The following is a 72,089-nucleotide window of genomic DNA, read 5'->3' as shown; positions in this document are numbered from 1 at the left end:
TTTTTGTTTTTACCATGACACAGGCTGTGACAAACCAGTTGTACTTGATTTGTTTTGAAGTTATTATAGATAATACAGTCAGTGTTTACCTTGAAGAAATGTTTTATTTAGGATCTGTCTGTCTCATGTTAATATTTAGTTATTCAATTCAATTCAATTTTATTTATATAGCGTCTAATACAACAGAGTTGTCTCTAGACGCTTTACAGAGACCCATACCCAGAACATGACCCCCGAGCAGTTATTACATAAACAATGGCAGGTAAAAACTCCCCTAGTGGGAGAAAAACCTTAAGCCAAACAGTGGCAAGGAAAAACTCCCCTTTAGGAGGGAAGAAACCTTGAGCAGGACCAGGCTCATCAGGGGGGACCCTCCTGCCGAGGGCCAGACTGGTGGGTCAGGGACGGCAACAGTACAGCAGGCAGGTGGAAGCAGCAACGGGATGACCGGGGGTGGGGACCGCAGGCCAGCACACAGCTCCCGAAGCTCCGGCCCAATCAGCAAGTCCCAGGTTGGGGTGCAGGGTCAGGAAAAGACTTGTGCTCCGTAATGCAAGCTACAAGCCACCCATGGCCACCTGCAGGACAAAAGAGAGAAAAGGGAGGAGAAGGGGGGGGCAGCAACGGGATGACCAGGGGTGGGGACCGCAGGCCAGCACGCAGCTCCCGAAGCTCCGGCCCAATCAGCAAGTCCCAGGTTGGGGTGCAGGGTCGGGGAAAGACTTGTGCTCCGTAATGCAAGCTACAAGCCACCCACGACCACCTGCAGGTTCCGGTGTCCGGCAAAGGATGCTGCAACATGGACAAAAGAGAGAAAAGGGAGGAGAAGGGGGGGGCCAGCACAAGAAACCACAGGAGCGACTCTGACACACTAAAGTTTACACTACCTAGAGATTTACCAACACCAGCTAGAGGTTTACTAAACACTAACTATAGGCTTTACTAAACAGAAATGTTTTAAGTTTAGTTTTAAAGGTGGAGGTGGTGTCAGCCCCCTTAACCCAGATTGGAAGTTGGTTCCATAGTAGTGGCGCCTGATAGCAGAACGCCCGCCCTCCAAATCTACATTTAGATACTCTAGGAACTACAAGTAAACCTGCACTCTGAGAACGGAGAGCTCTGACAGGAACATAAGGCACTATCAGGTCTTGCAAATAATGCGGAGCTAAGCTGTTTTGGGCTTTATACGCAAGTAATACAATTTTAAATTGGATTCTGAATTTTACGGGTAACCAATGGAGCGACGCTAACACTGGAGAGACGTGGTCTCTCCTGCTAATTCCTGTCAGTACTCGTGCTGCTGCATTTGGAGTTATTATTGAGGTGTGTGCGTGTGCGCGCACACGGCACGATATGTGTGCGTGCGCATGTACATATGTTATTATTACTATTATTTTGTTTATATTTTTGAGCAATGCTGGAGGTGCGGATGTGGGGGATTGTTTTAGGGGGCGGGGGGGTTAGATTTTCTCAGCAGGGGGGGTTTGATCACTCTGATGGGCTCTGGCTCTCAGTATCACAGGAACCTGTTGGTTGTTGCATCCATTATGGATGCAGTTTTTGCGTTACTGTTCTGCGAGATTAGACTCGCAGCCTTTTGCGTTTTTGTGATTGCTTTTTTTTATTTTTTCTTAAATCTGATTAAGGGCAGTTTTGAAACAATTTTGCAGAGTTACACATCTTGTTATTTTTCTTTTTTGTGTGGTTGGTATTGCGCACACTGGGCACGTGTTAGTGTTATCTTATTACTTTTTCTGCATGAGCATGACTAAGTATATTTCACTTAACGTAAAGGGGGCGAACCATGTCATAAAGCGTAAAAAACTCCTATCTTGGTTGAAGACAGAGAGAGTTAATATAGCTCTTTTACAGGAAACACATCTGGACGATAAGGAGCATGAAAAACTTAGGAGAGAATGGGTCGGCCAAGTTTACTATTCCTCTTTTTCGACAAGCAAAAGAGGTGTCGCCATTCTTATAAATAAGAATACACCATTTACTTTAGATAGTTGTATTAAAGACAAAAATGGACGCTATGTTGTTATATCTGGTGTTTTATATGGGGAACGCATTATGATTGGCTGCGTATATGCTCCGAATACATATGACAGTCAATTTTACTCTTCTTTGCTGGCTGACGTTTCCTCTCTTTCTTCTTCATACACAATACTGGCTGGTGATTGGAATTCTACGGCTAATCCTGAGGTTGACCATTCTCCACCGTCCAGGTCCAAACCTTCTAAAATGTCAAGAGCCATGAGGGAAGTATGCTCTGATTTAGATCTATTTGACACTTGGAGAGTCCTACATCCCTCGGAGAGGGACTACACATTTTTTTCCAATCCACATCAGATTTTCACTAGAATAGACTATATCTTTACCTCTAGGCAGGTTCTTGATAGAGTAGAAAAATGCAATATAGGCAGTAGGTTATTATCAGATCACGCCGATGTCTCCCTGGTGGTCGCACCACCATTTTGTCAACCCACCACCCGCCGCTGGCGTTTGAACCCTTCTATTTTGAACAGCACCGCATTTGTGGATTATATGGAGGACCAAATTGAACAATTCTTAGTGATTAATGATAATGATGAAACCAATCCATCAATACTATGGGAGACCCTTAAGGCCTATGTTAGGGGTGCGGCCATATCGTATTGCTCAGCAAGGAAAAAAGAGGCTTTAAAAAAACAGATTGACTTAGAAAAACAATTAGCGGATTTAGAAAAACAATTGAAGGACAATCCGACCAAGACCTTGCTTAATAGAACGGATGCCTCACGTTCAGCTCTTAACCAACTGCTAACACAGAAAGCGGAGGCCAGCATTTTCTATGCGAGACACAGGCTGTTTGAAATGGGGGACAAACCGGGTCGGCTGCTTGCACGTTTGGCAGCGGGTAGGCAGAATTATACCTCAATAGCCTCACTTAAGGATGATTCTGGAAAGAGCCATCATGAGACGCAAGCTCTTACTGAAATAATGGGGAACTTTTATAAAAAGCTATATGCTCCTGACTCATCGGCTGATGAGGAGACTATGCACTCTTTCTTGGGAAAACTTAACCTCCCATCCCTATCTGAAACAAACCAGGAGTCTCTTGGGAGGCCTATTACATCAGAGGAAGTTACAGAGGCGATAACATCACTACAGAGTGGTAAAGCGCCTGGGCCTGACGGCTACGGGCCAGAGTTTTATAAAAAGTTCCATAAATTACTAATAGGCCCCTTAACTAAAATGTATCTACACTCTATAGAATTAGGCCAATTTCCCCCCACCTTATATGCTGCAAATATTTCTGTCATCCTCAAGAAAGGAAAGCCTCCTGATGAATGTGGTTCATATCGCCCTATTAGTTTAATTAATGTCGATAGTAAAATATTTTCTAAACTCTTGGCAAAGAGACTGGAAGGCCATCTTCCTTTTTTAATTGGAGAACAACAAACTGGTTTTATCAAAAATAGAGCTTCTCAGCTAAATATGAGGACATTAGTTGGTGTTATACAGTACACAAGAACGCATAAAAAGGAGGGTCTCGTAATTTCTTGCGATGCAGCCAAGGCCTTCGATAACATTTTATTTCCTTACTTATTTAGTACCCTGGAGAAGTTTTGTCTGGGTGAGGGCTTTATTAATATGCTAAAATTAATTTATCACTCTCCGAGGGCAAGTGTGCTGGTCAATGGTATGCTATCCCCTGAATTTAACCTAGGAAGGTCGGTGCGCCAGGGGGATCCGATTTCTCCACTCATTTTTAATTTAGCTATCGAGCCTCTGGCTGAAGCAATTAGAAGTCATAATAATATATTTGGAATTCAAATGGGCCCGGTTACACACAAACTGGCTTTATACGCTGATGATTTATTATTATTTGTATCCAACCCATCCAAATCTATCCCAGCTATAATGTCACTTATTCAGACATTTGGCTCCTTTTCAGGTTACAGGATAAATTACGACAAATCTGTAGCTATGCCTCTGGGGGGCAGTGTTGACACACCATGCTTGCCTAATTTTCCCTTTGTATGGTCCACTACTGGTTTCACATATCTAGGAATCACCATCACTCCTAATGTTAAGGATATGCTGAGGTTAAATTTCTCCAATGTGTTACAAGAGGTTAAAAGAGATCTTGTAAGATGGTTTGACCTGCCGGTTTCTTGGATGGGTAGGATAAATCTAATTAAGATGAACGTGCTACCCCGGCTTCTTTATCCCATGCAAATGTTACCACTATACATAACCAAGAAAGTAATTAGAGAAATTGAAAGGGACCTTTCAAAATTCATATGGCATGGTAAAAAACCTAGACTGAGTATGAAGACATTACAACTACCTAAGGATAGGGGGGGGTTGGCACTTCCAAGTATCTTATATTACAATTGGGCCTGCCACTGTCGTACTATGCATGGATGGGTTCATGATTTTCTTACTGGTAAGCCAGAGCCCCTTGAAGTATGGGAGTGTACTCCCTATGTACTCCTAGCTGAACTTACAAATATACACAAATTACACTCCATATCAGCAGATAGCCCAGTACTCTTGAATTCAAGCAAGATTTGGAAAAATATTGTAGCTTTTACTGGTAGGAAAAATATGTCCTCATATTTGACACCTCTCATCGGTAATAGACAATTTGTCCCGGGGATAAGGAGTGTTGTTTTTCGGTCATTGTATGATAAAGGTATTAGGGTTATAGGAGACCTGTTTGATGCCAATGGTGTTTTAATGTCATTCAAAATGGTTAAGAATTCATTTGGAATCCCACAAACAGATTTCTTTGCATATCTACAGGCTCGCCACTTTATAAACAATAACATTAGGTTTCCTCAAGATGGATCTCGTCTTGGGCATTTAGAAAAGACTATTATGCATTTTACTAAGAAAAAAGGCTTGATTTCATACTTTTATGACACTTTTCTGAGTCATGAAAAACACAACCGTGGACAATGTTACAAGGCGATGGGAAAGGGACTTCCAACAGAGTATGAACAAGAATGTTGGTCTCAATGCATCCAAAACTCCCACTCTATTTTTATAAGTAATAGATACAAAGAGATGCAGTATAGGATTCTTCATAGGCAACATAGAACACCTGAAATCTTAAACAAATTCGATCCCAGCAGGTCCCCATTATGCATTAAATGCAAAAAGGAGATTGGTACCTACATACACTGTTTCTGGGAATGTCCCAAGATTGCTCGATTTTGGTCCTATGTGGCTAAAGAATTGAGTTCAATTATGAAGTCTACTATCTGTAAAGATCCTGGACAGTTTCTATTAGGGCTGCCGTCAAAATTTGGAGTATTGGATCCTGGTAGAGCCAAGCTGCTTAGTAAGCTTCTCTGCGTAGCTAGAAAATGCATTCTGTTCAATTGGATTCATGAGAAACCTCCATCAGTAACCCAATGGTATAGAGAAATCTACAGAGTTCTTCCGATGGAAAGACTCAGTGCCAAATTAAAAGATAGAGAAGATAACTTCATGAAAATTTGGTGGCCTCTTATAAACCATTTGCCCAGGGATCTATCTGCCTTGATTTATAAAGGAAGCGATTCTTTGGATTTTAGACCCCCAGCTGTACTCTTGCAGTTTACCTTCTGATGTGCTCGGTGTGTGCTGTGTGTACTACACAATATAACTTTTTTTTAATTTACACAGTAACTGTGTTGTATCTATAGATGTGTTGATTGCCCTTTTCTTTTTCCTTTTTTTTCTTTTCTTTTTGTTTGTATTGTATTCTGTTTTTGATTTATACCTTTTGTGTTAATACTGAAAATCAATAAAATATTATTATGAAAAAAAAAAAATTAGTACTACTAAAACAGGTTATACAGATTACTTCATTGAAAATGGAAAGGAAATTACCAACATGAATGATCAGGTTGAGGGTTTCAATAATTTCTTTGTCAGAGTCGGACCAAATCTTGCAAAAGAAATAATTATTCCATATGAGGAAAGTGTTACAAAACCACAGATTGAAAGGAATACAGCGACAATTTATTTGAGAGATGTTACCAAAAATGAAATTTTTGATTTAGTAAATAGGTTCAAGAATAAAACATCTCTTGACTGGAATGGTATAGATATGACTCTGATAAAGAAAGTAATTATTGATATTGTTGACCCGTTAACTTATATTTGCAATCTATCATTCAAATCAGGTATTTTTCCTAGTCAAATGAAAACTGCTAAAGTGATTCCGATATACAAAACAGGAGACATTCACCTATTCACAAATTACAGGCCCATCTCATTGCTTTCACAGTTCTCAAAAATACTTGAAAAACTTTTTGCTGAACAGTTGGATAGTTTTATAGAAAAGCAACAGTTACTTAGTGAACATCAATATGGCTTTAGAAGCAACAGATCCACCTCAATGGCACTGATGGATGTAGTTGAAGAATTAACCAACTCTATTGACCACAAACAGTATGCAGTTGGAGTTGTTATAGACCTTAAGAAAGCATTTGACACAATCGATCACGACATCTTGTTGCAAAAGTTAGAACGGTATGGTATTAGAGGGGTGGGGTTCAGCTGGGTCAAAAGCTACATTGAAAACAGACAGCAGTTTGTACAGATGGGTGAGTATAGGTCTTCATGTTTAGATATAACCTGTGGAGTGCCTCAGGGTTCAATATTAGGACCTAAATTATTCATTTTATATATTAATGATATAAGCACAGTTTCAAATATCCTGAAATGCGTTATTTTTGCAGATGATACTAATATATTTTGTTCGGGGGAGAATATACAAAAGCTACTAGAAGATTTTTCAGTTGAGTTGGGGAAGCTGAAATTGTGGTTTGATAAAAATAAACTATCATTAAATATAAGTAAAACCAAATTTATTCTGTTTGGCAAGAGGTTGGTACCCTCAGATATAATGATTGAAGTAAGTATTGATAATGTAAAGCTTGAAAGAGTCTATGATGTTTCTTTTTTAGGAGTAATAATAGACCACAATCTTAACTGGAAGCCCCACATGAAATATATTAGATCAAAGTTGGATAAAAGTATCGGCATTCTAGGAAAAACTAGACACATATTAAACCTAAAAACATTATACATACTTTATAATTCATTAATTTTACCGTATCTGACGTACTGTGTGGAGATTTGGGGAAATACTTTTAAAACCAATCTTCAACCCATTTATGTAATGCAAAAAAAAGCAATAAGAATCGTAAATAATGTAGGATTTTATCATCACACAAATGTTTTGTTCTGGAAATTAAACGCACTAAAATTGACTGACCTAGTTGAATTTAAAACGGCACAGATAATATACAAAGTAAAGAATAATTCACTCCCCTGCAACATACAAAAACTGTTTAAGGATAGAGATGGGCAATATGAGTTAAGGGGGGAACATAATCTCAAACAACCAACAGTTAAAACAACACTTAAAAGTATGTGTATTTCAGTTACAGGGGTTAAGTTGTGGAATAGCTTGCCAGATAATCTGAAACAAAGTAAAAACATCATACAGTTCAAAAATAGTTTAAAACACATCATGATTAGTAAATACCAACAGGATTAAAAGAAAAGACGCAAGAGAGAGAATTATGGAATTATGCACGTAATAATTACTGATCTTTTTGTCCTTGTTTTAATCAGGACTATTTACTATTTATTTTTCCTTTTTTTTTTCTTTTCTTACTGGTTCTTTGTTGTTACATATATTTTTCTTTCGTGTTTGCTTCTTTTTTGGGTGAAATGCTAGAAAGCATTTGTTATAGAAAGTTTAAATAATAATAATGTGAAGGTTAAAGGGTAGGCATTTATAAGCTCAGAGCTTCAGCCTACTCCTTTTTGATCCAAATGATTACACGACATGTTATGAATGAGTGTACCATACTGAGCACGTGATCGAAATAAATAAATAGATAAATAAATAGATTGACGCCAATCGGCGTCAATGGCAGTGAATGAGTTAACTTCCCAGGTAGTAACTACTCAGCCTTTGCCATGTCCAGGGACGTACATGAGCTCAGGGGGGGAGAGTGTAGCCCAGGCTTCATAAGCTGTAGGATAATTAAAAGAAAAAGAGTAAAAGTCAGTTTATTTAGTCTGAATGAGTGTATGAGAGGGATAGCTGGCATTTATGGGGTTAACTGCACCACGCAGAGCAGAGAGCACTGCGTCATGACGTCACGGGCCAATCGCGTTGCAGCCCGGGAAGAGAAGCTCGCGCTGTCTGCATGAGGAACGTTCTGCCTGAGAGAAATATCCAAAGTGTTTAAAACCGAGTGAAATGGTCAGAATCCACCGCGAGTCGAACCCACAGAGTTCACGGTTGATGATACAAGCTCGGCGGTGAGTTTATTGTGCATTTTGACGGAGTTAGCGTCGAGCAAAAGTGGGTTAGCCACCAGTGCTAATTTAGCTGCTAAATGCTAAGCTACCGTGTGAATGTATGGACGAGAGAATGTGTGTGTGGTTCATGAACACCGTGTATCGGCAGTACCTCGTGTGTGCCGTGTGTATAGACCCCTTTCCGTGTTTGTAAACAAGTATGACGTAGGCATGCTGCGCGCGCATTGTTGCGGCAGAAAGACGGAGTTCATGACAGTTTACACCAGCCGATTGACGGAAAAAGATCGTGGAAATTACGTTACTAAACTAACTTTGGCGGATGGAAAGCAACTTCCTTCCCGGAGGAAGATATCACAAAGTGGCCCGATGTCCAATGTCCGGATATTCATCTGTATTTGGTTGAGAAACTTAGTGTTTACTCAGGAGAAGCTGCAGCTGTCAGCAGCTGTCACAGCTGAAGTTTGTAAAGAATTATGACAGTCAACTGAATGTATTTTATACACTAGACATTTTAAGTTATTTTATTACTTCATATTTATTTAATTTATCTTATTATTTTTGTTAATTTACTGTGTCCCCTTTGTTTCTTAATGAGTTTCATTAAGCATTGCCTTTGAATGAAAGCCATGTCATGTGTACCTTTGTCTGTGCTGGCTGAATGAAGCTGATAGTTATTTTAAAAAAATAAAAAATTATATGAGCTTTATTGTCCATCCTGCATCTCACATTATCACCATTAATTTACAGAAACCTATTCCCACTAATACGATAAAAAGAAAAACATTAAAAGGCATATAATGCAAAATACTGTTTTTTTAAACTTAGTTCATTATTTTTAGGTAAATTCATTATTTTTATTTGAGGGTTTGTGGGGATTAATATATCTATAATATACCTGAGTTATATATAGTTACATATAGTGAATATATGTATATTTGTGCAGCATATTTACAGCTGTGGAAGTTGGATGTTTGTAGCTTTAAAAAGAGAAAATAATCAATACATTTACACAATCAGTGAGGAAAAAACAAATAACTCCGGTAGTTTATTAGCAAAACTTTAATAGTCAAGTAAATCATTAATGGCTGATATTCAATTCATAGTCACAGCTCCAAATCACTGATGAGAAAGTAAAAAAATGTCAAGACTTGATGTTATTATTCAGAACCCTTATTTCCTAGATTTTTTCAGAACAACACTTTTGCTAAGGTTTGTGAGACTAGCACACACAATAACAATATCATCTAGAAGGTCAGCCTGTGACAGTGGAATTCTTGTCTGCTAAATTCTGAAGTTCTTCCATCTCCCTATAACACGTTCGACATGTATCCTGACACGTCACAGTTGTCTTGATGTGTCGACCTCCTGTGCAGAAAGTTGCTGTTTGCCTTTGGTGAAAGCTGGAATGCGAAGGGTGGCACCATGAGCTGCAACCTTAATTTCATTAACACTATCAAAAGATGATCCTGTAGAGAGAGCTTCTTGTTGAATATTTTTACACTTCCTGCAATTTTGGTGCACAACCAGTCAAAGAGCACAGATGTTATTCCAGTGATAAACAACAGTTGTACCATGTTGCACTTAATATTTGAGTATGAAAATGTCGACTTCTTCAGCTCCTCTTTAAGTCTCTCATTTTCATCTCGCAGCTGTTGATACTTTTCCTGCAGGTTGACGTGGTCACTCTTCAGCTCGGTGTATCTCAGGTTCAGGTCATTGTATTCTGTCCTCGTGACTGGGATGTCCTCTTCAGCTTTAGCAGAAAAGAGAACAGTTGAGAATTGAAGACGAGGATGGATGGATGGATGGATGGATGGATGGATGGATGGATGGATGGATGGATGGATGGATGGATGGGTGTATAGAGAACATAAGAGGGGCATTGGAATCAGAAGGACAGTTGTGAATAGGAGAGGAGAAAAGGACAGGGACAAGGAGATTTTATTTGTCACATACATAGACCTAAGATTAATTGCAACTGTGTTAGTTTACACTGTGCATAAATATGGGTTGTAAAGAAAAGAATGGATGTGAAGATCAGCATAGGGGGAGAATACTCAACATGGTTGAACCATTATACAATGCAATGAGACTTGAAATGACAACAGTGGCTACACTTACTAGGACTGTGATCCATGCCGGTGATTCCTCTGGAGTTCCAGGAGCAGGAGCAGGTTGATTTGGTGGAGCAACCAGAAGTCTTTCACTCCATTTCTTTTTTCTTTGGTACCTTCACATAAAAAAACTCAAATGAACAAAAATACTGATCTCAAGCTGTAATACAATACATTCCCATCTTAATTATCGGTTATGGTTTGCTTAATACCAAAATAATTAAACCCTTAATATTCATGAGTTAATCATGTCATTAGGTTAAGCTAAAAACACAAACAGCTAGGTCTCATTTATTGTATTTTACCTTTTGATCTTTGCATCGGGGTTTTGGTTTTGTTTAGTGTATGAAAAAATAGAGGGCACAAAATCAGGACTCTCGTGGTCCAGTGACATCTCACCTGTAAAAAGAAAGATACACATTAGCCAAATAACACCAGATAACCACTTTTCAAGTTTCTTAAGTGTTCTGAGATGCTCAAATCAGAGAAAAGACAACCAGGGCACACATCCTAAACAACAATGCTGCTAGAGCGTTAAAGCTGTTAAGTTACGTGGAGCTGCTGTACACCCATGGATCTATAATATTAATAATATTAATTATTATTATGTACACCACACTGAAGCTCTCAGCTGTATGAGTTAGTACTAGTAGTAAACTTACAGTCTATGGCAGCAAACACTTACAATACACTTACTCTACCTACAGTTACTCAATTAAAGGCATTCAAGTAAAGCTAAACCAGATAGCCACGATAACTCACCAGATATGATTCTTGCTGATCCTCGGTCCAGTCGGTTCTTCTGATGCTTGCAGCCACAGGCTCCTACGGTGCTTTTGAAATGGCCTGTTTCCTCTGGGAATTGCAAAAAAATTATGTTCCTCGGGATTTCGATTTGTACACCCGTACACACAACAGCTGGTGGGCATGTTGTTCTTCTATAACGTTACTGCAACTCCAAAAACGCAACTTAAGAAACAAATCTTCCCTCGCTCTATTCAAACTCATGCAACTTCTTCAGCACTTCCGCCGCAACAATGCGCGCGCATCCTGTGATGACGTAGGCTGGAAAGGGGTCTATATTATTATATTATAATTATAAATAAATATATATATATATATATATTTTTTTTATATATGTATGTACGTATGTGTATATACTGTATTTATATGTATATCTAAGTATATGTATATGTATATGTAAGTATAATTATATGTGTATACGTATATATACATATATATATGTACTTCGAACATGAAACAGTAGTGAAAACACAACCAAACAATAATAATCAATAAGAAATAAGAAAAAAAACTCTATTTCATTATAATATATACATATATATATATATATATATATATATATATATATATATATATATATATATATATATATATATATATATATATATATATATATATATATCGTGAAAGGGTGCGTGAAACTTTTTCTGCTTTGAGGATATGGAGTTGTAAAAATCATATTTGCGCATGTTAAATAAATAAAAAAAATGGATGTAGAGAGGAGGGGAGGAGAGGGTGGAGGTAGAGAGGAAGAAGAGAGGGGTGGAGGTAGAGAGGAAGAAGGGACGGCTTCCAGCTTCATTGCATGTCTGGGAGTAAAGTAAGCTCTATGAACAATATTTAGGTGTATAGTTTGATGGTTAGGATTTTTTGAAGCTTGAATGATATTATTCCACACTACTTTCCATGGCCGGGTTTCCCAGATCCAACCTCTCTCGAGGATTTAAGAGAGGTTCAAAGAAGGTTTCAACTAAAGTGTCTTTTTGAGAACGTGCACGTCGACGCGTCAAATGAACGCAGGATACGCAGGATACGCGTGACGTGACGTGACGTCACACGTATCCTGCGTCGCGCGTACGCGTTCTGAATGGCAAGTATATACAGCCCTTACGAAGGTACCCTAAGATACGGGTGTTTCCCAGATTACCTCTTAACACCGTCCTTTAGTTTCGCTCTTTCAGAAGCTCTTTAGAGGAGCTGTCCGGTTCTGAAACCAAATCAATCGATGTCAGGCAAATCGATCACCGATCACTATCAGCGCATTTTCACACGCAGCACTGCTACCTAACCACTAATTCCCTGCTGCCTGTGCGTTATAATAAAAAATTAAGATGATAAATATAATTCAATGACCCTTTTTCATGATGAAAACAAGACTGCAACTAAATAAGAAGTAGTCTTGGTAAGAGAATGAGGGAATGTATTGTTTTTATTAAATGTGAAAGATGGACGAAAGGAGAAATTAACTTAACGATCATTCAGCATATAGGACCACATTGTATCCTCCTGACTAGTAAAACAGAATCCTTTACCTCAAAAAAATATTCTGAAGTTTATTTAGCTGCTTGACCGTTTTCACTATTGCATTTATCAACGTTGTATTTGCGGATGTCTGGAGACACAGCGGGTGTGGAAACGGGTTACAGTAACGCCGTTAGTTTTGCGGTAACTAATACCGCAAAATAATAAAAAGTAATGCGTTAGAGTAGGCTATCTAACGCATTACTTTTTAAATTCAGTCACGCAATTACCGCTACCAAACGGTGCGTTACTCCGTTATTTCTGGCTACAGTGAGGCTTTTTTTCCCCACACGCAGAGACCGGGAGGGAACGTATTGTGTGTGCGTTCAAAAACATGAGCGGTCATGGCGAGCCAAGAGAAGGCGAGTTTCGCAAATCGCAACGTGGAATTACAGCAATCCCTGGTTTTTCGCAGGGGTTATGTTCCAAAAAGAACCCGTGATAAGTGAAATTCTTTTTACAATTATAGAGGGCTTCTAATTGCAGAGATCAGCCCCGCCTCGCACGTATTTCAGTGCTCTTCTGAGCCGCTGCATCCCGACTCGCGCTGTAGCGTCTTTTTATCCTAAACCCCGCGGTGCAGGTGGGTTTTTTCAAGAGAAGAAAATAGTTATGGGTCGTTGTCTTCGCTCTTTTTTCTTCTGGGCAAAAAGATTCTTTAATATAAACCGACACCATTGATTATATTTGAGACTGTAATGAACGATTCATCAAAGGATCCCGTTTTTCAGCTGCTGCTTCCCTGTCATCACATACTGCGGTCACGCCATCTCCGCTTCGGAGAGGCGCAGTCGCGCTATCTGCGCTTGGAAATCGATTGCGCATCTACAGCGCGTTGTACGGTAAAGCGTGTGGACGGCTTCAAAACGGTTATTATTATTATTTTCATGTCTTGAAATAGATACATATGTCATTCCTTTTTGTAGTTTTACTAAAGTCTAACAAAATGATAAAAAAACAAAAAAAAAACCCCTTCATTTCTATATAGGCAGATTTCAAAAATGTATAAAAAAAATCAAATCAAATACTAGTCAGCACACTGTAAGATATTCTTGTTCAGCATGTCTTCAAGTACCTCTGACATCATTTTCAAGTTCTTTTACCGTAGCGTTTTATAATAATTACATGCTAAAATCATACCCAATACACAGGAATATAGGCAGATTAAAAAAAATAATAAAAAAATCAAATCAAATACAAGTCAGCACACTGTAAGATATTCTTGTTCAGCATGTCTTCAAGTACCTCTGACATCATTTTCAAGTTCTTTTACCGTATCGTTTTATAATAATTACATGCTAAAATCATACCCAATACACAGGAATATAGGCAGATTTCAAAAATTAATAAAAAAATCAAATCAAATACTAGTCAGCACACTGTAAGATATTCTTGTTCAGCATGTCCTCAAGTACCTCTGACATCATTTTCAAGTTTCTGGGAAACCCGGCCAAGGTGGGTGACGTGATGGCTTAAAACGGACATTGGCCGGGTTTCCCAGATCAGTTAAGTAGCTCTTAACAGCGAAAGACTTCTTTCAAACCTTCTTAAGGAGCCTGTGAAAGAAAATCGCGTTTCCCAGAGTTGCTCTTAGCTTAAGTATCTCTTTCATTAAGAAGGAAATGAAAGATGCTGCTGACCCAGTCTTTACACCGCGTCAGGCAAATCAACATCACACCAAGCAATGAGATATTAAAACAATGCAGCCCGCACAAATTTTGATTTATTTTATACTTTAGATTTATATTGTTTAGCATTCATTGGTGACAGCAAAGGGAAAAAAAAAATAAAAATAAGGAATAACAAGTGTGTTCCTGTATATGTTTTATGCATTACGCAAAAATAAAAGGATCATCATTTACCATAATTTGTCTGCACACATCCCACATCTGCGTGCATATATGAGATAAAGTACCACACTCAAAAATGCTTCAGGGCTTCATCGGGGGGGCTGCGCCTGACACCTGCCAAGAGTTGTGGTGTCATCGTAGTCACCGCCATGCTCCACATGACTGTGCGCGCCGGACCAGATGAGCCGCCTCCATTGGATGAGGACGCGGATTCTGAAGACGACGATGCCCCCCCTCCGGTCCCCGGACCTCCGGCCCCCGGACCTCCGGCCCCCGGACCTCCCCGGACCTCCGGCCCCCGGACTTCCCCGGACCTCCCCGGACCTCCCCGGACCTCCGGCCCCCGGACCTCCCCGGACCTCCGGCCCCCGGACTTCCCCGGACTTCCCCGGACCTCCCCGGACCTCCCCGGACCTCCGGCCCCCGGACTTCCCCGGACCTCCGGTCCCCGGACCTCCCCGGACCTCCCCGGACCTCCCCGGACCTCCGGCCACCGGACCTCCCCGGACCTCCCCGGACCTCCCCGGACCTCCGGCCCCCGGACCTCCCCGGACCTCCGGCCCCCGGACCTCCCCGGACCTCCGGTCCCCGGACCTCCGGTCCCCGGACCTCCCCGGACCTCCGGTCCCCGGACCTCCCCGGACCTCCGGTCCCTGGACCTCCCCGGACCTCCCCGGACCTCCCCGGACCTCCGGTCCCTGGACCTCCCCGGACCTCCGGCCCCCGGACCTCCCCGGACCTCCGGTCCCTGGACCTCCCCGGACCTCCGGCCCCCGGACCTCCCCGGACCTCCGGTCCCGGACCTCCCCGGACCTCCGGTCCCCGGACCTCCCCGGACCTCCGGCCCCCGGACCTCCCCGGACCTCCGGTCCCCGGACCTCCCCGGACCTCCCCGGACCTCCCCGGACCTCCGGTCCCCGGACCTCCCCGGACCTCCGGTCCCCGGACCTCCCCGGACCTCCCCGGACCTCCCCGGACCTCCCCGGACCTCCCCGGACCTCCGGTCCCCGGACCTCCCCGGACCTCCGGTCCCCGGACCTCCCCGGACCTCCGGTCCCCGGACCTCCCCGGACCTCCGGTCCCTGGACCTCCCTGGACCTCCAGTCCCTCGACCTCAGAACGATGCCCGAGCAGCACTCCACCAAGCCGGTGTCCAGAGAAGACGGGAGCTCATCGACCTGTTTTTCTGATTTCACTTCCCTTTCACCAGTCACCAAGCAGTCAGCTGCGCACCAACCAACTCCCCTAATCCCCAAACATTAAGAAGAAAAACAGCAATAAACCCACTATCACCACAACACCCATAACTGTCTAAAAACTACTAAACTCCGCCACTAACTTTCAAGAATACTTTATTGCTGCAATGTTTCAGTGCTTTTTCAGTGCTTTGAAGGTGTAGCATTGAACATTAAAGCAAAGTGTTCGGGAGTTTACATGTGGTTTTGGCTGGAAGAGGCGCGTGTGTCATGCGTAAAGCGTACATTACGCACACACTTATACATGGCCTGACTACTCATCAATAAAATGGTCAATTCACAGGGACCCTCTGTGTAATTTTGAAACCCCTGTGAATCACACAACAAAAGAATGAAAAGAGAACCAAGTTTAATTCAACCATGAATATAAACACAACATGTCAGGAAATGAATCAATATCATGATTCGTCGCCCTCTTCCATACGCCGCAGCACTCCGAGCTTCTCCCTCCCCAGGTCCACCAGCGTCTCGCTACAGGTGCAGGTGCTGATAGCAGGGAACTGTGTGCGGCCACCCCGCATGCGGACGCCGGTTCTTGCTGGTGCAGGTTGGAGCTCGGGGACAGGCGGGAGTGGGTGTAGGGCGACGTGTTCGTCGGACTCGGTGCTTGGAGCCGGGGGCGGGGAGGTTGGTGGTGCTGGTCTGACCCCGCTCCCAGATGGCTCATCCACCGGTTCCGACAGCCCCTCGTTCCCCAGGACATCTACCCCGCCCTCAATGCCCTCAGATGCCGTCTTGCCAATTATGGCCATCACCTTCTCTTCATCGGCGTGAGCTCCGTGTTTGGCAGGTGAGCCACCAGCTGCACGTCTCCACACACCCGCCGTGTGTCTCCAAACATCCGCAAATTCAACGTTGATGAATGCAATATTCTGTTTAATAGTGAAAAAGGCAGCTAAATAAACTTCAGAATATTTTTTTGAGGTGAAGGATTCTGTTTTACTAGTCACGAGAATACAATGTGGTCCTATATGCTGTTCGTTAAGATAATTTGTCCTAATTCGTCCATCTTTCACATTTAATAACAAAATAATACATTTCCTCATTATTCTCTTACCAAGATAATTCTTATTTAGTTGCCGTCTTGTTTTCACCATGAAAAAGGGTCATTGAAGTATATTTATCATCTTAGTTTTTCATTATAACACACATAACACACAGGCAGCAGGGAATTCGTGCGTTAGGTAGCATTGCTGCGTGGGAAAATGCGCTGATAGTCATCGGTGATCGATTTGCCTGGCATCGATTGATTTGGTTTCAGAACCGGACAGCTCCTCCAAAGAGCTTCTGAAAGAGAGAAACTAAAGGACGGTGTTAAGAAGTCATCTGGGAAACACCCGTATCTTAGGGTTCTCTCTTAGTTCAAACCTTCTTTGAACCTCTCTTAAATCCTTAAGAGAGGTTGGATCTGGGAAACCCTGCCATTTACTGTAGGCTTCAGAGCGTCACATTATGCAACAGAAACGTCACCAGCATCATGTGTGCGACCTGTGTTTACAATTTGTTTGGCCACCGTCAATATTTTCTTGTATTTTACTTGTTTTATATTCTAACGTCACACTTAAAAGTAACTCCACTTCTCTGTCACTCCAAACGAAAGACTCTCGTTCATCTTGGAAGTAACTGGAAGTTACTCGTGTCATTTGTTGACGGTTTTTTCCAGGATTCCAGTTGGCTAGCATGACTTTAGCTTCTCGTTACACTGCCCCCTGTAGGTTTGGCTGCTCATAGAACCTTAACAGCTATTTATGCGGGTTCTGTAAATGATGGTATCTTTCAAAATGTAGAGGGGGAAATATCCGTTTTTGTATTCGGTCTATGTGTAAACGTGGCCTGAGACTCACGCATTTCAAGTTCACACGCTCTCACGCTACACATGGCATTTTTCACGCTGAGAAATTAAACTCACCGCACAATAATTCCAACAGCCCTTCTTACAAATGAGTCAAGGTATGCTACTGTGCGCTGAGCTCTCAGCGGAGAGAACTTATCTGGAGTTACCAACCTGCCAGCCAATGAGAAAATAGAGTTTTTTTATTGCCGAGTAAGGTCTTAAGGCCCTGACACACCAAGCCGACTGTCGGCCGTCAGGCCGTCGGTGCGCGTCTGTGGGGCTAGTTTTTTTTTCGACATGTGGAATCGGCGTCGAATGTCGGTCAAACAGCTCACTCTGTGATTGGCTGTTCAGGTAGCGAATCAGTGTACGAGAAGAGAAACGGAAGTGACGAAAGCAAACAAACGGCGAAGGATAAGAGGACACACAGGCTGTATCCAAATTCGGATCCCCAACCTGGGCTCAGTTTATCCAAATAACGCCTGTTAAGAAATTTGATCCGATGTTTCGGGGATCAGAAGAGCCACCGGCCCCGGGGAGCAGCAGCAGCTCACGGCCTGGGGGACAGACGTGGTCGCTGGGTCAACCCGCGGCGTCGTCCCAGGGAGAAACCTGCAGCTCTGTGGAGAATTACCTGGCTGAAATAATTCATTTAAGATAAATGTTGGTTTAAAAGATGAAATCTAACAGTTGTAGCTGCCACATTAGTTTGTCTGAATATAAAATGAAGCTTCATGTTTTTACTAGATAGATAGAACTTTAGTCATCTAAAAAAGTCATCTAAAAAAAGAAAACATGAAACGTCACTTTATATTCAGACAAAACTACAAACTACAGACAAAACAAAGCTACAACTGTTAGATAATTGTAGCTTTATATATATATATATATATATATATATATATATATATATATATATATATATATATATATATATATATATATATATATATATATATATATATATATATGTCCAGTACTCGAGTTGTTAAAAAAAAATCAGGGGGGATGGTGGATTTTATCATATGGGGACAGATAATTTGTGCTGATTACAAATAATATATTCCAAATAATAGCACTGACCAAAGCACCTGCAGAAATACTGCAGAAATTACATAGCTGTCAGGCACACGAGGAATGGACACAAATGCAGACACCAAGGGAAAACTGTTATAAAAGACAGTTAATAAAAGATTTATTGAACAAAATCAAGGCAGGCAAGGATCAGGCAAAAATCCGAAGAGGGGCAGGCAAGGGTCAAAGTCCAAAAAAGCTGTCAGCAAAGGCAGAGGTACCGGCAAGGGCTTAAGCCTGAATTATACTTCTGCGTCAAAACGACGCCGTGTCTACGGCGTGTGGTTTTTGTACACGCAGAGGACACGCCGTCACATGCGCCGTCAGTGACGTGCACCTCCCGAAAATTGTAACTACGCGTCGAGGAGACGCAGACCACACGCAGACAGAGAGGGCTGTGATTGGTTCGTTTGAAAGGGAAGCATTTCCGGTTTCCGGTTTGAATCAGTAGTGAACTTCCAGGGCTTTTTTCTTCGTTTATATGGGATTTTTTTTGTTTTTGTTTTTTGCACAATAGTTGTCCTTATTTCTTTGATTTACTGTGACCGGAAAAAGTCGGATAAACCATTCAGAAAAAGATCGCTAACTAGTGGCCGCGGGGGGTACTGCACCGCGACCAAATGGAGAGACGGAGAACTCTGAACGATTCGTGACGGCCTCACGGGTGCGCCGTGTGCTCTGCGTGTGTGTGACGCAGAACCATACCCGCACCTTTAGGCAAAAACGTGGTCTGGGGGATGAAAAAGGTCAAAAGGTCAAAAAGGTCAAAAACTTGATAAACAGCTGAAGGCTTGGAGAACACAAGACAATCTGGCATGGACTGAAGAGAGACTGAGGCTTAAATGCTGTGGGCATGATTGCACTACAGTGATTGCAGGTGTTGTCAGGTAGGGGGGGGGGGCAGTTCACTTCACCCTCAGACTGTGACAATAGCAGCAGTTAAATGCAGCCTTCTGTAAGCTTTAAATATCCACTGGGCTTACATCAAATACATCAAAACACAACAATAAAAAACAGTTTTCTGAACTTATCAATATGACTCTGTCCTTCACAGGATAAGTAACATGGATCACTGCAAAAACTCAAAATCTTAAGAAGAATATTTGTCTTATTTCTAGTTAAAATGTCTCATTTTAGTAAAAAAAATCTCATTACACTTAAAACAAGACTCATCACTGGAAAAAACAACAATTTTCACCTGTTTCAAGTAGATTTTCACTTAAAATAAGTAGAAAAATCTGTATGTGGTACAAGATTTTATTGCTTGTAATGAGAAGATAAATCTTGTCCCATTGGCAGATTTTCCTACTTATTTCAAGTTAAAATTTACTTGAAACAGGTGAAAATTTTCAAATAAGTTATTTTTCTGGTGTTATTTTTCTCGTGATGTCTCTAAATGTTGAAATAGCAGTAAAACCAAATGAATTGATAAAATGACATAAGGGATGGAAAGGGGGATGATTTGGACCGTTTTTATTTCAGGGGGAATGCCATCCCCCCTCATCTCGAGTACTGTGTGTGTGTATATATATATATATATATATATATATATATATATATATATATATATATATATATATATATATATATTTATTTATTTTATTTATATATATTATAGATTATTGATTATTGATACTGGAGCCCCAGAAGCAGCGCTCCTGCACTGTCCTTACATCAGAGCCGTCACAATTTTAATAAATGTATTAAAATGAACATATCAGTCAACAATGTTATCAGTTAAAATAGACAGTGAAGTTTTCATTGAACAGTTAGATCAGGGGAGAGTGCGAACGCAGTCCCCACTACCAGAAATTATGCAGTCGAGATTCCCACATTTGGGGAATTCGCAAAGGTCAGAAAGCCGAAGTGCAATGGCTTAGCCTCGCCTTGGGTGAACCACCTTGTTGATCATGGTGTCTCCGCTTCCAGGTAAGTATGAGTTGTACACGTCACGGCTGGGGGAGTCTTTCACACACACACCAAACTCACTGACGGTGTCAACAATATAAACTAACTAAACCACAGGATACAGGGACCAGGGGCCTGTACTACGAAGCAAGTTCAACATACCCAGGATATCTTTTCCTTATCCAGATTCACTAACCCGGACAATTGCAATCACGCTAAGCGGTCACACGACGGTGGTTATCAACTCGGTATATCAACCCAGGTTTCTCCAATCTGGATATGAGCGCGTGCACATAAAAGGGGCGGTGTTTTCAGCGCATGACCAATCGCAAGCATGGAGAAGTCCGCTGTCAGAGCCGCTTATTTCAGTAGCGAAGAGCAAACTATAATTTTACGGAAATATGATGAGTATAGGCATATAATACAGGCAAAAAGCAACACAGTTGCAGCTGCAAAATGCAGGAAAGACAGCTGGCAAAAGATCGCTGACTGTATAAATGCGTAAATTCATAGGGATATAAACATTTGAATATTCTGGGAATCTTAATCTTAAACTGTAAACCATGATCAGCAATATTAAAATAATAAAAGGCTTGCAATATTTCAGTTGATTTGTAATGAATCCAGAATGCATGACATTTTTTTGTTTTTGTGTTTGCATTACAGAAAATCACAATATTCAAATTTTCTGAGACAGTCCTGTATATATTGGTTCTATAACTATTGTTGTTGACCGATAACTTGTGCTGATGCTGTACCAAAGAATTGGGTTTATTTATTTATTTTATTTAATTTTTTATTTTTTCAGGAGGGGGGTATTTAGTATTTTAAAGTGACTTCTCAGAATGTTCGAGGGACGAAATTGAAAATCCCTTTTTTGCTATCCCCTTACAAATGCATCTTCTTTTTCATTTCTTCTTGATTTATTTATTTAATTGGTATTAGTTTTGGATTGACTGTACATCGGATTTTGGGTGATGATTTGTTTTATTTATTCATTGATTGATTTATTTTTTATTTTCTCCTCCACCTCTTTTTTCTTTTTTTCTGGATCGTTCATACAGGTACTCATCAGGGAAAGCAAAGGGGTTTTGGCGGTCCCTGAATACGCGTTCTCTTCGGAGGGATCCTCTCACGATCCGCGCACCGAGCTCCACTGGTTCTCTTCAAAAGGGCATGCCATTTTCCAAGAGAGCTGATTGGTCAGGGGGCAATGCTTTTATACCCGGCGATCTGTATCTCGAACATAACCTGCTCCGGAGCAGGTTAGCTGTTCAGCATAAGTTACCATGGCGATGTACCTCGGTAAGAAGTGAACCGCCGTCGTAGTCCTGAAAACCCAGGGTTAAACCTGAAGTTACCTCGCTAACCCCAAATCCCGCTTCGTAGTACAGGCCCCTGAACACTTCACTATTTTAGTACAAACAACGAATGTGTGCTGAAAGGTGAAAATTGACGATGTTTTGATTATAAAAAATAAATAACAAACAGAAAACGGGTATTTCCCATAATGCATTGCTGAATCTACAAAGCAGCAGATAAAGGAATATCAGAGTTCCTCCGATTACCCCCCCACAGATGACCCCAACAAGAGGTTCAAGTGACACAAAACGGAACTAAACTGAAGATATACATTATTTGATTCACGTGTTATCTAAAAGAAGTGTATAAAACATAGAAATGCGAGGTCTGTGTCTGCTCACAACTTCCTTTGTTCACCAGTGGTAGAAGCTGCATGTCCTGCTTTTGCCACCTATTGATCTAGAAAGTCAACCACTCGGGTTGATTTATAATGGGATTTGAACATATTTTAATACAGTTCAAAACCACAAGTAGATGTTCCTATTAATCTGGTTACTGAACCTTGTTCTTACACGTAAATAAAAACCCCGTTCTGCTGTTCACCAGGGGCCTGTACTACGAAGCGGGATTTGGGGTTAGCAAGGTAACTTCAGGTTTAACCCTGGGTTTTCAGGACTACGACGGTGGTTCACTTCTTACCGGGGTACATCGCCATGGTAACTTATGCTGAACAGCTAACCTGCTCCGGAGCAGGTTATGTTCGAGATACAGATCGCCGGGTATAAAAGCATTGCCCCCTGACCAATCAGCTCTCTTGGAAAATGAATCCAGTGGAGCTCGGTGCGCGGATCGTGAGAGGATCCCTCCGAAGAGAACGCGTATTCAGGGACCGCCAAAACCCCTTTGCTTTCCCTGATGAGTACCTGTATGAACGATCCAAAAAAAAAAGGAAAAAAAGAAAAAAAGAGGTGGAGGAGAAAATAAAAAATAAATCAATCAATGAATAAATAAAACAAATCATCACCCAAAATCCAATGTACAGTCAATCCAAAACTAATACCAATTAAATAAATAAATCAAGAAGAAATAAAAAAGAAGATGCATTTGTAAGGGGATAGCAAAAAAGGGATTTTCAATTTCGTCCCTCGAACATTCTGAGAAGTCACTTTAAAATACTAAATACCCCCCTCCTGAAAAAATTAAAAATTAAATAAAATAAATAAAAAAACCCAATTCTTTGGTACAGCATCAGCACAAGTTATCGGTCAACAACAATAGTTATAGAACCAATATATACAGGACTGTCTCAGAAAATTAGAATATTGTGATTTTCTGTAATGCAAACACAAAAACAAAAAAATGTCATACATTCTGGATTCATTACAAATCAACTGAAATATTGCAAGCCTTTTATTATTTTAATATTGCTGATCATGGTTTACAGTTTAAGATTAAGATTCCCAGAATATTCAAATATATGTTTATATCCCTATGAATTTACGCATTTATACAGTCAGCGATCTTTTGCCAGCTGTCTTTCCTGCATTTTGCAGCTGCAACTGTGTTGCTTTTTGCCTGTATTATATGCCTATACTCATCATATTTCCGTAAAATTATTGTTTGCTCTTCGCTACTGAAATAAGCGGCTCTGACAGCGGACTTCTCCATGCTTGCGATTGGTCATGCGCTGAAAACACCGCCCCTTTTATGTGCACGCACTCATATCCAGATTGGAGAAACCTGGGTTGATATACCGAGTTGATAACCACCGTCGTGTGACCGCTTAGCGTGATTGCAATTGTCCGGGTTAGTGAATCTGGATAAGGAAAAGATATCCTGGGTATGTTGAACTTGTTTCGTAGTACAGGCCCCAGGCTTTAAAACATCTTATCGCTCTGTCGCCCTCTAGTGGAGAAAAGAGTGAACTGCAGAACCAACATGGAATAAACATCCATCCACTCATTTTCTACACCAGTATCACAATTTCTACTTCAGCTACTACCCGGAATAAAACCAAGTCAGGGGTGCAGATCCGATGTCAGGATTGAGGGGGACACCAACGTGATTTTAATTTTTAATTTTTTGCCAATATGCAACTCATACCATGCATAAATTAAATCATAAATTGGTAAAGGCTCGCCATAAAATACTGCACAGGGAATCATTTATTGTGCTTACCTTTCTTGTTTATTTGTCCTAAACAGCCAACAGTGTGTGTCACTGCTTACTTAACTGTTATATTCGTAAATTATAATTTGAAGGGTTTTGGGCATGTAGTGTCTACTCATCTCAAATTCTTCTCACCATCTTCCTTTTATCCTATGGGACTACTTTATGCACGATTAATTGATATGTACACCTCAAAACGCACCGTGGATGTATTATTTTTTTAGAAATATATTTTTAATAAATATTCTACATATTCAACCTTTACGTCTGAAAATACATTTGTTCAATTTTGAATAATTTAGGGTTTTTCTATTGGGGGGGGGGCAACTCATGTTCTTCAGAAATTGAGGGGGTCATTTCCCCCCCGTGACCTGCACGCATGAACCAGGAAGAGTGAAGGTTAATAATCGTTTAGTGTGCCATATTTTATATTGTACATGTTAGGAGGAGTGCACCGTTCCTGGAGATACTGCAATACCAGGTCGATGCGTGGAGTGGACGGAGCAAGCCCCTATTCCATCTCCCTGTTCCAAAAATCAATTTAATATATGGTCCCCGGGTAGGGGACGTATCGGATATTAAACTGATAAGAACAGATACTACACTTGATCTTAGCCAAAAGGCCGAGAAGCGATAACCACAATGGTTTGGAGGAAACCTCCCTATTCCCGGCTCCCTCCTTTAAACTCACGGTTTTGAAAAAAAATATATATAATTTTTTTTTTCCAGGTTAGATTACTAACAGTGATTACTACAAATGTAGGTCCTGCAAAACTATTTTTCTTTTTAGCGTCTTTCGGTAAATTAAGTGAATTTAATACCACAAACAAGCGGCCAGAACTCTTCCTGGCCACGTGACACGCTGCGGACCAATAGAAAAACGCTAAAGCCCTGAGGGCGCTAGAAAAACACATTTCCTCACATTTACGCTTCAATATAAATATCACTTGCGTCTTTAACTTAATACAGTTTATAGTGCATGTATGCTGTCTTTGGGCTGTAATATGATATATGTTTAAATTATGACGTGAACTAATGCCGCCGAGATTTAAACTATTTCTTCGACGCTCCCTCAAAACAAACAGAGCTCCTCCTGCGACATCTAGCGGAAGGGAGGATGAACTACACACTAATTCAACTGCAAATTGCCTTTGGAAGGTTAATTACATAAAGAAAAACAGCAATATAATGCAACGCATACCAAATTAAAGACTTCTGTTTAAACTTTTATTTAATGTTAGTCAGCATAGGCTACAAACATTTAAAACAAAAAAAATCAAATTTTTATTTACATGAGGGGCAATAGTGTAGAAAACGTTCAAATGGTCATTGTAATTTAAGCATGCAACTTTTCTATCAGCATGACCAAAATAAAAAGTCTAGGTAGGACTCAGTTAATGTGGAAAAAAGTGAAAAATAAATAAGAAATGGCATCAAGCATGCTTGATGGCGGTTAACTGCAAGCATTCGACTGTCTCTAAAAAAAAAGACAATAATAACACAGCAGAAACTAATTCAGCGTCCCAGCAGTTGTATAAATGTTTAACAATCCAGTCTTCGTCATTAAACGGAAAAAAAAAGTGTTTTAAAGTATAGAGACTCACCAACTTTGTCGTTTTGATCCACATTTTCGCAAGTGCCTTGAGGTCCTTAATTCCACAGCAGGTATAAACGTGATGGAAGTTGAGAGCATGCGCAGATTTGGCGACCTTGATCGACGCAATTGAAGTTTGCTCGATTTGCTCGAGTTAAAGGTATAGTCAGTAATGTTGGAGAGCTAGCAAGATTTGAAAGTGGCATTTCCTCTAAGCCCCGCCCCCCCTCCTCCCCCTCCCGGCAGCGCTCCGTCCAAAGCCACGCCCCCACAAACTTTGGGGAACGCGCATTTGCAGGAGTCGAGTTTTCCAGGACATTTTGTACAGCACATTTTCAACAAAACTACCCCATGTCTCATTCACCTGTAAGTGAGGCCGGTTTTAGGGGGGGGGGCAGGGGTGGGCTGTGCCCACCCAAACGTGCATCCTGCCCACCCAATTAAAGTTACGGGGATCCTTTATTTTTTTTATAATTTTATTTTTTTATAAATATAAATAAATATCACAGAATATCTGTACCGTTTCTGATTGGGTGGGCAGTGCGCATCATTTTTAGACACAACAATGAACGCATACCGCAAAAGTTGTGTCTCGGCGGAGGGACCCGACGTCTCAGTAAAATGAGCACAACAGAGAAGTTCAGAACAGCACACAGAGCACACACTGAAGGCTGATTTATGGTTCCGCAGTACACCAACGCAGAATGGTCCGTGTCGCCGCGTACCCTAGGGTCAGAGGTGGCAAATCCGGCTTCAGAAAGTAAAAGTCCTACCATGTATTTGTTCTGTCCATTCACTCAACCAGCTGATTCTAATCAGCACAGCTCTTCAGCCAGGTAGATGAGCTAATTAGTGAACTCACCTGGTTTTAGTGAATGGACAGAACAAATATATGGCAGGACTTTTACTTTCTGAAGCCGGATTTGCCACCTCTGCCTAGGGTACGCCGTAGCCTATGGCGTAGGATACGGCGTAGCCTACGGCATAGGCGTGGCAACGGAGCCTGCACAGCACCACAGCGCACTGCCAGCCGCACCGGCGCTCTCCGCCCTTGCCTCCATCCCCACGGACACCCATACTGGGGAGGTGGTATTTTTGGCTGCGTTTTCTCGTTTTCTGCGCCATTCTTCAGCAAACTGACTCCAGTGTGTGAAGTTTTCCGGCAAGATTTTCGACGTAACGAGTGCGCGCATGGGACAGAGGGGGGCGGGGGCGGGACTTAAAATGAAGGCATCTGATTGGTTCTTTCCCCCCTGCCAATCCTCTGGTCCTCTGACCAATCCGTGCCATTTGGTGCGCAAAAAACAGATTGGTCAGAGTTTTTACAGGATTAAAGCTGTCAGAGAGGTCAGATGTTTTTCTTTCCTTTTTCTGATGACATTATTCACTGGCTATTCTCAGGATGGAAGGACCATTTCACCCAGTATAACAATAAATGTTTTTGAATACGATTACAGACTATACCTTTAAGAGAGACAAATGGATCGCTGCAATTCTCAGAAACAACTGGATTCCAGGCACCGAAACGTGGATTTGCGGTTCCCATTTTGTATCAGGTAATGTTGGATTTTTGGGTAGCTAACGTTAAACGGTCAAATCATAAAGTTCGGTGTCCTCATCACTTTAATTTCACCAACAAATCCTGCCTTGAAGTCGGACCAAGCATCAAGACTTTTGTAAGCCTTCAAGCTTTGCTTCGTGTATTTCCCCGGCGTAGAAATTAAGTACCGGTACATATAAATATCAGGAAACTGGATTCGTGGCCAAATATTAATGTCCATGGACCACTGGTTCTTGATAACTGTACCAAATATTAATGTCCATGGACCACTGGTTCTTGGTAACTGTACCAAATATTAATGTCCATGGACCACTGGTTCTTGGTAACTGTACCAAATATTAATGTCCATGGACCACTGGTTCTTGGTAACTGTACCAAATATTAGTGTCCATGGACCACTGGTTCTTGGGGTAACTGTACGGGTCACTGTCAAGTCTAACTGTCTTTAATTTAAGCCCATAATCGGCTGTTATCCCGTCTTCTCCACTAGTCGCAGCTGTTTTTCTGATGTTTTGCCACTGTGCAAGTAAGGGGGCTGGTCCAGTGGGGAAGTGACCTCTAAGTACAATTTCTGATCTCAAAACACAAAACTCTGAGTCTATGTCATGGTATTTGACGTTCTGTACATGACCACAGAGAACGTATTCATAAGCATCCAGTGATTTATAGGCTGGTAATTTCTCTCTCGTGTACACGCTCGGTTTCTCAATTAAATAGGTAAATATATCTGACCACTGTACATTTGGCCACTTGCTAACGTCTTCAACCCACTCATTAATAGAACACGGATCTGGAAGTCGGACACCATTTGTCAAAGTCAACTTATTAAGGTAAAATTCGCGATCTTTGGGTGATAATCCTCTTGCATAGCTTGACACGCTGTTCATCTCCACCATCTTCTGTTGCCAAAATGCGCGCGCATACGTTCTACTTACGTCATCATTGTTTTACAAACACAAAAAGAGATGAAGAAGCCCTGCAGAAAAAGTAAACAATAAACATAAGCAGGCTGAATCTCGCATGAAAATAATATAGGAATTTGTTTAAATAACATAATATTATTTTCATGCAGGTGTCTGTCCTCAGCCTCCGTCCTCCATCGACGCTCCTGTCATCTGTGAGACGCCCCCCGGTGGCAGCAGCTGGTATAACATGTAGACGTGGGTCAGTGGAGGACCGGGTCGTTGTTGGAGAACCACGTTCACACCTCAGGTCACTGATTTCAGTACGTTCAAACAAACACAAGTTTCTGTTTCTGTTTCTGAGAAAATATATCAAAAACAAGAACGTTTTGTTCATTTTTTTTAATTATTTCATTGGAAACCAAATCCATTACTCTTATACAACAAATCCACCTTAAGCATCGACTGAAGTGTAACAAAAGTAAATATTCTACAGAAACAGCTTTGTATGTTCACTTTTAAACATTCAGGGTTGTTTCCTTTAACTTTGACTTGTTGTCACACACATCAGGAAACAAAGACACGTCAGAGTCCTCTGTTGAGATGAAACAACTCTGAGGTCTTGATCCTCCACAGATTTGTTCCTGGTGTCTTTATATGTGAAGAAAACTACATTTATTCTACTTTGAAGAACAAGACATTTAAAAAATGCTCAAGTTGAATCTGAATGTTTATATAAAATCTTGCTGGAGTGTTTTGGATCAGCTGGATATTTCTTTGTTGAGACGTCCTGATAATAACTTTAATGCAGAGCAGAAGTTTATTAGTAGAAACATTATTTACTGAATTAACGTGATGGACATGTAATGATGTTGTTGACTAACTCTTGAAATGTGACCTTTGTTTCAGATGTTCAGCAGCTGATGCTCCACAATGTGAGTATCAGAGCGCCGTTTCTTCCCTTGTGGTCAAACATGGAACTGCAGCAACGTTGATGTTCAGAGGTCGATTCCTCTCTGAAACAGTGAAATAAAGTTGTTTAAAAACACCTGTTCGTGTAACAGAGTTTAAGAGACATTTCTGTATTTGTGTTTGTCTCCAGGATGATCCAGAGAACAATGTTACTTATGCTGCTGTTGGTGGTTTTAATCCAAATACTTCCACTAAAATGAAGGTAAGTGACTCCCTCAGATGTGGTTTTGCTTCTTCATAATGTTTCCATCTTAAATGTGTTTTACAGGACTATTGTAGGATTACGGAGAGTAATGCAGAGTTTAGCTGAGAATCTGTCAGCAGATACTTTTACCTCCAGGTGAAGACAGATAGATGGAGGACAGCAGGTCCTTCCATGAACTTGTGGTTTCAAACAGCAACACAGATCTTAAAGACAACTTCCTGAGTATTTCTTGATTTTCTCCTCCAGGTAGATTCGGAGAACAACGTGACCTACGCCTCTATTGATCACTCTGGAAAGACTTCTGCTAAGAAAAATGTAAGTAAATATAGAAGAACAGGTGATTACACTGGTTGATGAGCAGGATTTCTGATGAATCATGTTTCTGGTTTGTTCATTTCAGGTCAAGGAGGAAGAAGATGTGGTGACTTATTCTGCTGTGAGGATCAAAACCAACCAACAGTGACCCCAGCAGTCTCTGCAGCCGCGTCTCCAAACCCAAATAGAGGATAAAATACCTGGAGGACGTCCGGTTGTCCAGCTGCTGACAGGAAGTGGACAGTTGGACTCATGTTCAGTCGTATTAGATGTAGTTGTTCAGCAGGAGCACTTGTTGATCACTTTTCTTCTTTCTCTGCTCTACCTTTCATTTGTACTCTGATGGTAGAATCTGATCTTTTATTTCTGGAACTGTTAATTCCATTTTAGGTTGAGTTTTTTTTAATAAGCCATACATTTGTCTCAGTGTCTCAACAGTTGTGTCTGTTTTACAAGCTTCATTTATTCAGTATCAATAAACTGGACTAAACAAGTGTCTCACTCTAATATTTATTTGGACTTCCTTTAGTTGTCATGTGACCGTGTCCTTGTTTCAGTCAGATCATCATGTATCTAAACATTCATTTCCATCCTGAGCTGCATTTATATTTCCACTAAGTGTGTTGATGATGGGGGAGTGGGACTGATGTGCAAGGTCTTCTTCAGCCCGTCCTGAAGATCCTCACTGGGTGAAGGTCTGGATTTAGATTTGATCAAAGCAGCAGCGTGAGTGCTGACAGGAACCAGTAAGAGACCACATATCTCTCCCGTGTTGGCCTCCCTTCATGGGTTCTCCATAACATCTACAATCAAAGTCAAAACTCTGTTATTTGCATCTAAAGTCCTAAACCAGGGGTGTCCAACCCTGGTCCTTGAGAGCTACTGTCCTGCATGTAGGGACACATTTAAAACCTGCAGGGACGTGGACACCGAGGACCGGGGCTGGTGTTGAGCCACAAAGGAGTGCTGGTTCAGTTATAAGAAAGTGATTGATAATTGTCTTACGATAGTTATTAATAACTAATGAAGATTACTCATCAAAATGAAATCAATCAAAACGAGGCACCACCTGACTTATCAGGAAATAATGACTAAACAGCTAAATCAGTCTCAAAGTAGCTGTTATTCCCTACGTGCCAGACTGTTGCCAGGGGAGACGTTACAGAATAACATTGAAGGAAGGAGTCCGAGCACAGACCTTTGCAACCAGCAGCTGTGACAAATATCTATAAAATAAACACAAACAACTTCTCTCATTCAAATTAATCAGAATTTATTTAAAAAAGTCTTAAAAGAAAGTGAAACAAAATTCGGGATCAATTCCGATGCCTAAACAACAACTAACTAAACATTAAACACAAACTTCAGATCATCCATGTGTGGGTGTGTGTGTCAGTGCGTAAATGTGAATTATTTCTTTCAAACTAAATTAACTAAACTGGTGCATTTTAACTCAACTTTAAATTATATCAGCACTGATCACAAATGTACACTTTTTATCCAGTGTGAATACGTTGATGTCTCCTTAGATTACTTGATGTGGCAAAACCTACTCCACACTGATCGCATCTGTATGGTTTGTTTCCAGTGTGAATACGTTGGTGAGTCGTCAAATGACCTTGCTGGGCAAAAGCCACTCCACACTGATCACATCTGTATGGTTTGTTTCCAGTGTGAATACGTTGGTGAGTCGTCAAATGAACTTGCCGGGCAAAAGCCGCTCCACACTGATCACATCTGTAAGGCTTTTCTCCAGTGTGAATACGTTGGTGCCTCATTAAAGCACTTTGCTGGGCAAAAGCTGCTCCACACTGATCACATCTGTAAGGCTTTTCTCCAGTGTGAATACGTTGGTGAGTCGTCAAATTACTTTGATGGGCAAAAGCCGCTCCACACTGATCGCATCTGTAAGGCTTGTCTCCGGTGTGAATATGTCGGTGTTTCGTAAGATCACCTTGCTGGGCAAAAGCCGCTCCACACTGATCACATCTGTAAGGCTTTTCTCCAGTGTGAATACGTTGGTGACTCGTTAGGTGACTTTGTTGGGCAAAAGCTGCTCTACACTGATCACAGCTGTACGGTTTACCACCAGTGTGAGTTTTCTTATGCTTCTTCAGGTTTGATGATGTGGTGAAGACTTGCTCGCAATCATCACAGCAGTGTCTTTTGGGTCTTCCTTTATGATTCTGTAACAGAGAAGATGACTTACATTATCTTGGCTGCATTATCAAAAGCCTTTTCAGTTTCAATAAAGTGCTGCCTCTCAGGTTTTTTCCTGTGAGACAATTAAGTTTATTTTCTGAGGACTAATGTTAAACATATTTTGTTACAACTAGTTCTTAACAGTACGACACCTTCAGATGAGACTTCTTATACGTCTACGTAATAAGTGTAAGAATTGAGAGTTGCTGAAAAAACACACTCAAAACCCATTCATTAACTATTTATATTCAACATAATATTGAACATGAACTATTGTGTATATACACACAAACACACACACGTGTGAAAAAGTGTTTACCCCTTCCTGATTTCTTATTTTTTTGCATGTTTGTCACACTTAAATGTTTCAAATCAAACAAATGTAAATATTAGACAAAGATAACACAAGTAAACACAAAATGCTAATTTTAAATTAAGCTTTTTATTATTAAAAGGGGAAAAAAAAACATATATAGCTCTGTATGAAATTTCTACAACCACACTCAGGCCTGATTACTGCCACACCTGTTCTCAATCAAAAAAAAAAAATCACTTAAATACGACCTGCCTGACAAAGTGAAGTAGACCAAAAGATCCTCAAAAGCTAGACATCTTGCTGCGATCCAAAGACATTCAGGAACAAATGAGAAACAAAGTAATTCTATCAGTCTGGAAAAGGTTACAAAGCCATTTCTAAAGCTTTGGGACTCTAGCGAACCACAGTGAGAGCCATTATCCACAATCCAAGAGTCACAAAAGACCCCAGAACAACATCCAAAGACCTGCTGGCCTCACCTGCCAAGACAAAAGTTCCAAGTTCCAAGACAAAAACCACTGCTGAGCAAAAAGAACATAAAGGTTCGTCCCAGTTTTGCCAGAAAAAATCTTGATGATCCCCAAGACTTTTGGGAAGATACTTTGTGGACTGAAAAGACAGAAGTTGAACTTTTTGGAAGGTGCATGTCCTATTACATCTGGCGTAAAAGTAACGCTAAAGTAGCGCTTTAATGCATTTTTATTGTTTTAAGGCCTATGTTACAACGTTCAGTCAGTTAAGCCTAACGTAAGCTCAAAGATGGCCAAAAAATTTATTTTGCTAAATTTATTTATTTTATTTACAAGTTATTGTTCTTTGCTGGTATAATGTCTGCTGGAATATTTAAGAAATGCTGGGAAATTAAAAAATGTTCAGTTTTTTATGTTCAACAAATGTTTTCTACCTTGTAATTTTGTAAAAGATTTTTTTCTTTTAAAAGCATGCCTAAATCAAATTTATTTGATTTATGCAATGGTGAAAAAATTGGCAAAATAAATGAAAAACTGCGAAGAACCATGTTCGGTATTGTTCGGTATTCGGCCAAGTGTTTATTATTATTTTCGGTTTCGGCCACAAATTTTCATTTCGATGCATCACTATCAAAAACCCTCCAATGTGGCTGAATTAGAGCAATTCTGCATAGATGAGTGGGCCAAAATTTCACCACAGCGCTGTAAAAGACTCATTGCTAGTTATTGCTAACGCTTGATTGCAATTGTTGCTGCTAAGGGAGGCCAAACCAGTTATTAGGTTTAGGGGACAATCACTTTTTCACACAGGGCCATGTAGGTTTGGATTTTCCTTTATATAAAAACTAGGTATGCCCCGATACATCGGTATCGGGGCTGATACTGCTCTCATATACTCGCATTCGCAAAAATTCTCCGGTACCACTTCATTGTTGTTGTAGTTACTGATTAGTGACTCTAGGGGGAGATGTTGAGCCGTCCCACGGCTCCCCGGGTGAGTGTGCAGCCTGGCGGCGGAGCAGCCGCAGAGCCGCCGCTGCTCAGCCAGCTGTTCCGGTTAGCCGCTAATCGGCTAAGCTTAGCCAAAGATCTTCTATACACAAGATAGCGCATTACCGTTACTGGCAATGGTATGGAATGGTATACACTTCCGGTCTCCTAAGTGGGCGTGGTCGCCGCTCTGACCTCACTTCCTGTCTCCTAAGAAGAAGGAGGAGGAGAACCACGTGTGGATGGATCACGGCAGCGGCTTTTAGTTACGTCGCGTGTTATCGGTAGAGGTAAGTGGGCTATTTACATTTTCTTTTGCTAATATTAGATATTTACACAACTAACAGCCATATTTAGCATTACGAAAATTAGGTGGCGAGGGCATTCACGAACCTTAGTTGACGTTAGCTTACAATTTTGACACGGTTTTGCTAACGTTGACGCTACGTTTGGTTTTGAACAAGATAATAGTTTAGTTTTAGTTTATTTAGCACATAACATGAAAAAAATAACATTACACAAATAAGTGCAGTTAAAAGAAACTGTGCAGGGAGGAGCGAGCAAGCCAGTAGCTTTATGAGGAGCCCCCACCTAATAACATTTAACAATATAGTTATGAGGATACAAAATCATAAAAATGAATAATGTATCATAAAAATTGAATGCAGAACATGAATGAAAAGAAAATAAAAAAAAATACTGTAGACATGATCATGAAAATATGAATATTATGCTGAACAAATGGCAACACAGAATATGAAGTACAAAAGAAACATTAACAGTGGGAAAAGCAATTCCAGACATTTCAGCGGATGTAGGGCGAGGGCCTGCCGTGTTGAGTAGGAATGAAATTGAGAGTTTGTGGTAACGTATGAACTAAATTGCTCAGGAACATTTCCTTCTGAGGAAAATATCTTTTAAAGAAAAATGCATATTTGGTAACTGTTGATGTCATAAATAGTAAGGATCTGTAGATTTTTAAATAAGGCAGCAGCAGTAGCATCCCAGACAGATCGAGATGCAAGTCTTACAAAACCATTCTGGAGAATTAAGATTTTATTTTATGGAGAGTAGCTGTAAATGTACTCCCCCAAACAATATTGCAATATGAAAGGTGAGGATAGATAAGACTGTAATAAAGAGTAAGTAGACACTGCTTAGAAACAAGGTGTCTAACTTTACTTATTATGCCAATAGATTTGTTTATTCTTTTACTCAAACAATAAACCTGTTCTCTCCAACACAAACGCTCATCAATAATTAATCCTAGAAATCTTGTAGATGATACTTGGGGCATTTCTGTAGACTCAATTGTAATTTTAGATAAATCCTTGTTGTATGATTTTTTTTTTTTTGGCACCAAAGATAATAAAATTAGATTTTTTTATATTCAGAGATAACTTGTTATAAACAACATTAATCCGAAATATTTATAGAAAAAACGGAAGCGCACACATTCAATGGGATTTTAGCAGTTATTTTATTGTGCATGAAGTCAGACGTTCCAATCTCTCTTCCCGAAATCCATCAATCAATCAATCAATCAATCAATCAATCAATCAATCTATCTTTATTTCTAAAGCCCTTTACAACACACAGGGTGACCAAAGTGCTTTCCATTAAAATCCACATTAAAACAAAACAATTTAAAAACAACATAATAAAACCATTAAAATTAAATGAAGAATATATCACATCAATACTATGTATTAAAAGCCAGTCTAAATAACCAGGTTTTCAGTCTGGATTTAAAAACCCCAAAGTCAGTGATGGTGCGCATTTCTGGGGGCAGCTTATTCCAGAGTCTGGTCCAGCAACGGAGAAGGCCCGATCACCCCAGAGTTTAGTCCTGGTCCTAGGGACTTCCAGCAGGAGCCGATTTGAGGACCGTAGGCCTCTAGTGGAGTTCTGAACTCGCACTTGTTCACATGAATAAACAGGGGCAAGCCCATTGAGGGCAAAACAAAGATTAAAATTTTAGATTTAACATTTTAAAAACAATTCTAAAAGAAACAGGAAGCCAGTGAAGAGCAAATAAAACCGGAGTGATGTGTCATTCTGAACAAGCTGAAGACGGCTAAGGGAAGACTTGGAGACACCAACATACCAAGCATTGCAATAGAAAAGCAGAAATATAAATATTTCACAGCAAACTGGTGAAACATTTTAGTTTTCTCCTGGCTGTCGTCTTATCCTCCTTTATTTTCCTGTTGCCCTTCCTTAACTCTGCTCCAATCCTGCATATGATGTATTTGTCCATTATTTTTTCTTGCAGAACAAATGCATGCACCGGGTGTGCTTCTGCGAGGACAGAGAAAGCGTCAGAGTTTTCCACCTCCTGCCTCAAAGTCCTGCGGAGACTGCACTCTGCCCAGTGCACTCTCAGTGACTCTTGTAGTTTTGCCTCCATCTTTATCACTGCTTCTTGAAAGACTCTAGATGGTTCCATTAACTTGGCCTCATGTGTGTATTTTTTCCTTTTAAGGAAAATATTCGAGTCTCCAAGGGTTGCAGCATAGCTGTGGTCGGCATGATTGACATGGATCAGCAGTTCCTCACATCTGGCGCAGGAGGAGAGTAGTGGGTCCTCCTTCAGCTCCCTGATCAACCAGCCAGATATGTACGTCAAGACTTCACCTTGAATGCAGTCTGACACCACAATCTCCTCTGTCATCACCTCCATCTCCTCTGTGGGTTCTTCACATTCTGTAATACACTTTATGTAACATATAAGCATGAGTTAGACTCATTTATTATTATTTTTTTAATCTATTGACTTCATGCATTATCATATACAGCAGGTTGAACTGGGTGTTTTTTTTACCTTTATTTAACCAGGAAAGACATGGGGATTTGGCTAATATATCACAATGACACAGCAGTAATGTACCCACGTGTAAACGGTGTAGTGCAACAATAAAAACTAGAAATTATTAGAATGTACATGCATATACATGGTGCAGGTGTCAATAAGGACTTTATAGTATGTTTAATTGAAAGTTTGACCAAATATACAGGTTCCTAGTCTAAATGAAATTGAGAAAGTACAGTTTTGTAAAGGGGTGAGCAAATGTGCACATTTATTGTCAATGGGCAGGTGACAGGCAGCCATACACAAGTGACTTTTGTTGATACATACCTGTGAGGTAGACGATGTCGGGGGATTCAGGTGAAGTCTGAGGTCAGGAAATGTGCTGAGCAAAAGGGTGCCATTATCAGACAGGCAGTTGCTCCCCATGTTGTTGGTAAGATTTGCAATGGAGGCACTTTTGAGGGCTGAGGCAAACTCCCTGCTTGTTGGGTTGAACCTGTGTCCACCCTTGCCACGGATCCCAGAGAACAGATTCTATTAGAGGACATAATATTACTTCTGTCTTGCACACTATTTCTACTATTCAATTATTGTATTAATTAATTACCTCAAGGCAGTCCTGATTCAGCTTGGCTGTACAGAGGAATTTTAGTTCTCCCAATTCTTTCCCCAGCTGCTGGACAATCAACATGACACTGCGGATTGTGAGGATGAAGCCGCGCTGGCAAGGGGGAGTGAATCCAGGTCTGTAGTAACATATTACAGAGTTTTCAGCACTCTACTGAGGACAGGTACAGTTTGCTCAGTTTGTTGAAGACAAGAATTTGGAAAATGTCAGTTGTCCTTTGCCTTTTTCTGACCACACCATATGTAATGTTTTGTAGCCAACCTGAAGGTCCAAGATGAGATCCAGTGAAGGCTGTCCATGAGGACGCTCGTCTGTTGATCACTTCCTGGTCCAAGAGGCCGGCGCCATGGATTTTCATCGGAGTAGCTTCTGTGAAGGAAGTTTCATCTACATTGACTCTAATAATCATTGCCAAAAATTGGAAAATGAATCTGTGATGATCAGTAAGTATTTCAAATAGTCATAATTAATACCTTGAATTCAGTATATCAAACAGCCTGTTCATATCCTCAAAGAACTCCGCTGTAGCATGTGCCTCACTTGGTAGCCTTTTTAGGTCAATCATGGTCTTCATGCCTATATGATTGTACGATTATTACATCAGATATTGTAATAAGGGTGAAGAGATATCATTTAAAATGTAAGAATACACAGGCATAACAATTTGATCCAACACAAATCAGATTGAATTCTGATTGCTGTATTAATGTAACAGAGATGCATCATAAAAATGTTGTATATGTTGATTCAGTAAATTTCTATACATTTTAAAAGTTCCATCAGGCTGTCAAAAGTAAAATAAAAATGAGTTGCCTACCGGCTGCCACAGTGTGACTGAACACTTGAGTTGCAAGTGGAACTGGCATGTTGGTGAAAGGCGGCAGTGATACATGCTTCCTAGTTATTTTTGGAGCCATGCGGAGAGAGTTCTGTCTGTCAATATCATAAAAGATTTCAAAGTGTTTCCACTGGGCTTGTCTGGCTCCTATCTGTAACACAAGAGAAAAGAAGCTGGTGTGATACAAGTGGCTTGATACTATTCGTGTGGTTTACAAGATTGGACCAGATGTAGTCTGGACTGTCAGACCCATGGAACACTGATAATGATAATAATGAAACTAACCCTCAGACCATGATTTTTAAAGTTGTTACGCACAGATTTTACAAGATGCGGCACATCGAATATCAGTGGAATTTTCTTCCCATCCACTGATATACAGTGTGCCACATCTGTGCTGTCTGCAATGTCCAGGCTGGCTCCCAACAGCTTTAGTGTCTTCATGTTGGAAGACGATTGGTCACAGACCACAGAAATGACCTGTTGTAAGAGACGCATCGTGCACATGTTAACACAGCCTCCATTACGTTGTGCTCCTCTAATTGGATTTTATTTGGACTTACAGTGAAACCAATCTGGCCTAGGCGCCTCACAGCCTCTGACAGTATTTCTGCTGTCTTTTCTGCAGAGAGAGTACCTTTGGCCAGGAAGTATCCTATCGCCTGCAGTGAAGAAGAATTATGAAGAATTTCTCCCATGGGTAAATTGATCCTCTGCATATATATAGATATCTACAACACACATCTGACCCACTCTGAACTAAACTGTATCCTGTATCTGTAGTGTTCAGTAGCTCTATGAAACTAATGAACATCAACTCACTTGCTTCCACTTTGAGGCCACTCCTCGAGCCATCAGTACCATGGCTTGGTTAGCCACCTCGCCTTCATGCGTGAGCCCATCTATCCTGTCCAATGCCCGATTGTAATCCAGATGTTTTTCTATCGCCATTTCATCAAAAATTAATGAAATGGCAAGCTCAGATGCCTTCATTGTTTTGGCTAACTGTGCCATCTGGTTCAGAATTGGATCAAGGAAACCTGGCTGTAAAACAGGAGCAGTAGCCTGTTAGTGGAATGGATTGACATATTAAAAATGTGTGAAAGAAGATCATTGCAGTGTGGACACATTGTCATAGATTTGTAATAGCAGAACAGAAACATGGTAATAGCGCAGAAAGTCTGATATTACAATCTGTTATTTAAATATATTATGAACTGTTGACACATCACTCTAGATCTATAACTATGTCATGATCCATAAGATTCTGTAACTACTCTTACATGGAAATGGCCCACGTTGGTATTTATGAACTGTTGAAGTGTTGATGAGGATGGAAGAATAAAATGCCTCCTCAATGTCCTGTAAGCGTTCTGGCTGTGATGGAAAATCTGCACACCCAGCTGTTTGATAGATGTTGGGAATTTTCTTGCTCTCTGTTTTTGGCCACAAGTTTTGACTTGATGGTGTAAAAACTCTGCAGTCTCTGGAGGAAGAACTTTCAGGGCATCAGAGAGTTTTTCTTTTGCCTTTTCTGCTTTAAGCCTTGAGAGAATAAAGAAAGATTTTATTTTTGAAGAAGGGAGGGAACTTAAGACCAAAAAAAAAACCCAATATACACACAAAGTTACACCACAGCTCTATAGTATGGAATGGAAGGAATGCCTACTTTGCTTTCAGGTCCCTCACTTGAGCTTGCAGTCCATTTTTCAGTCTCCTCTTGCTGGCCTTTTCTCTATAAAGCTTAGCATTAATCTTTCTTTTTCCCTTACGCTCTCTCTTGAGTTGCTGCTCAAGCTGCCGTCTTTTCTCCCTTTCCAGTTTCAGTTCTTCCTCAAGCTGTCCCTATTTTTAAGACATGTTCATTGAAATCCACCATACAGATCAGTATCTTTATTCTAGTGATATAAAATGTATTATTTGTAACTATCTGTTTTTAATTGCAAATTGACTTATCTATTACAACCACCTTACGTCAACTACCACCTCTTGTACTTCATCTACTTCCTCAAATACTTCTTTGGCTATTTCCTCTTTTACTCGGTTTTCTGTCCTCTCCTTAAAAATAAAATGCCTTTACCATACTCATTCTCCTCATTCTCATTCTCTCCAAGGAGAATGTAAGGAGAATGAGACTTGCAGGGCACTGCCAAAGACACACAGAACTGTCAGCCAGCAAGCTGGTGCTGTGGGAGCCAACATGCGGGCGCCGGTCAAGAGGACGTCCTACACCAACATATGTGGACATACTCAAGAAGGATGCAGGGGCCCAGAGTACCAGCGAACTGGAAAGATGTATGGAGAATGGGGATGACTGGAGACAACGATGGACGGCTCGTCTGAGGACGACCTAGAGATACTACCAGTGATGTAATGGTGTGGATTGGAAGTTGTTTCATGAATTAGATGTCTGACACTAAGTACAGAAGCATTCTATTGTAGTATACAGGTGGCAAATTCATATCAGTGGCACATTCTTTTTTTAAATGGCATGGGTATAATTAATTTGTTTTTCTGTTTTTTGTTACAGGGGCTGCCAATATTGGTATGACCACTGCAACCCTCAGGTCCCTAAAAGATGTTATGAGCTCAGAGAGATGTGCAAAACTTCATAGGACATGAGAAAATAGTAGCTTTTCTTAAAAGATAAGATCAGTGTCATTTTATTTTTTTCTTATTGTCAACATAGTCTATGAAAAGACTAAAACCTACAATGTATTTCTCCTACTTACAAGTACGGCCCATCTAGCCAACACCAGATTATAGCTCATATGCAGAAGTCATAGAACTCCATTGTTGTAAAAAATATAAAAGGATTAAAAGGATTATTGCTTTGATCAACATATTTTAATGTTGAAATTAACATAGGTATTTTTTACATTCCAGTACTTTTTCATAGACTTGAGTTAGGGCTGTTCGATTTTGCCCAAAAATAAAATCTCGATTTTTTTCTCTCAAAATCCGATTTTCGATTACGATTACGATTATTTTGTGAATTGACAAAAGGCAAAGAAATGATTTCAAATATGCTGTTTTTTTATTGAACATTTGCCCCATTGGGCTTTAAGTGCAAACTTTGCTCTTATTAAACCAAAAATGAATGAATAAAGTGCAAAACTCTGTAAAATAAGTTGAAAAAAAGTTTTAAAAAATATAATAAAATATAAAGTTTTATCTCTGGAAAAAAAAAATCAGCAAATCATACATACAGTAAGTTATATTTCCAATTAAATAAAACAAGACATTTTCTAATTAAACTAAACTGGGTCTTTGCATGCTAAATAATAATGCAACCCATGAAGGAGGTAGAGGTGTGTAATGTCATTACATTTGCTATTCACATTTGCAAGTTTTTTGCAAGGAACACGAGCCGGCCTACCGCATCTGGCTTGAGGGATGCCCGGTGGCATGTTACAACGCCCCCTCCTACACTAAAGAGCCTCTCCGGTGGGGCACTTGTCGCAGGTATTGAGAGGTATTTCCATCAATCATTAATATGGTATCAATCATTAATATGTGTGAAGACAAGGTAAAAAAAAAAAAATGAAAAATCGATTTTACGATTTTCACGTTTTAACATCGTTCTAATTACATAATCGCGATTACGATTTAAAATCGATTAATCGAACAGCCCTAACTTGAGTATAATGTGCAATGCGGATGCTCGGGGACTGTGCTGTTCTGTTTACTACTGTAGATTGATAGATCGATAGAGCCTGTTGCCTTTTGAAGTAAATTTTGTAATAACTAAAATACCCCTGTTTTTTATGCCCCCCCTCAGAGACATCTACACTGGTCGACTTCTAAAAAAGGCCAGAAACATCAGCACTGACCCCACACACCCCAGACATGCCCTGTTTACCCCACTTTTATGACACTCAAATCCAGAACCACAAGACTGAGTAGCAGCTTTTTCCATCAGGCCGTCTAAGCCAGTGATTCTTAACCATAGGGCCACGGCCCACGCTTGGGCCGCGAGCGCCATCTAGTGGGTCGCCAAAAAAATTCAGTTTTGCAACTCCCAACCAAATGAGGAGAAGAAGACACTCAGCTAGCTGTACGTGTAATAGTAAGAGAAATGGTGTGTATTTACAGAGAAAATCCTTCATTTTGCACAGAGTACGTTTAGATCCGCCAGGATCAGGGATCGATTAATTGGGTCTGCGCCCAGAGCGAGCGAGCGCAGCGTGATCATTTATCCTGATGCGTCCCCGCGGCCGGGGAGGTCGGTGCCGCTCGGGCGGTGGGCTCCGTCGTTACTGCTGAAAGATGGTAGATGTAGATGCGTGGGCTGTCGTGTCTGCTGGACTGGACTGTTCGGGCTTTCGAAAAAGCATCGGAAAGTAACTGCTGCAGCGCGACCAGAGAGCTGCGGTGCGGGCTGTGCCCGTCGCAGCTGATCAGGCTCGGATGAACCCGACACACTGAGTCCTGACAACTTATTAATGTAAATAACTTAAAGTAAAATCAAACTAAGTTTTATCCTCGCTGTATTTTTAAATATGCAACCCGGAATGGACAAATTCATCCTGTTCAGTCTTCCCACTGGGACAAAACCAGTGTCTCATACGTTCAGAGACCGTGGCGTTCAAAGTGCGAAAGTGAAAGGCCACTGAAACAAAACACAAAGTTTTTCATCAAACATATCCACTCAAGTCTGAACTGAAGTCACAGAAAAATAAACTGACCATCTTAAAAGCCCATGTTTGGGTCCACATACAGCTGTGAAGCAGCTTTCTCCACAGTGAACATAATTAAAACTAAATATCGTTCCAGGCTCATCAATGAGCACCTCCACATGCATATGAGAACCTGACACCATCCAGCCCAGATTTAAAGTCCTGGCAGGAGAAGTTAGAGCTCAGTTCTCTCACTGAACAACAGAAAGTGGGGGCATAAGATTAAGGGGAAGAAAGAAAAACTGCAAAACTGTTAAATTGTTAAGATGTGTTTATATTAATTTAGTATAAAAATGTGTTGAGACAATTAACAAAGAAAAGGGGAAATTCAAACTGCTGGTAGAGAAATAAAATAAGATAGCATTTGAAAAATAAAATAAAATCTACTTTATTTTTAAGAGAAAAAAATGTTTAATTCAAGTTAAACATGTTAATTGGCAAATATGTACTTTTTTTAATATAACAGTCAGATGCAGATGTTGATACAACTATGAGGCTACTTGAATATATACACACACACACACACACACATATATATATATATATATATATATATATATATATATATATATATATATATATATATATATATATATATATATATATATTATGATGTTCTGGACCTTCGCTTGAGTAAATTTTCTCTAAATGGACCTCTTAAAGTTTTAGTTGAATACCCCTGCTATACAGTGTTTATATTTAATGGGCCCCGGGCCACTCTGTACTGAAAAAATTGGGCCCCAAGGTCAGAAAGGTTAAGAACCCCTGGTCAAAGCCATCACAAAGACATCAAGAAATGGATTGTAGGTTTTGGTCCTTTCAGAAGCGATGTTGACAATAAGAAAAAAAATGAAATTACACTGGTCTCATCTTTTCATTTAACGAATCTATACTTGAGTGGATAACTATTGGTATGCAAATGTTTAATTGTCGCCTGTTTTTTGTGCTCTTCAACTACAGGAAGGGGCAATACCTACCAGTGTTTTCGATCCTGCGTAGCACACGTCTACCAGCAGTTGATGGAGGAGGATTAGGGCAGTTGATTATAGTAGGTGTAGCATTGTCTGTCAGACGTTTTCTCTCTTGCTGCAAAATATATTCTCATTAAGATCTCTTGTCTCATCATACTAACAATTGGGTCATACTTAATTTTATGGTACAGTAATAAGTCGTACTTTGTATCAAATTAGACAAAATAGAAATGTAATGTTCTTTAAAAGACAGTAAACAAACACAGTTATACTCTAATTGGACACGATACAACTAAATTATGCTGTAATTGGAAACTGCATATAATGCCATATTGGACCCAAAATATTCTAATAATAATAATAATAATACATTTTATTTATATAGCGCTTTTCTGGGCACTCAAAGACGCTTTACATTAAAACAAAACACATAATACAAATTACAATTACACAGGACAGTACAAAAGGACACAACATGAGACAGGACATTAATCACACATTAAAAGCAGTTCTGTAAAGGTGAGTTTTGAGATGGGATTTGAATGTTGGGAGGTCTGTACAGTCACGGATGTTTTTGGGGAGGGAGTTCCAGAGGGTGGGTGCAGCGATGGAGAAGGCCCTGTCGCCCCAGGTCCGGTGCTTGGTTCTGACTGGAAGGGACAGGAGGTTGGCGTCAGAGGAGCGGAGGCTGCGGGAGGGAGTGTAGCGGTGGAGCAGGTCGGTGAGGTAGCAGGGGGCCTGGTTGTGGAGGGCTTTGTGGGTGAGGAGAAGGATTTTGAAGTGGATCCGTTGAGGGATGGGGAGCCAGTGGAGCTTCTGGAGGACTGGGGTGATGTGGTCTCTGGAGCGGGTGTGGGTGAGCAGGCGGGCGGCAGAGTTTTGAATATATTGGAGTTTATTGAGGACCTTGGAAGTTGAACCGTAGAGGATGCTATTGCAGTAGTCGAGTCTTGAGGTGATGAAGGCGTGGATCAAGGTTTCAGCGGTAGAGAAGGAGAGTGATGGACGGAGACGGGCAATATTTTTCAGGTGGAAGAAAGCAGTCCTTGTGATGTGGTTGACATGGTGTTGGAAGGAGAGGTTACTGTCCAGGATAACTCCGAGGTTGCGGATGTGAGTGGAGGGAGACAGAATGGAGTTGTCCATGGTGAGGGTGAAGTTGTGAGCGGTTTTGGTGAGGGATTTTGGGCCGATGATGAGCATGTCCGATTTGTTGTAGTTGAGTTGGAGGAAGTTCGAGTGCATCCATGACTTGATTTCGGCGAGGCAGTTGGTCAGGGTAGAGTGGGTTGCAGAGGTGAGGGATTTGGTGGAGATGTACAGTTGGACGTCGTCGGCGTAGCAGTGGAAGTGGAGGCGGTGGCGGCGGATGATGTTGCCAAGGGGGAGCATGTAGAGGATGAAGAGTAGAGGACCAAGCACCGAACCCTGGGGGACGCCTTGTGACAGAGGGGCAGTGGAGGAGGAGCAGTTGTTGATGCTGATGAATTGATGTCTGTTGGTGAGATAGGATTTTAACCAGGAGAGGGCGGATCCGGTGATGTAGAGAGATGATTCCAGGCGGGAGAGGAGGATGGTGTGGCTGATGGTGTCGAAGGCTGCTGTGAGGTCCAGGAGAAGGAGAATGCTGAGGTTGCCGGAGTCGGAGGAGAGAAGGAGGTCATTGGTGACTTTGATGAGGGCTGTTTCTGTGCTGTGACGTGAGCGGAAACCAGATTGAAATGTTTCAAACAGATCATTGGAGGTGAGGTGGGTCTTGAGCTGAGTGGCGACGGCGCGTTCCAGAATTTTTGACAGGAAAGGGAGGTTGGAAATGGGCCGGAAGTTGTTCATGGTGTCAGGGTTGAGTCCAGGTTTTTTGAGGATGGGGGTGACAGCTGCCAGTTTGAGGGTGTCTGGGACTGATCCAGAGCTGAAGGAGGAGTTGACGATGTTGATGATGAGTGGGGAAATGGCTGGGAGACAGTTTTTTATAAATGTGGATGGGATGGGGTCCAGAGCACAGGAAGAGGTTTTCATGCCCATCATGACAGTGGAAAGAGACGCTGAAGACATGGGAGAGAAGTGAGACAGGGGCTGAGTGGTGGAGGGGGGGTAAACAGGTGGGGAGGTGGAGGGGGTGGAGGAGGTGGTCAGGTTACTGTAGATGGTCTGGATTTTGGATTGAAAAAATGAGAGGAAGTCGTTGCACTTAGAGACTGTGAAGGAGTTGGAGATGTTGTCACTGGGTTTGAGAAGTTTGTTGATTGTGGAGAAGAGAGCCTTTGGGTTGGAGGAGTCGGAATGGATGATGTTGGAGAAGTAGGTGGAGCGAGCTGAGTTGAGGGCATCCTTGTATTGGTGGAGATGATCAGTGTAGGCGAGTTGGTGAACAGTTAATCCAGATTTCTTGCAGAGTCGCTCGAGTTGACGTTTACGGGATTTCAGTTTGCGGAGTTCAGGGGTGTACCAGGGTGCTGAGCGTGCGAAAGAGACTGTTTTGGTTTTGATGGGAGCCAGTTGATCAAGACAGGAGGAGAGTGTATGATTGTAGTAATCCACGAGGTCCGAGGGGTTGTCGGGTGACGGGGGAGGGGAGGCGGACATCTGAGTGGCGAGAGAGGCTGAGAGGGCAGAGGGGGAGATGGATCTGATGTTGCGGAAGGATATTTTGCGTGCTTCTTTGGGAGTGGGGATGGGGATGTTGATGTCCATGATGATTGCCAGGTGATCAGACACGTGGAGGTTGAGGCTGGAGAGCTGATTTATTGTGAGGCCAGTGGAGCAGACGAGATCGAGGGTGTGGCCGCGGGCGTGAGTGGGGAAGTCGACGTGTTGAGTGAAGTTGAGGCAGTGTAGCAGGTCCAGGAATTCAGCAGCAGGTTTACAGTTAGGATCGTTGATGTGGAAGTTGAAATCACCCAGGAGGAGAACAGAGGGAGAGATGGAGCAGAGCTGGGTCAGAAAATCCGAGAGATCCGAGAGAAAGGAGGGGTTTGGTTTGGGGGGGCGATAAATGACGGCGGTGACAAGAGGAGTGGGGCCAGGTAGTTTGAAGGCAGTGTGTTCGAATGAAGGAATGACAGGAATGGGGATGGAGGTTGCTTTAATGTCCTTTCTGTATATTGCTGCAACACCGCCCCCCCGCCCCTCAGCACGAGCTTGTTCCATGTAGGTGAAGTTGGGGGGAGTGGCCTGATTTAGTGAGAAATAGTCCAGGGGTTTGTGCCAGGTTTCTGTTAGACAGAGGAAATCCAGATTATTGTCCGTTATAAATTCATTCAGCAGCAGGCTTTTGTTGTTGAGTGAGCGGGTGTTGAACAGAGCCAGTTTCAGGTGGTGTTGCTTGGTGATTGGCTGAGAGGACTGAGGAAGTGGACGGAGATTGGACAGATTCTGTTTGTTGTGATGACGTAACGAAGTTGCAGGACGGCAGGAAGACCAGAAGGAAGGAATGGAGTTTGGCGACGTGAAGTTGTAGGAAAACATGCGTCCTGAGCGGCTGTGTGGAGGATGGTTTTGCCAGAGTGGACCAGGTGTCGGGCGCGGGTGGTGGGCCGCGGCGGAGTGGAGCGGTGGCATGGTCCCGGTCGAGAGCGGTAGCTGGAAGCTAACGCTAGCTAGCGTCGAGGAGCCGAGGGTCCGGGTGTAGAGGAGCGACGAGAACCCCAGGAATATCCACAGGATTAGCCACAGCATGCTACATCCAGCAGGTAAGCTTGTTGAGGTGGAGATGGTGGTGGCTGAGGACGGAAAACAGCGGTGACCAGTAACGAGTAATGGCAGAGTAGCGAGCAGCTAGCTAGTTGCTTTAGCCGGTGGTTCAGAGCAAAACTTACTCGCGAGGGCTCCAAGAGGAGCCCGCAGCGGAGAGAAGACAGTTGCGGTGTACACGGGAGAAGTAAAAGTTGTATCAAACTTACCGGCAGAGGCCCAAATACTGGGCCTGCTGCGTTGGAAATGCTTCGGTAAGTTTGACGTGAGCGGGTGCCAGGGATAGACAGACCACGGTTCTGCTGCGGTGTCAGGAGGACCAGAGGTTCTGCTGCGGTGTCAGGAGGACCAGAGGTCACGTTGTCGTTGTGATTGATGCTGACATCTACACTTAGACACTTCTAAATTATACTGTAATTACAAACCAAATTGTGGATGTGAATTGTGTAAAATTAGTAAATTGAAAGACTGTATGTATGGCTGTACCATTTCGACAATCATGCTACGGTCAAAGTGAGCCTCACAAACGCCATAACCCCCTTTTCTGAGGGCATCATGACAGAGGTGGATGGACAGGTCTTCTCTTCTGATGTTCACAAGCCATCTCTTTCTCCCGAGTAGTTAAATAAGATGGTTTAGTAAGGAAAAGTTTTGTTATATTCAGTATGGTTATGAATCATTCTATTCAACACTTTCCAAATGTCTCTGGTCTTACTTTGCTCATCACATGTATGCATTTGTATTTTTCATCATTAAAGAAAATAAATGCTTTAAATGTTTGAAATAAGTTTGCTTTTATTGACAAAATGCTTAAGACACCTCATAAGCTACCCCACTACTTGACCCCTCCAAATATCCAGCAATATATAGCTATAGCTAAAGATCATAGTCCTGCTTTCTTCTTAATGTCCCCAGTATCAGAGCTATTTCTGCCCATCTGATTACTTTGCAGCCTGGTCCTGGAACAGTATTCAGTCAAAGTTCAAGCTTGATCATTTTGTTACTTAAAATCAGTTCAGAGTTATCGTTCAGTCCCATGCCAGATGTGTGCTCCTGTTTCTGATCCAGATTATGATTTAGGACCTTTTTAATTATAAGCTATATATTTTACCACTGTGTATTTCTGTTGAACATCTGCTGTCATTTTGGCCAGGTCTGGAAAATATATTTTCAATCTCAATGGTACTTTCTGGAAAAATAAACGCTAAAATAAATAATACTCACAATAACGTCATGTATTTAACTGGTCAGCATTAACTAGCTAGAAGGGCATTGGAGAACGACACCAGCTGGCTCATTCAGGTCTTTGCTGCTGGTGTGCGATATGACAGCAGCTAATATTAATAGATAATGTATTACTTACCTGTCTGCATCCTTTGGAAAGGAAAAGACTGACAACTGTTTGTTATTACAGCCTATTGCCACACAAAGCTTAGGCATTTTTAACACTAACACCAACACTTTTAATACTAACACTTTCCAGATTAACTATTGTCTGTTAATGTCAAAAACGGACAACATACAACGGTATAAAACGGTAGATACAGTACAACTTTAATACTTGCGCCTTATTTTGCCGATCGTTTATTTTTTATCTGCTACCTTACCGTCTGATTTCAACCCAGTACAAGATCAAAGAAGCAAGAAAAGAAAGCAGCAAAGAAGCAAGTTTTATTTTAATTTTAAATTTCAGTTTATCCGATGGGAAAACGACTTTAACAGTTCTGCAGTGACCAACGGCTCTGAATCTCTGAATCAGCACCACCAGAGAGGAGAGCTATGAGAGCCATATCTCGCGAGAGTGTGTTGCTTAGACAGAAACAGGTTTCAAACAAAGTTCATTTTCTCCTAACATGTCGGTCTGAAAATGTCCATTTTGGTGTCAGAATGTTCAGAAGGTTTGTGGCTTTTGAAAAATGGGTCCCATATTTACTTTGGTTACTATGGGACGAAGGAATTGGTAATAATCTGTGCTCACGTTCACTTTTCCCATAGGACTCAATAGGCACTGGACCTACTTCCGGTCTCCTAAAGGGGCGTGGCAGTCACGTGACACAGATACAGGAAACACAACCGTAGTGGGCTGTCTCTGGTATAACTACTATTCATCACTGTTTTCTGTTACAGGAAACTAATCAAAGAGCTGGAACTGGAGGGAAAGGTGACCACAGCACAAATTGGCAAAAAATGGGAAAATCGTAAAAAAAAAAAATAAGGTAAGCAATGGTTATGGTTATGGTAGGAAATATTATCTGCTGAAGAGATGATGCTTAACAAAAAAAAATCCATGTAAAGTATTTATTAATAATCTTCTGTAAATTGTGTGTGTGTGTGTGTGGGGGGGGGCTCCGAGACAGACAGTGGGGAGGCCACAGCAGCCTCATGGCCTTTCTACAAAGAGATGCATGAGGTTTTGGGGTCCAGACCTTCAATCCAGCCTCCATGTTCGTTGGCCTCTTATGAAGATCCCACGCAAATACTCATGGTAAGTTTAGCTGTAAAAAAGCACAATCTTATTCCCCAGTCCTTCTTCCTATAGCTAGCTTGTGCTACGACCGGTGGTTCCCTCCTGATTGAGAGTGATAAGACACTACAGTACCTGAAGATCTAACTGTTATTTTCTTTTCAGAACATAATCGACCCTCCATCCTCACCGGTGTCCTCTCTGACAAATTCAGAGGAAAGCACAGAGGTAATTTTTATTTATACAGTGATAATGAACCTGGTATGATGTTGTGGGTGTGTATGATAGTCCAGTCATGTGTGTAATCAACATGTGTATCCATCTTTTTTTATCTCAGAACACTTTGGAAGACGCCAGCACATCGGCCTCAAGCTCTGCCTCACCAGCTGGAAGAGGAAGCTGGAAGCTTCAGGCATCAGGTCCACTTTCCCCCCGATCCCCCCAAAAAAAGAAACTCTCTATGCAGGACTTCCTTCAAGCTGAGGCCGCCAAACAAGACAGAAGATGTCAAAAAAATGAAGAACACATGGACAGGTTCCTGAACCTTTTAGAGAAAATGGTGGACCAGACACCTCAGCAGCAGTAGCAGCACATACACTGCAAACTTTTTTTTTTGTAAATATTTCTGTGCAAATTTTTTTATATGGAACAGCACCTTTCTTTGTTTTGCGTGCAATGTTTACTTTTTTCTTTTTAAAAATTGTATTTGAATATAGAAAATAAAGCCTTTTTTACTGCAGATTCTCTCACTATCCTTATTTTACTATTGATCTCGTTGTACAGTTTATAATTTGAGACATTACCTTACTTTGAGAAACCCCAGAAGAGAAAACTGTTGTGTAACAAGTTTTATTAGACAATTTAAATGTATTTCCAAGTGAGTAAAACCACACAAGTACAAAACTATTTACACATATGCACGATATGAGCATCCCGAAATCTTTGGAGCAAATTTCTTAATAGGCGTTATTTGGATAAACTGAGCCCCTGTTGCGGATCTTAAGGTAACCTTTATACCTGAAAAAATATTAAAACTTAATAAAGTGCCATATTAACAGCGCTACAGCTGAAGTTAAAACAGCTTTTAGCTCTGGGCTTCCTGATCAGGCTAGGGATGAAAACGAGGGGGAGTAGGAGAATTGGGACAGGCACCTGGGCCAAGTGCCCTAGATCTCAAGTGCCCTAAAATCTCCCCCTTCTTTTTTAGGGGTTAGGGAAGAAAAGTGCGAGTGAAGAAAAGAAGGGCGAGTGAAGGAGAATTGGGATTGGCCCCTAGTCTATTGAAAAATGAGCGGATATATGATTTCTGAACCCTAATGTCAACATCTTAACCCTAAACCGGAAGGAGGTTACCAGAACTACAATTTGTGCCAAGTTACAATACACAGCATTGTGCTACGTCATAGCTTTTGTAGTTCCAATGAATTAGCGCATATAAAACTTTGATCAGCAGATTTTGCTTGAGAAAGGTCCTGTGGACCGAAACGTTGTTTGTTTGCTTTATTAAAGTCTTTTGCAAGTGACTTGACAGTGTGCGGGAGACCCCTTTTTTCCTTTGAATATATTTACTATTAAATTTATAATATACTTACAATTTGCACAATAATCACAATATATACAGTACCTAGGACCGATCATGACTTCCTTCTGAACCACAGCCTGCTTCAGTCTCCTTTTAAACCTTGACACCTTGATTGTTGCAACTATACATGGGGGGAGATGGTTCCAGTGTGTGACTGCTCTATACATTACTGTTTTTTTCAAAGCATTGGTTCTGGGCATAGGCAGAGAAAAGTGATTAGCTAGGGCCATTCTGGTATCATAGCTGTGTCTATTATTTGTGTGCTTTCAGAAACATGAGCGGTCATGGCCAAGAGAAGGCGAGTTTCGCAACGTGGAGATATTGTCATTACAGTAATCCCTCGTTTTTCGCAGCGGTTACGTTCCAAAAAGAACTTGTAAGTGAAATTCTTTTTACAATACTTATAGAAGGCTTCAAATTGCAGAGATCAGCCCCGCCTCGCACGTATTCCACTGCTCTTCTGAGCCGCTGTATCCCAACTCTGTAGCGTCTTTTTCTCCTAAAGCCCGCGGTGCAGGTGTGTTTTTTCGAGAGAAGAAAATAGTTATGGGTGGTTTTGTCGCTCTTTTTTCTTCTGGGTAAAAAAAGACTGTTCTAAACCGACATGCCACCATTGGTTATATTTGAGACTGTAATGACCGATTCATCAAAGAGTCCCGCTCTTGAGCTGCTGCTGAAGCTCATTGGCCGTTGTCAGCTTGTTGCTAAGCAACCAGCGTTATTGACAGGGAGTGAAGAAGCGGGGAGACTGTTTAACCAATCAGAATGCAGAACACAAGGGACAATGCAAATCCATACAGTACCTGCTGAAATGAAGGCTAGAGGGGCATTAATGGGAGCATTTAAAAAAATGTTTTTATTTGAAGTAACTCAATAGTTACTTTTCATAGTAACGTATTACTTTTTGGTCTAAGTAACTGAGTTACTTTTTTAATGAAGTAACTAGTAACGGTAACGCTGTTTAGAACCAAGAACAATACATTTAGTTTTCATGACATTTAGTTTTAGTTTGTTCTCTTCTACCCAGTTAGAAACCAGCATCAACTCTTGTTGTAGCGACTTGTTAACAGATTCAATATTGTCCGCGGAGACATACATCGTGGTATCATCCGCGTAGATCACCATATTCACATTTTTAAGTACATATGGCATGTCATTAACAAAGATGGAATAAAGTAGAGGTCAATTCAATTCAATTCAATTTTATTTATATAGCGTCTAATACAACAGATGTTGTCTCTAGACGCTTTCCAGAGATCCAGAACATGAACATAAACAAACATAAACCCCCGAGCAATTATTATATTAACAATGGCAGGTAAAAACTCCCATAGTGGGAGAAAAGCCTTAAGCCAAACAGTGGCAAGGAAAAACTCCCCTTTAGGAGGGAAGAAACCTTGAGCAGGACCAGGCTCATAAGGGGGGACCCTCCTGCCGAAGGCCAGACTGGGGGAGTCAGGGACGTCAGCAGCACACAGCAGGCAGGTGGAAGCAGCAGCGGGATGACCAGAGGGGGGGGGGGGGGGGGTGCAGGCAGGCGGAAGCAGCAACAGCAGACATCCACGTAGGCAGGTGGAAGCAGCAACGGGATGACCGGGGATGGGAGGGGGGCGGGAACACAGGCCAGAACGCAGCTCCCGAGGCTCGAGCCTGCAAACATGCACAAAAGAGAAAAAAGGGGGGCCGGCAGGTCCAAGGCAACTACCTTGTGGAATACCACTTTCCAGTGTTACAGTGTTTGAAAGAGAACCATTAAACATTACGCATTGTTTTCTGTTTGACAAGTAACTTCTCATAAAATCAACAGCCAAATCTTTAAACCTACGTATAAGCCAATAGTTTCACAAGTAATAACTCATGATCTATAATGTCAAAAGCTGTACTAAACTCTAACAGTACAGCTCCTACTACTAATTTCTCGTCAATTCTCTTCAACCAGTCATCAGTAAGAGATGTTAGAGCTGTACAGGTAGAAAATCCTGTTTTGTAAGAATGTTGAAGATCAGAGTTGATGCTGTTTTCTTCAAAATACTGCTGAATCTGCTTATATATTATTCCCTCAAAAAGTTTGCCCAAGACTGGTAGAATGCTGATTGGCCTGCTGTTGGGTCCAGAGAACGGCTCTCTGCTGTTTTTAAGTAATGGAGTTACCTTTGCTATCTTCCATAACTGAGGAAAAACACACTCATGAAAACATTAATTGAATATATGAAATATGGGCTCAACCACACTTCCAACTCCTAGCTGTAGTAGTCTTCCGTCTACATTGTCAATACCAGAGGGTTTGTCACTTTTAATTGTTAGAATCAGTTTTTCAAGCTCTGCCCTGTTGATCATTTTGAATTGAAAGATGCACTCTTTATTCAGCATAATTTCTTTATTTAATAATAGACTCAGACAGCTTACCACACCTTGGCACCAGATGGTTTCTTATTATATTTACTTTGTTGTTAAAATTATTACTAAAATAATTTGCTATATAAAATGGTTTAGTTATATATGCACCGTCTAGTTCAATGAATCCCGATGTTTTGTTACCTCTACTGTCATTCTTGCACTCTACAAACTTGGATAGATAGTATTGTTTTTTCTTTTGTCTGTTCATTTTAGTGATTTTGTTTCTAAGTGATCGGTAAGCTTGCCACTCGTCTACATTACTCGATGCAATTGCAGATTTTTCAGTAAATCTCTCTGTTTCATCCAGCATTTTAAATCATTGTCAATCCAGGGGGCTTTAGCTGATCTAACAGACAACTTCTTGATTGGAGCATGTTTGTCACAGACAGCAGAAAATAACTCCATAAAAGTGAGTAGTGCAGCCTCTGCATGTGAACAGTCCAGAACAGTTTTCCAGTTCATATTTTCTAAGTCTTCTATAAAATCCTTCTCAGAGAATTTTTTATACATTCTTCTAAATATGACCTTAGGTCCGGATTTTGGAACTCTTGTTTTTATTGTTAAAGCAATAATGTTGTGGTCGCTAAACCCAACAGGTACAGACACTGGTTCTGAACACTTATCTGGAGTATTTGTAAAGAAGTGATAAATACACGTTGATGACGAGGTTCTATCACTGTTAATTTTGATTCTTGTTGGTACATTTATGATCTGTGATAAGTTACACACAGCGGCTGCATCATTCAATTTCTTTTTCAAACTGCAGTTATTTGAGAACCAGTTAATATTCATATCCCCAGCAAAGAAAACGTCTTGATTTTTATCTGTTACATTCTGCAGCATGTTGCATATATTGTTTAAATACTCCTTACAGCCTGTCAATATTGGTTTGTGATGCGGTATGTGAATTTGAAGCCATAAGGCTTCTACACCATTCATTCCCAGATCTTTTCTGATTTTAACTGGAATATCCTCTTTAAGAAAGAAAGCAGTACCACCGCCAAATCTGTCCCTATCTAGTCTAAATAAATTATAACCATCTATTTTAACTTCTGAATCATTTATTGTGCTATCTAAATGTGTTTCTGTAACAGCCATTATATGGATATTGTTCTCTTGTAAGATGAAACCTAGTTCATTAACCTTGTTTCTCAAACTACAAATGTTCAAATGGGCAAATTTCAATCCTTTTTTCGGTAATTTAATAGTTTTTGTGGAAGTTTCAGCCATAGGGTGTGAGGTAGAGAGCTAAGCATGAAGCTTTGATCAGTCCTGCATTCAATTCAATTCAATTTTATTTATATAGCGTCTAATACAACAGATGTTGTCTCTCTGAAGGACTGCAGATCTGTCTTTGTGTCTTAAAAGTTTTACCACTATGGGTCTAGGGCGTTCACCCATCTCTGGTTTCCCAGTGCGATGTGCTCTCTCAATCTCAATGTCTCTGTGTAACTGCAACTTCTCTGAGAAGATCTTTTTCACTTTCTCCTCCGACTCCGTCCAAGTTTCTCCTGATGTCTCTACGTTGCCGTCTATTACCAGGTTGTTTCTTCTTGATTGCCCTTCTAGGTACTCTAATTTATCTGAGAGTACTAGAAGACTGTCACAGATTTTCATTATGTCAGCTTGGAGGGCTTTGCTGTGATCAGCTAGATTTGCATTGCTGCCTTTAATTTCGTCTACCTCCTTCTGGGTGAACTGAAGGCTAGTTTTAATTTCCTGCACTTCTCTTGTTAATGACTCCATTCTCAAGTTAGTCAAGTCCAGAATCATTTCACAAGCATTGGAAATTGTCTTGTTGCTGTTGGAGCAGCACTGTGAACATTTCTTTCTTCTTAGAAAGCAGATCATTTACCTGCTCCAGCGAGACTTGCTCATCCTCATGTCTAGTTTCAGCCTTTTTGGGCCCCATTGTCTTCCAATCACCGAGATAACCCGAACCCGAAACCTGACCTGCTTCTGGGCCCTGGTGCTGGGTGGCTACCTCCTGCCGGGCCTGTTGTAGTCGTCGAGCCGCAGTAGAGCTGCTGGTTGGAACCGCCGCTGCTCGTTGGAACCCTACATAAAAGAACAATAGTAAGGTGAGAGCAAAGCAAAATAGGCATCATAAAGTATGAGCCCCATCTCTTTCAATTATATATATAAAAAAATAAATAAATTGCAGAAAATAAAAGAGTTAAATAAAGCCATCCCTACATCATATATAAACCAAAAAATATCACAGTCGCATTGCATAATTACTGCTATAAATAAGAGGGATGTGGCGGTACACCGCGAATATAGTCTCATCAGTTATTAGTCCACTGTTTACCTCATGAGTTCATCTAGCCCTCTCTGGAGCCCTCCAGCGTATCTCTCCGTTGCCTTGAACAGGCTCTGTGCTGCAAAATGTGCTGCAATTCCGGACCGGAATTTCCCGCGCTGTCCTGCGGATGTGACGTTAAATGACGCTGCATGTGCGTTAGGGGTGTAAAGCCGCGTTTATACTTGCAGTTCAGAACGCGTACGCGAGACGCAGGATACGCGTGACGTCACGTCTCGCGTATCCTGCGTATCCTGCGTACAATTGACGCGTCGACGTGCACGTTCTCAAAAAGACACTGAACGCGTACGCGACCTGCAGTTCTCGCTCTGGCCGCTAGTATCGCTGTTCCCGGTCTGATCCCAGCTGGCACGACTATGCTGCTCTCCCCTGGAGAAAGTTCCCCGTGCATATATTTATGCAATATTTAACTTCCCCCCAGGGTTTCCGTTGTCCGGTAAAATATGCCGAAGTCCGGTATTTTATAATCTCTCCGGTCAAAATACTCACTGGTGCTGCGGGACTAGAGTCCCCGGGAGTACCGCGGATGGCGAGCCCCGGCCGCCGAGCCCCGGACAACCCCCGGCGGCCGAGCCCCGGTGGCCGAGCCCCGGCCGCCGAGCCCCGGTGGCCGAGCCCCGGTGGCCGAGCCCCGGCCGCCTAGCCCCGGCCGCGGAGCCCCGGCGGCCGAGCCCCGGCGGAGGTACGCGCTGAGCCTCGGTGCCTCCCGGAGCCGGGAGCCGGGAGTCAATTGACGGGACTTATTTTATTTTAAATACTCTGTTTTTCAATAAAAATACTATTGAATGACTTGCAAATGAATGACTTGGAATCATATTAGGAACAATACATTTTTTTACCATGTTAATCTTTCTTATATTGACATCTACTTCTCCATATGAACCTAAAATTAACTGGATTTATTGTTTCGTCATTCTTGTTGAGATGGGTGAGGAGAATGCTGGATAAATTAGTCTGGAAAGACTATCCACTTTTGATAATAAGCAATAATAATAAGATAAGATAAAATAGTCCTTTATTACTCCCTCAACGGGGAAACTCACGTAGCAGAAGTACACACACACACACACACACAGGGAAGGGGGTAAAACAGTAATATAAATAAGTAATACACATTAAAAAAAGAGTAATAATAATAATAATAATGTTATGGTTTTCTTTAGCTTCCTTCTAGGCACCCAGAGCTTTACAGAGATCATTATTCATTCACACACATTCTCCCCGGTGGTAGCTCCGTCTGTAGCCGCAGCTGCCCTGCAGACTGACGGGAGCGTGGCTGCCATATCGCGCCAAACGGCCCCTCCGACCACCACAAACATTCATACACACTCATACACATTCACACGATGTTATAATCTCCTACATCATCCAATATTGTCCTGTAAAAGTGTTCGTTTTTCTAATCTGCTACCGCTGCTGCTGCTACTACTTCTGCTACTTAATATAAGTAGCTTTTCCAACTGTTGCTCTGCTTACTGCCCCCTATCGGTCACCATCGGTATGACAGGCTCTACTCGGGTGGTACGCGACGTACGCAGTGGAGCATGAACAGACACAAAGCAGGCTACGCAGGCTACGCAGGTTACGTGCGTAGAGTATATTTCCGGCTTAACAATATATCTGTGAGAAAGTGAGCAACCCCTCCCCTTCTCACCATCACCGGACTTTTTTTTAATGTGTGTGGCAGAGTGGAGGATTGGGCGTGGTCTGCGGGGGAGCAGCACACAGGTGTGCCTGGTTCTGCTGATTGTGGCACACCTGTGTCCAATCAACCTCTCCACCCTGCCTGGGTTTATAAAAGGCAGCTGCATACCAGAAGGGGGGTCTGCTGAATGGAGGAAGCTTGTTGAGAGGCTATGCCCCATTGTGCCTTTTTTTTAGAATACTGATTTTGCCTCGAGGCCGACCGAAAGTCTTCCTCCATGGCCTCCCCGAACTCCTCCCAGACCCGAGTTTTTGCCTCCAGGACTGCCCGAGCGGCGGCTCGCTTGGCCTGCCGGTACCTATCTACTGCGTCAGGAGTCCTGTACTTCCGGTGTCCACCACCGGGTTCTAGGATTGCCGCCACGACAGGCACCGGAGACCTTGCGTCCGCAGCTTCGAGCCGCCGCGTTGACAATGGAGGCAGAGAACATGGTCCACTCGGACTCGATGTCCCCCGCCTCCCCCGGGATCCGAGAGAAGCTCTCCCGGAGGTGGGAGTTGAAGATGTCCCTGACAGAGGGCTCAGCCAGACGTTCCCAACAGACCCTCACAATCCGTTTGGGTCTGCCCGGTCTGTCCAACCTCCTCCTCCGCCAGCGCATCCAACTCACCACCAGGTGGTGATCAGTTGACAGCTCAGCCCCTCTCTTCACCCGAGTGTCCAAGACATGCGGCCGAAGGTCAGATGAAACGACAACAAAGTCGATCATTGACCTCCGGCCTAGGGTGTCCTGGTGCCACGTGCACTGATGGACACCCTTATGCCTGAACATGGTGTTCGTGATGGACAAACTGTGACTCGCACAGAAGTCCAACAACAAAACACCACTCGGGTTCAGATCGGGGAGGCCGTTCCTCCCAATCACGCCTCTCCAGGTATCACTGTCATTGCCCACGTGAGCGTTGAAGTCCCCCAGTAGAACAATGGAGTCCCCAGTTGGAGCACTATCAAGTACTCCTCCCAGGGACCCCAAGAAGGCCGGGTACTCCCCACTGCTGTTCGGCACAAACAACAGTGAGAGACCTATCCCTGACCCGAAGGCGCAGGGAAGCGACCCTCTCGTTCACCGGGGTGAACTCCAACACATGGCGGCTGAGCTGGGGGGCTATAACCAAGCCCACACCAGCCCGCCGCCTCTCACCCTGGGCAACTCCAGAGTAGTGGAGGGTCCAGCCCCCTTCAAGGAGCTGGGTTCCAGAGCCCAAGCTATGTGTGGAGGTGAATCCGACTATCTCTAGCCGGTATCTCTCAACCTCACGCACAAGCTCCGGCTCCTTCCCCCCCAGCGAGGTGACATTCCATGTCCCCACTGTGAGGGTTGATGTCCAGGGATTGGGTCGTCGAGGCACCCCGCCACGACTGCTACCCAGCCCACAATGCACCGGCCTGCCATGGTCCTTCCTGCGGGTGGTGGGCCTACTGGAAGGCGGACCTGCGTCGCCGTTTCGGGCTGAGCCCGGCCGGGTCCCACGGGCAAAGACCCGGCCACCAGGCGCTCGCCTACGAGCCCCAACCCCAGGCCTGGCTCCAGGGCGGGGCCCCGGTGACGCCGATCCGGGCGACGTAACGGTCCTTGCTTTTCTTCTCTTCATGGTAGGCTTGTGAACCGCTCTTAGTCTGGCCCGTCACCCAGGACCTGTTTGCCATGGGAGTCCCTACCAGGGGCGAAAGTGCCCCCGACAACATAGCTCCTAGGATCACTCAGGCACACAAACCCCTCCACCACAGTAAGGTGGCGGTTCAAGGAGGGGTGGTTTAAACAGGTTTCGTTTTTAAGGGACGCATTTCCAAACCATGAAGCAAGACAGAAAGATAAAACTGATTCTATAAAAGCACGATAAAACAAGATCAGCATGGTCCTGGAAATGTTAAAAGTAGACAGTTTTCTCAAACAAAACAGGCGCTGGCGTCCCTTTTTGTACACAGCTTGACAGTTTTCCTCAAAGTTCAGTTTGTTGTCGATGACAGTTCCCAGATATTTATATGTGCTGACACACTCCACTGCCTGACCTTTTAAAACTGTAGCCTCTTGGTTGGGAGCACTGTTTTTGCGAAAGTCAATGATCAAGTCTTTTCCATCCATCCATCATCTATACCAGTGATTCTTAACCATAGGGCCGCGGCCCAACGTTGGGCCGCGAGCGCCCTCTAGAGGGCCGCAAAAAGAATTCAGTTTTGTACGTGTGGGCCGCGGGGGCCGCGGGACTGCATAGCAACTCCCGACCAAATGAGGAGAAGACACTCAGCTAGCTGTACGTGTAATAGTAAGAGAAATGGTGTGTATTTACAGAAAAAATCATTTATTTTGCACAGAGTAGGTTTAGATCCACCAGGATCAGGGATTCTACGGCGTAGGCTCTGCGTCGATTTACGCGGAACCATAATTCAGGTTTAAGGCGGACGTAATTGAAGCCACCATGAGAAGGGGGAAGGGGGGCGTGATTTGCCAGTGATTGCCCGGCGGCGGCTCTGGGCGGGACACCTGGGGCGGACGGCGAGACCTGGGGCTCGCAGCCGAGAAGGAGACGAGACTCCCGGGGGAGCTGCCCCGCGGAGGCGGGCCGGAGAGCGGGAGGAGCCGCCCGACTGAGCGGGAGCCGACGCGTCCCCGCGGCCCCGTCGTTACTGCTGAAGGATGGTAGATGCGTGGGCTGAAGTGTCTGCTGGACTGGACTGTTGTTGCAAAAGCATCGGAAAGTGACTGGGCTGCAGCGCGTCGCAGCCCGTCGCAGCTGATCAGGCTCGGATGAAGCCCGACACGCTGAGTCCTGACAACTGATTAATTTAATATCTTAAATAAAATAAATCTTAAAACACCCATGTTTGAGTCCAGATACAGCTGTGAGGCAGCTTTCTCCACAATGAACATAATTAAAACTAAATATCGTTCCAGGTTCACCAATGAGCACCTTCTCATGTGTATGAGAACCTGACACCATCCAGCCCAGATTTAAAGTCCTGGCAGGAGAAATTAGAGCTCAGTTCTCTCACTGAACGACAGAAAGTGAGGGCATACGATTAAGGGGAAGAAAGACAAACTGCAAAACTGTTCAATTTCTAAGATGTGTTTATATTCATTTATTATAAAAATGTGTTGAGACAATTAACAAAGAAAAGGGGAAAATCAAACTGCTGGTAGAGAAATAAAATAAGATAGCATTTGAAAAATAAAATAAAATCAATTTTATTTTTAAGAGAAAAAAATATGTGTAATTCAAGTTACACATGTTAAGTGGCAAATATTTTTGAAATGTACTTTTTTTAATCTAACAGTCAGATGCAGATGTTGATACAACTATGAGGTTACTTGAATATATACACACACACATATATATATATATATATATATATATATATATATATATATATATATATATATATATATATTATGATGTTCTGGACCTTCGCTTGAGTAAATTTTCTCTAAATGGACCTCTTAATGTTTTAGTTGAATACCCCTGCTATACAGTGTTAATATTTAACGGGCCCCGGGCCACTCTGTACTGAAAAAATTGGGCCCCAAGGTCAGAAAGGTTAAGAACCCCTGATCTATACCCTTGCGGGGTCACGGGGGGTCTGCTGGAGCTCATTTCAGGTGAGAGGCAGGGGTTACATCCTGGACAGGTCACCAGTCCATCACAGGGCCACATATAAACACACAAACCATGCTCACACCTACGGGCAATTTAGAATCGCCAATTAACCTAATATGCATGTTTTTGGACTGTGGACGGAAGTACCCGGAGAGAACCCACGCAAGCACGGGGAGAACATGCAAACTCCACACAGAAAGACCCCCGCCGGGCCAGGGAGTCGAACCGGGGACCTTCTTGCTGTGAGGCAACAGTGCTAACCACTAAGCCACCGTGCTGCCCTATCATTATCATGGAAATCATTGACAACTGGGCCGTGGCTCGTCTCATTGTTTTTCAGCAGGCTGACAATAACTGTATCGTCAGCATACTTTAAAATGGTTCTATCCTCTCTGCTGCACCGGCACATATCCGTATAGAGGATGAACAAGAGAGGAGAGAGCACACATCCTTGTGGGGAGCCAGTGGAGGATGAAACCTGCTCTGAAACAGTTCCATTCACTCTCACTTTCTGTGTACTATCAGTTAAAAAGTTCAGAATCCAGCCCACAAGATTTTTGCTTATGTTAAAATGTTCTAAAAGCCTCAAAGCTAAAACATGGGGTTGAATTGTATTAAAAACAGATGAAAAATCAATAAATAAAAGTCTCGCAAGTGTTCCTTTCCCCTCCAGATGTTTAAAAAGCAAATTTAACAAAGTGACTGTGGCATCTTCTACCCCTCTGTTGGGCCTATAAGCAAATTGCATGGGATCAAGGTCATGTTCAGTTGTCTTCAGAATTTCTGATCTTACAAGTTTTTCAAAAGATTTCATTACAATCGATGTCAGTGCGATTGGTCCGAAGTCATTGAGGGTTTTGGGAGAATTGATTTTTGGGGCAGGGATAACCACAGCATTCTTCCAGACTATCGGCACGTGCTGCATCTTTAGAGACCGATTAAAAATATACTGGAAAAATAGAGCTCAGCTCTACTGCAGAAGATTTTAGGAAGCGGCCACAGATGTTATCAGGACCATGGCTTTTATTTGGTTTAAGGGAACAGAAAGATTCCTGGAGATAAAAAAGTGCTGATCATCAATCACTTTATGACTCACTTCCTGTGTTTCCTGACTAAAATCAAAAGCATCAAAGCGAGTATAAAAACAGTTAAGAGTATTCGCAAGTTCAATGTCCGTCTCAAAGCCATCAAAAGATATGATACTGCTGGTTTTGGAGTGTTGGAGGCCTGCAATGGCTTTCATGCTTGACTAAGCAGATCCAAGATTATAAAATCCCGATTTTCACATCCTTAGTGGCTGTGTGCAGCTCGGAGGCTGCTCCATGTTTAAAAGCAAGTCTCTTATTCTGTATGCAGGCCTTAACTGACCTAGTGACCCAAGGTTTATTATTGGGAAATATTTTTACAAGCCTACAAGGAATGATCATATCCCTGCAGAAAGCGACATATGAACAAGTAACATCAGCAAGTTCATCAAGATCATCACCACAAGCTTCTTTAAACATGTCCCAATCTGTGCAGTCGTAGCACTCCTGCAAGCAAAGCACCGCCTCCTCTGTCCAGTCCTTAATGTCTCTTGTATGGATCTTTTCCCTCTTTAACACAGTTCTGTATGTAGGCAAGAGATGCACACAGTTGTGATCCCCTGAGCCCAGGGGAGGTAATGGGAGGGATTTATATGCATCCTTAACGGACCCATAGCAGAGATCAATAATTTTATCCCGTCTGGTTGGACAGGTTACATATTGATGAAAGTCCGGGAGTGTTTTTTTAAGGGAGACATGGTTAAAATCACCCAGTAAGAGGATTGGTGCATCAGGTGAGGCAGATTGCAGGTTTTGCACTACATCATGGACAGTGGTGGACAGTAACGGAGTAAATTTACTTGAGTACTGTACTTAAGTACATATCCAGAGGATTTGTACTTTACTTGAGTATTAGATTTCTTTGGTACTTATTACTCTTACTTGAATACATTTCCAAGACAAATATTTTTACTTTTACTCGAGTAAATTTCTAGGAAGGCTGAAAAGTACTTGTTACTTTCAGGTCTGCTCTTTTTTCTTCTTCCCTAAAATCTTATTGGACACAAGCTGTTTTTGTCAAAGGAGGAGACTTATCACAGTGCACGCTCTCCACTGGGATGTATGTAAAGCGGAAATACGTCAAGCCTCCTCAAAACGATACCGCCAAAGTAGCCTGCGTTTGTCAAGACAGAGCCGCAACAAGTCAAGACAGAGCCGCAACAAGTCAAGACAGAGTCAACAAGTCAAGACAGAGCTGCAACAAGTCAAGACAGAGCTGCAACAAGTCAAGACAGAGCTGCAACAAGTCAAGACAGAGCCGCAACAAGTCAAGACAGAGCCGCAACAAGTCAAGACAGAGCCGCAACAAGTCAAGACAGAGCCGCAACAAGTCAAGACAGAGCCGCAACAAGTCAAGACAGAGCTGCAACAAGTCAAGACAGAGTCAACAAGTCAAGACAGAGTCAACAAGTCAAGACAGAGCTGCAACAAGTCAAGACAGAGCCGCAACAAGTCAAGACAGAGCTGCAACAAGTCAAGACAGAGTCAACAAGTCAAGACAGAGCCGCAACAAGTCAAGACAGAGCCGCAACAAGTCAAGACAGAGCCGCAACAAGTCAAGACAGAGCCGCAACAAGTCAAGACAGAGCCGCAACAAGTCAAGACAGAGCCGCAACAAGTCAAGACAGAGTCAACAAGTCAAGACAGAGCTGCAACAAGTCAAGACAGAGTCAACAAGTCAAGACAGAGCCGCAACAAGTCAAGACAGAGCTGCAACAAGTCAAGACAGAGCCGCAACAAGTCAAGACAGAGTCAACAAGTCAAGACAGAGCCGCAACAAGTCAAGACAGAGCCGCAACAAGTCAAGACAGAGCTGCAACAAGTCAAGACAGAGCTGCAACAAGTCAAGACAGAGCTGCAACAAGTCAAGACAGAGCTGCAACAAGTCAAGACAGAGCTGCAACAAGTCAAGACAGAGCCGCAACAAGTCAAGACAGAGCCGCAACAAGTCAAGACAGAGCCGCAACAAGTCAAGACAGAGCCGCAACAAGTCAAGACAGAGCCGCAACAAGTCAAGACAGAGCCGCAACAAGTCAAGACAGAGCCGCAACAAGTCAAGACAGAGTCAACAAGTCAAGACAGAGCTGCAACAAGTCAAGACAGAGTCAACAAGTCAAGACAGAGCCGCAACAAGTCAAGACAGAGCTGCAACAAGTCAAGACAGAGCCGCAACAAGTCAAGACAGAGCCGCAACAAGTCAAGACAGAGTCAACAAGTCAAGACAGAGCCGCAACAAGTCAAGACAGAGCTGCAACAAGTCAAGACAGAGCCGCAACAAGTCAAGACAGAGCTGCAACAGGTCAAGACAGAGCAGCAACAACGGCTACGCCTGCGTCAGGAGAAGAAAGACAATCCGCTGAGCCGTCTGAGTCTGATAATGAGCCGGACTCGGAGCAGGGACTTTCACAAAATCCTTGGCCGTATCTTAACTCAATGTTTTGAGTTAAAAGCAGTGGTCTTTGAGGGGGATCCAAACTTAGTTGGATGGTGCAGGTTCATTTGGTTTCAGTTCATGATTGTTAATAAACTGCATCATCTGCTGTCCTCTTCATTTGATTTGTTTTTGGTGTTTCTGCAGGTTTTATATAACATTGTGGTTCTAAAAGCAGCACATCAGTGCAGCTGGTTTCAAAGAGTTAATTCTCAGAAACGAGTTAAAAGATCCTTAAATTAATTTAGAAAAATATAGTAATTTACTGATATTTAAAAGCATTTACTTTTGGATACTTAAGTATCTTTAAAAGCAAGTACTTTTCTACTCTTACTCGAGTAATATTTTGACTGAGCTACTTTTACTTGTAACGGAGTAAATTTTGACCAGTAGTATTTGTACTCTTACTCAAGTACTGGGGTCGAGTACTCTGTCCACCTCTGATCATGGATGACACTGCAGGCAGAAGAGGCATTGGCTTTCGGGTGTAAATAGACAGTTATAATAAAAAGTTGCGGGAACTCACGGGGCAGGTAGAAAGGACGCAACGATACACATAAAAGTTCAACATCTGGAGTGCAGATGCGCTCTCTGACAGTCACAGATTTCGGATGACAGTACCGTTGGTTTACTTACAGACAGACGCCGCCTCCCTGTGATTTCCCTGTTGCCTCTGCGTCTCTATCCAAACGGAATGGCGCGCCGAAGCCATCAATAAGCAGGTCTGCGTCCCGATCACGTTCAGTCAGCCAAGATTCTGTGAACTTTTAGCCACACTGTGCACCAAAAACTCCCTGAGAAGTTGAAAACGAAACATAAAACAGATCACAAACAAATAAAAAACGCTTAAAAAGACCGATACAAGGACCCCAAACTCTCACTGACGGGTCGCTGCGTTCGCATGATGAGATGCGATGGGATACGTTGTCACTTTCTCTTAGCGATTAGTTTTGTTACCCTTTCTGTTTTTAGTCTGTTTCCGTTGTGCCCTACGTTTATTTTTAGACCGCCTCTCTACCATCTTTAACTCGTTCAATGCTGCCAACCGATCATCTGACACCACTTTTAGTTCTGAGACTTTATCTGCAAGCGTAGTCTGTAGATATTCATTATGATTACATTTTACCTGATATTTAGAATTAAGCCGCTTAAAATCAGATTTAATCACGCGCAACCTTGTCACCTCATCTGACAACGCACTTTTTTCTAACAGTGTATTTTCATGATCTTTTACCAAATTTTTTTGCTCCTTTTCTTTTTCATTTAACAAATCTTCCTTGCGGTTCAAACGTATCTCTTTCTTATTTAAACGGGCGCACCGCTCGTTTAAATGGGCCCTTTTCTTCTGCTCGTCTTCGTAATTCATTACTGAACCATAACCGCTCAGTACTATTATGGACAATTCTTCTTTTTCCTTTTCCAATTGCCTAATTTCCTTTTCCTTTTCTACGTATCTTTTTTCTGTCATTAGTAGTTTGCTGCGCGTGTCAGAGTATCTCTTGTTTAATCTGTTATATTTCTCAGACGTAACACACTGGTCCAACTCTGACTGTAAATCTTGAATTGTTTTGTTTTTCAGTTTTTCTTCACTTTTCAGAGACTTTATTGTTTCGTCCTTCATCTTTACAGTATTTTCTAAAGCAGGAATGCGTTCCAGCTCAGTTTTTAAAGAAGAAATACGTAGATTTAAATACTGCTTAATTATTCTTTCGTCCCAGGCTGGGTGATATCTATGTTCCACAGACATTTTTTATCGTTTTCAATAATAATCAATAAATAAATGTAGTGGTTTGGCTCCTACTCGTAAAGAGACTTTAGAATTTAAAAAGAGACTTTGGAATTTATAGGCTCCGAGCGTGACGTCATCACCGACGTCACTGCAACGCACGTCACTTCTTGCAGTAGGGAGAGGGTTGTTACCATGGTAACCTGTCACAGCAGCGGCAGAGCAGTGGATCGAACATGGCGACAACTTTGAGAAGGGTCTGGCCAAAGATCCTCTATACACAAGATAGCGCATTGCCGTTACTGGCAATGGTTTGAAATGGTATACTTCCGGTCTCCTAAGTGGGCGTGGCCGCCCCTCTCCCTACATCGTTTTGGAACATACAACACTAGATACAGTACAACTTTCTTCCAAAAAAGGCTTAAATAATAAAAATAACAGTATTATTAACCAAAGAAGCAAGTTTTATATTAGTTTTAAACTTCATTTTATCCGTTGGGAAAACGATGAGAGCCAAATCTCGCGAGAGTGTGTTGCTCAGACAGAGACAGGTCTCAAACAAAGTTAATTTTCTCCTAATCTGTCGGTCTGAAAATTTCCATTTTGGTGTCAGAATGTTCAGAAGGTTTGTGGCTTTTGAAAAATTGGTCCCATATTTACTTTGGTTACTATGGGACGATGGAATTGGTAATAATCTGTGCTCACGTTCACTTTTCCCATAGGACTCAATAGACTCAGGACCTACTTCCGGTCTCCTAAAGGGGCGTGGCAGTCACGTGACACAGATACAGGAAACACAACCGTAGTGGGCTGTCTCGGTTTATAGAACGTCTCTGGTCTGGCCATTAACAGACAATAGTTAATCTGGAAAGTGTTAGTGTTAAAAGTGTTGGTGTTAGTGTTAAAAATGCCTAAGCTTTGTGTGGCAATAGGCTGTAATAACAAACAGTTGTCAGTCTTTTCCTTTCCAAAGGATGCAGACAGGTAAGTAATACATTATCTATTAATATTAGCTGCTGTCATATCGCACACCAGCAGCAAAGACCTGAATGAGCCAGCTGGTGTCGTTTTCCAATGCCCTTCTAGCTAGTTAATGCTGACCAGTTAAATACATGACGTTATTGTGAGTATTATTTATTTTAGCGTTTATTTTTCCAGAAAGTACCATTGAGATTGAAAATATATTTTCCAGACCTGGCCAAAATGACAGCAGATGTTCAACAGAAATATATAGCTTATAATTAAAAAGGTCCTAAATCATAATCTGGATCAGAAACAGGAGCACAGTTCTGGCATGGGACTGAACAATAACTCTGAACTGATTTTAAGTAACAAAATGATCAAGCTTGAACTTTGACTGAATACTGTTCCAGGACCAGGCTGCAAAGTAATCAGATGGGCAGAAATAGCTCTGATACTGGGGACATTAAGAAGAAAGCAGGACTATGATCTTTAGCTATAGCTATATATTGCTGGATATTTGGAGGGGTCAAGTAGTGGGGTAGCTTATGAGGTGTCTTAAGCATTTTGTCAATAAAAGCAAACTTATTTCAAACATTTAAAGCATTTATTTTCTTTAATGATGAAAAATACAAATGCATACATGTGATGAGCAAAGTAAGACCAGAGACATTTGGAAAGTGTTGAATAGAATGATTCATAACCATACTGAATATCAGAGGTGGAAAAAGTACAAAAATATTGTACTTAAGTAAAAGTACAAATTTTCTGCTTGAAAATTACTTAAGTAAAAGTAAAAAGTACCCATTAAGAAAATTACTTAAGTAAAAGTATAAAAGTACCTCAACTTAAATATAATAAAGTACCAAAAGTACATGGTGTAAAATGTACTTACCGTAAGTACAAAAGTAAAAAGTACAAAGTACAAAGTACAAAGTACAAAATTCAAAGTACAAAATTATTTTCAAAAGGATTGCAAAGAAATGAAGAATCCAAGAATTTGCTTACAACTCTAAATAATGGTGATATTATTCTGACCCCTTTAGCGTTTATTACCCCATTTTAATTTCTCCCTTTGCTCATCACTGCTGCTGTACCCCATTGGCCCCGCTGACAGGTCTACCCCCAGCCTGTAGTATGCAGTGACAACATTAAGCAACCCCAGCTGATAAAGGATGACACTTTTGAACTTTTAAATGCCAAAACCACCTTAGAAGGGGTGGAATCAAAGAATGGTGCGCATGGACACCGTTATATAATACATCCATGATGGACACGCGTCGGCTGCCGCTCAAGGTTGATTTATGGTTCCGCGTTACACCAACGCCGGTACCCTACGGCGAGGCTCTGCGTCGATTTAACGCAGAACCATAATTCAGGCTTCAGTCCTCATCGGTACTCGACGCGACGGCAGTTCCTCCGGCCTTCCGGCCCGCCTCTGCGCCGCAACTCTCCCGGGAGCTGCGGCTCCTTCTCGCACACCCTACGCCGTAGGCTACGGCGTAGGTGCGCGTCGCCGCGTACCCTACGCCGTCGCTCTGCGCCGGTGTAACGCGGAACCATAAATCAGCCCCCGCTGTGCTGTTCTTTAATTTGTAGCGAGTAACGACGTGTCCAATTTTAAATATAGCGGATTAAAAGTACGATTTTTTTCCTTGAAAATGTAACGAAGTAAAAGTAAAAGTACAGAAAAATGAAAGTATCAATAAAAGTACAAATTCTCAAAAATCTTACTTAAGTACAATAACGAATTACTTGTACTTCGTTACTTTACACCACTGCTGAATATAACAAAACTTTTCCTTACTAAACCATCTTATTTAACTACTCGGGAGAAAGAGATGGCTTGTGAACATCAGAAGAGAAGACCTGTCCATCCACCTCTGTCATGATGCCCTCAGAAAAGGGGGTTATGGCGTTTGTGAGGCCCACTTTGACCGTAGCATGATTGTCGAAATGGTACAGCCATACATACAGTCTTTCAATTTACTAATTTTCCACAATTCACATCCACAATTTGGTTTGTAATTACAGTATAATTTAGAAGTGTCTAAGTGTAGAATATTTTGGGTCCAATATGGCATTATATGCAGTTTCCAATTACAGCATAATTTAGTTGTATCGTGTCCAATTAGAGTATAACTGTGTTTGTTTACTGTCTATTAAAGAACATTACATTGGGGGTTCCGGTGATGACGTCATACTGAGAGGGTTGAGGTTGCATCGCTCCCGACGCAAATCCCCTTAAAAGTTATATTTTACATTTATATAGTTCAACCAAACTGGCTGTGCTTGCTGCTGAATAACCACAGACGATGTCGAGACCAGATGGGACCGCAGAAGCGGCCGATAAACAACAGAAACAACAACGGCCCGCTCGAAAACAGACTGCGGCTAAACCAGCTACGAGTGAGCTAACGGAGGCTAATGCTAGCGGACCTGTTGATGTGTCGGCTCTGGCGAGCGACATCACAAAGAAAGTTGCAGTTATGATGGATGATAAACTGTCTGCCCTCTCCAGTAAGTTCGACCTGTTTGTGGCAAAGTATGAGCAAGATGCTAAGCGTTTGACAGAAGCTGAAACTCGTATTTCTACTGTTGAAGACACTGTCAGTGATTTAGCAATGAGGCTACACGATGCTGAATTCAACGTGACTACCCTCGTAAACCGAATGAATATGCAAGAAGCAAGATCACGCAGAGATAACCTGCGTGTTTTTGGAATTAAAGAGGGCCGTGAAGGGACTGACGCCCTGTCCTTCTTTGAATCATGGCTGCCTGAAGTCCTCAACATACAAGCTAAAAACAACAAGATACGTCTGGACAGATGTCACAGAGGACTGGGACGTCCAAGACCAGGCTTCCCCCGTGTTGTGGTCATGAAGCTGCACAACCCAGCTGATAAGATGAGGATCCTGAAGGCTTACAACGCGAAGCAAGGGCTCGAATATGAGGGGGCCAAGATCACCATTCGTCAGGACATCCCACTGGATATACTGCTACGAAGAAGAGAGTTTAATACAGCCTGCCAGCATCTCATCAGGAAGAAAATCAAGTTCAGGATGCGATTCCCTTCCACCCTGTGCTTCACATACAACAACCAGAACCATGCCTGTGATACTGCTGAAGAGGCCAGGGAGGTTCTGGAATCGCGCGAAGCTGAAGCATCGGGGGCCAGGCGAGATGGACAGGAACGTGATGAGGACGAAGATGAGATTGGACAGGAGGGCCACGATGACGGATAAAGTAATGATGGACAGGGAGCGTGAACTTGGTTAAAGCAAACTATGAAGCTCGTAGCAGGTTGGGTATTTGACAGATTAGTTTAGGCCTGTTTTATATATATATATATATTTTTTCCTTAGCACCAGTGCAGGACACAAACAGACCTTTGTTTTAATTTTTTAATTTTTCTTATTTCTGTTTTTGTTCAACGGCATAGACTGTCAATCTATTTTTATTTTATTTTTATTTTTGCAATTGGAACTATTCTGGGATGTTTTCTAGGTAGGAGAGGGGTCTGGTCTGTAGTCTGGTTATTTTGTTTATATTATAGATGGCAGGTCAGTTTTGGTTGTTCTTTTTCACCCCAGCAGCAGTTTAGGACAGCAGACAGGTTTTACTTTCTTATTTACTTTAATTTAATTTAATTTTTTGTTTTTACCATGACACAGGCTGTGACAAACCAGTTGTACTTGATTTGTTTTGAAGTTATTATAGATAATACAGTCAGTGTTTACCTTGAGGAAGAAGAAATGTTTTATTTAGGATCTGTCTGTCTCATGTTAATATTTAGTTATTCAATTCAATTCAATTTTATTTATATAGCGTCTAATACAACAGAGTTGTCTCTAGACGCTTTACAGAGACCCATACCCAGAACATGACCCCCGAGCAGTTATTACATAAACAATGGCAGGTAAAAACTCCCCTAGTGGGAGAAAAACCTTAAGCCAAACAGTGGCAAGGAAAAACTCCCCTTTAGGAGGGAAGAAACCTTGAGCAGGACCAGGCTCATCAGGGGGGACCCTCCTGCCGAGGGCCAGACTGGTGGGTCAGGGACGGCAACAGTACAGCAGGCAGGTGGAAGCAGCAACGGGATGACCGAGGGTGGGGACCGCAGGCCAGCACACAGCTCCCGAAGCTCCGGCCCAATCAGCAAGTCCCAGGTTGGGGTGCAGGGTCAGGAAAAGACTTGTGCTCCGTAATGCAAGCTACAAGCCACCCATGGCCACCTGCAGGACAAAAGAGAGAAAAGGGAGGAGAAGGGGGGGGCAGCAACGGGATGACCAGGGGTGGGGACCGCAGGCCAGCACGCAGCTCCCGAAGCTCCGGCCCAATCAGCAAGTCCCAGGTTGGGGTGCAGGGTCGGGGAAAGACTTGTGCTCCGTAATGCAAGCTACAAGCCACCCACGACCACCTGCAGGTTCCGGTGTCCGGCAAAGGATGCTGCAACATGGACAAAAGAGAGAAAAGGGAGGAGAAGGGGGGGGCCAGCACAAGAAACCACAGGAGCGACTC

General features: G+C 42.2%; 2 long non-coding RNA genes and 2 other non-coding genes across 5 annotated transcripts; all 4 read right to left on the bottom strand.

The window, feature by feature from the left end:
* Positions 1 to 9,828: 9,828 nt before the first annotated feature.
* LOC133438744 (uncharacterized) lies at positions 9,829 to 11,520 on the bottom strand. The gene is made up of 4 exons (XR_009781804.1): positions 11,199 to 11,520; positions 10,742 to 10,835; positions 10,444 to 10,552; positions 9,829 to 10,075 (listed from the first exon to the last, which is right to left on the bottom strand). It is a non-coding gene; the product is annotated as an uncharacterized LOC133438744 (long non-coding RNA).
* A 9,031-nt stretch (positions 11,521 to 20,551) lies between these two features.
* Positions 20,552 to 20,712, bottom strand: LOC133438745 (U1 spliceosomal RNA). Its single transcript, XR_009781805.1, has one exon. It is a non-coding gene; the product is annotated as a U1 spliceosomal RNA (small nuclear RNA).
* A 3,886-nt stretch (positions 20,713 to 24,598) lies between these two features.
* On the bottom strand, positions 24,599 to 24,789 carry LOC133438746 (U2 spliceosomal RNA). The gene has a single exon (XR_009781806.1). It is a non-coding gene; the product is annotated as a U2 spliceosomal RNA (small nuclear RNA).
* Positions 24,790 to 38,943: 14,154 nt separating this feature from the next.
* Positions 38,944 to 48,796, bottom strand: LOC133438743 (uncharacterized). 2 transcript variants are annotated; one of them, XR_009781802.1, is made up of 4 exons: positions 48,666 to 48,796; positions 43,616 to 43,724; positions 39,243 to 39,504; positions 38,944 to 39,003 (listed from the first exon to the last, which is right to left on the bottom strand). It is a non-coding gene; the product is annotated as an uncharacterized LOC133438743 (long non-coding RNA). The 2 variants fall into 2 exon arrangements; XR_009781803.1 differs by lacking the exon at positions 39,243 to 39,504.
* Between the last annotated feature and the right edge of the window lie 23,293 nt (positions 48,797 to 72,089).

The sequence above is a fragment of the Cololabis saira genome, unplaced genomic scaffold (genome assembly GCF_033807715.1).
Source record: "Cololabis saira isolate AMF1-May2022 unplaced genomic scaffold, fColSai1.1 scf121, whole genome shotgun sequence".
Classification (NCBI taxonomy): domain Eukaryota; kingdom Metazoa; phylum Chordata; class Actinopteri; order Beloniformes; family Belonidae; genus Cololabis; species Cololabis saira.
The sequence above is the reverse complement of the archived record's forward strand: the minus strand, read 5'-3'. Positions and strand labels throughout refer to the sequence as shown.